The 60,948-nt window shown below is 41.3% G+C and overlaps 1 protein-coding gene across 1 annotated transcript; it reads left to right on the top strand.

The window, feature by feature from the left end:
* The first annotated feature begins 12,292 nt into the window (after window positions 1-12,292).
* Window positions 12,293-53,634, top strand: GOLPH3 (golgi phosphoprotein 3). Its single transcript, XM_077816719.1, has 4 exons — window positions 12,293-12,739; window positions 33,621-33,752; window positions 44,267-44,381; window positions 51,701-53,634. The coding sequence occupies exons 1-4, from the start codon at window positions 12,527-12,529 to the stop codon at window positions 52,123-52,125; spliced, it is 885 nt and encodes a 294-aa protein (XP_077672845.1). The 5' UTR covers window positions 12,293-12,526; the 3' UTR covers window positions 52,126-53,634.
* Window positions 53,635-60,948: the final 7,314 nt, after the last annotated feature.

The raw sequence follows: 60,948 nt of genomic DNA, 5'->3' as shown, positions 1-60,948 counted from the left end.
TTTGGAGTGTGGGGGGGGGGCTCAGGGCTGAGCTTGGGGCAGGGGGTTGGGGTACAGGAGGGGGTGTTGGGTGCAAGCTCTGGGAGGGAGTTTGGGTGCTGGAGGGGATTCAGGGCTGGGGAAGGGGGTGTGGGCTCTGGGAGGGAGTTTGGGTGCAGGAGGGGCTCAGGGCTGGGGAGGGGATTAGGGTGTGGGAGGGGGTGAGGGGTGCGAGCTCCAGCTGGATAACACTTACCTTGGGCGGCTCCCAGTCGGTGGCGCAATAGGGCCAAGGCAGGCTCTCTGCCTGCCTTGGCCCCTTGCTGCACCGATGGACTTTTAGTGCCTAAAATGTCCTGGTTTGGTTTCAGTAGCCTCCGGGAGATAAAGCCTGATTCCGGGAGACTCCCGACGAAACCAGGAGGGTTGGCAACCCTAAGTGTAGTGTGCACATGCACAAGCAATTGTAATAACTTTGGTGGATGTATGCCAACATAATTTAGGTCAACATAATTTTGTAGAGTAGACATGACCTGAGGAAGATTTGCAAACAAAGTTTCCATTCCTCGACAGAGGCATCCTGTGGTAGGATTGGTTCCCATATAATTCCTTGTTTTATCTGGAGGGAACTTTCATTCCCATCTATTATTCTACTTATCCTCCCCCATTCTGTGATTCACTGCTTGCTACCTCCTATTAGTGATGAACGTTTGATGATTTTCTTTCTAATAGCATCTTTTCTCCTCATTCAACCAACTCTGGTAGTCTGGTAAATTTACCAGAATACAAACTGATTTTTTTTCCTCTAATGGGAGACTTAAATGTATTGTGACAAAGTCAGGCCGGACAGCTGCTAGAGGGTCCTGGAAGGCCGATATTGTAGCCCTAGAACGTTAAAGGCCCGTTTTCCTACAAGCTGAGAAGGGGTTACCTCAGGTCAATTAGGGCCACCTGAATCCAAGTAGGGGCTGCCTGAGATCTTTTAAAAAAAACCCTCCTGTGAGGAGACAGAAGGACACACGGAGATGCATGCGCTGCCGCCAGGCTAGTGACAGCAGGGAAATAAGCTTCTCCAGGCGAGAGGCTGTGCCCCTTCCCATAGGAGAAACATCCAAACCTCAGTATTTGCTTGGGGAAGGACTGACACTCCGGGGCAAACAACAGAAGAACACCCTGCCCCAGTGAGGAGGCAGGAAAAGGTATTCCCCTGTTGTTTTTGAGTTTCTGAGACGGTTTTCTTTTTGTTTGGTAGAGGATCAACCCTTAGGCCAACCCCGAGGCCTACCTGGAAAATATGACCAAAGGAACACAGAAGGGGGAAAGCAAACACTGCCCAGAGTGGGGCTGATTTACCCCAGGCCTGCCACCGCGAGAGGGGGACGTGCTAAGTACGGCAAGATGTAGGAGGTGCCTTGCCACAATATAATTGTCTTAAAGTTAATTAATACATTATATCAAGTTGTTGTTTTATCGCTAATAATCTGTTGCTGAAGTGTTTCTAGAGTTTTGGATTAACTCTTTTGGTGGCCTGAGCTGCAGGGTGGGATTTAGGCCTCAAGCCTCCAGCAACAACTCTAGACCTCTGGATTTCATAGATAGGGGGCATTAACCTGTTAGTGATGAATAAGGAGGGAAGCTTGGTAATGACTTTCTCATTGAATCAGATAAAAGCCATCTTTTAATTAACTGGCTAGCTTCAAACTAAAGCTAAACTGTGTTTGATGTTCAAAGACTCTTTGATCTTCAGTACGTAGAGAAAGTGTTTAACTTCTGTTTGTCCAGACCCCCCGAGGTAATTACATATATTTGAATTGAGATTGAAGTCTGCAGGCTAGTTTTAATTCAGATTTGCCTTTCAAATGGTTTCTGTGTAAATATCAGCTCTTTGTCATCAGTCACATTTACTACTGAAGCCAAGATTAGTTCAATGTTAACCCAGTGGGCAGGTCTCTTTGGTAGTGATTATTTCTAAACCAGCTGGTGGTAACCTAGTTTCAAGATATTAAAGCCAATGGTGTTGCAGAGGCATCACCAAAGGTAGTATTTGACCCATAGAAAGGCAGTCAACATTTTGTCTGCTTTAAAACATTAACCAAAACTCCATAGAAAAATCTCCTGAGTTTTCTCCTGCTCCTCAGTATAGCCATCTAACAGGACAGAATTTGCTCATTGCCTAACTGGGCATCTTACTGCTGACTAATAAGGTTCAGGTTTCTGAACCTCCCTTTCACCTCTACCATGGCCAGTCTTTTCTTTGCAAGAACTGGAGTAGAGTTTGGATAAATCACTGTATTTGTTTCCCCCCTAACCAGTAGCTTTCAGAATGTCACACTTAACAGAAAAACAAGGTAGGTGAGGTAATATCTTTTATTGGACCAACTTCTGTTGGGGGAAAGTACAAGCTTTTGAGCTACACAAAGCTTTTCTTCAGGAACTGAGGTACAGGTCACCTTCTGTTTCTCTCATATCCTGGGATGAACATGGCTACAACAATAGTGCAAACATACTTAACAGAAAGAAAAGGAGTACTTGTGGCACCTTAGAGACTAACCAATTTATTTGAGCATAAGCTTTCGTGAGCTACAGCTCACTTCATCGGATGCAAACTGTGGAAAGTGTAGAAGATCTTTTTATACACACAAAGCATGAAAAAATACCTCCCCCCATCCCACTCTCTTACTGGTAATAGCTTATCTAAAGTGATCACTCTCCTTACAATGTGTATGATGATCAAGTTGGGCCATTTCCAGCACAAATCCAGGTTTTCTCACCCTCCATCCCCCCCGCCCCAAACTAACTCTCCTGCTGGTAATAGCCCATCCAAAGTGACCACTCTCTTTACAATGTGTATGATAATCTAGGTGGGCCATTTCCAGCACAAATCCAGGTTTTCTCACCCCCTCCCCCCCTTCCAAAAACCACACACACAAACTCACTCTCCTGCTGGTAACAGCTTATCCAAAGTGACCACTCTCCTTACAGGTTTCAGAGTAACAGCCGTGTTAGTCTGTATTCGCGAAAAGAAAAGGAGTACTTGTGGCACCTTAGAGACTAACCTTACAATGTGTATGAAAATCAAGGTGGGCCATTTCCAGCACAAATCCAGGTTTTCTCACACACCCCCCCAAACACACACACACACAAACTCACTCTCCTGCTAGTAATAGCTTATACAAAGTGACCACTCTCCCTACAATGTGCATGATAATCAAGGTGGGCCATTTCCAGCACAAATCCAGGTTTTCTCACCCCCCACCCCCATACACACCAGCAGGAGAGTGAGTTTGTGTGTGTGTGTTTGGGGGGGGGGGGTGAAAAAACCTGGATTTGTGCTGGAAATGGCCCAACTTGATTATCATACACATTGTAAGGAGAGTGATCACTTTAGATAAGCTATTACCAGCAAGAGAGTGGGATGGGGGGAGGTATTTTTTCATGCTTTGTGTGTATAAAAAGATCTTCTACACTTTCCACAGTTTGCATCCGATGAAGTGAGCTGTAGCTCACGAAAGCTTATGCTCAAATAAATTGGTTAGTCTCTAAGGTGCCACAAGTACTCCTTTTCTTTTTGAGTTTTACTTGTAAGTTATAACTTTTTTTAGAAACATTTTCTTTTCACTATCTAGTTTTACATATATTTTTAATGAGTTGACAGTTATTTATGTACTTTAATGGAAACACTGAGGGATGTGCTGTATTTGGAACTGAAGCAGATCTTTTATTCGTGCAATCTTTATGAATTTTATATTAAATACTTGATTGACTCCAAGGTGCCAATTACAGTAGAACCTCAGAGTTATGAACACCTTGGGAATGGAGGTTGTTCATAACTCTGAACAAAAGTTATGGTTGTTCTTTCAAAAGTTTACAATTGTACATTGACTTAATACAGCTTTGAAACTTTACTATGCAGAAAAAAAATGCTGCTTTTCACCGTCTTAATTTAAATGAAACAAGCACAGAAACAGTTTCCTTACCTTGTCAAATCTTTTTTTAAACTCCCCCCTCCCTTTTTTTAGTAGTTCAAGTTTAACACAGTACTATACTGTATTTGCTTTTTTTTTTTTTTTCTTTTGGTCTCTGCTGCTGCCTTATTATGTACTTCTGGTTCTAAATGTGGTATGTGGTTGACCAGTCACTTTGTAACTCTGCAGTTTGTAATTCTGGGGTTCTACTGTATAACCAGTTTTGGTGGTAGCTTCCTGAATGTGAAACCTCCAGTTAATTTTTACAAAGGTCATTGATCTGATTTCAGAAAAGAGTTTATAATGTTGTTACTATTGAGCCTGACTGTATTTTAACCACCAACCTGCAGATAAATGGCCAGATCTGTATCTCTTTTACAACCAAGGTCTTAACTAATATTTTTGTAATTATGATTTTTAATGCTGTATTTAGAATATTAAAATTTGTCTTCCTATAACGGGGTACTATCACACTTGATGTATGTAACATCCAGACCTGTAAAATTATTTATTGAATGTTAAACCCTTATCAAAGGCTTTTTTGTCCAAAACTGGCCAATCCAGTCCTATGCACAAGCATCATATCTTAAAAACTTAGCTAATAGCCTTCAGGGAGAAGAGTCATTAAAAAAACCCACCAAGGATTTCAGGAACTAGCAGTTACATGAATTTAGCAGTGGGGAGTGAGAGAGGGAGAATTTGGAAACACTTGACATTCAGATTTCAGAGTAGCAGCCGTGTTAGCCGTTTTACTATATCCGCAAAAAGAAAAGGAGGACTTGTGGCACCTTAGAGACTAACAAATTTATTTGAGCATAAGCTTTCGTGAGCTATAGCTCAGTTCATCGGATGCATTCAGTGGAAACTACAGTGGGGAGATTTTATGTACACAGAGAACATGAAACAATGGGTGTTACCATACAGACTGTAATAAGAGTGATCAGGTAAGGTGAGCTATTACCAGCAGGAGAGCCAGGGCGGGGCGGGGGGGGACCTTTTGTAGTGATTATCAAGGTGGGCCATTTCCAGCAGTTGACAAGAACATGTGAGGAACAGTCGGGGGGGGGGGAATAAACTTGGGTAAATAGTTTTACTTTGTGTAATGACACATCCACTCCCAGTCTTTATTCAAGCCTAAGTTAAAGGTTCCCCCCCACCCTACCCCGCTCTCCTGCTGGTAATAGCTCACCTTACCTGATCACTCTTGTTACAGTCTGTATGGTAACACCCATTGTTTCATGTTCTCTCTATATATAAAATCTCCCCACTTTATTTTCCACTACATGCATCCGATGAAGTGAGCTGTAACTCACGAAAGCTTATGCTCAAATAAATTTGTTAGTCTCTAAGGTGCTACAAGTACTCCTTTTCTTTTGACATTCAGGGACACTGTTTGAAATGGGCTAACTTTAATAATGCTTATCTTTCTTACGGTTTCCTGAGATGCCTGTCACTGTTTGTATTTCAGCATTATACAAAAATTAAGGACAGCTTTGAAGGTTTAATTCAAAGCCTATTGCTAGCCACTGGAATCTTTCCATTTACTTCAGTGGACTTTAGATCAGACCTGAGCATGCTCCAATTATGAAAATATTGTCATATCCTCCTTCATTCTCTCTGTATATGTTTGAGTGTTTACTTCACTTGTCTTCTTGCCTTCTACTTTATTCTCTTCAGTCTCACCAATTGTGGGTTGGTTCTGGGAAGATGGTATTATTAGGGTTAGGTCTTATCAAAAAGGTGGGGTCTTGAAGATCTCAGCATGGTCAAGATGTTGTTCCAAATGATTTACTTGGGCTAGATCATAGGTGTCAAACATGTGGCCCGCGGAGTTATTTCCTGCAGCATGGGAAGTGCCCCCCCCCACACGCATTTTTTACTATACTTTTGTATCGTTGTATGAAAAGGTTTCAGTGATGAGACCCTGGGGCCAATGTCCTAGTTTTCATGTGGCCTTCATGGTGATTTGAGTTTGAGATCCCTGGGCTAGATGTTCCATGGTTGGGGTCCTGCCTTTGAAAATAACCTGCCTTTGAACCTTAGTTTGGACCAATTCAATCAAAATGTGGACTAAGCCTCCAAGATTTTCTTGGCAATAGCACCGATTGCCACAAAAATAAAAACCTTCACTGATCTACCTCAAGAGGGAAGCCCGAGACCTCATGCTGCTGTTAGAGAAAATCAGCTACCAACTTTACATCATGTTAAGTGATGATCCCATGTACATTAAGAAGTGACCAAATTAGGCTTTGCTGGACTGTCAGAGGGAGCCAGCTCCATAGCTCCCTTCTACTGGGGAAGCTCTGTAGCCAGACCTGGAAATTTCACTCCTGAGAACGCTCAGCAAGAGACTCCCAGCTGACCGAAAGTCCTGTGATGGGATATAGGATTTCTTTGGTAACGGGGTCCCAGACATTCAAGGCTTTAATAGATACTAAATTAGCATGTACATTATAGTGTAAACATGCCTATTAACTAAATATAGAACAACTAATCTAAAAACAGGTATAGCAGAAACTCAAAGAGAAAAAAAAACCGCTACTGTAGCACCATCTCTATAGTCAGATGATAATTAGCTCTGATCTTCTGCTACTCTCACTACCACTACGTGCTCTGCCCATTTCTCTCTCCTTATACTCCCTCTGCTCCTTCTCCTACTCACCACTCCATGTCTTTTATCATTCTGATCCTTACTATTGGAATAGACTCCCTTTTCCTGAGCACCAAGCAAGCTCGTTCTTCTTCTTCAGATCAGACCTCAAGATACTTTCCACCTTCAACTTACTTTTCATCACTAACCTCAGCTTTGGCACAGTTTGTTCTGTCTCTTGAGTCTAATAATGACAAAAATCTCCCTTTCCTTTTGTTGTCTACTGATAATAAATTGTTTTGTTTTAATATCCATGAAATATAGCTTGTAAGTCTCTCTTATTTAAGGCTTGGCCACACAAAAAGTTGTACAGTTTAACTGAATCAGTATACAATTTAAACTGGGGCAATTTTGTAGATAAACCAGATCTTATCTATAATTATCATACCTATACATAGTGCAGCAAGAGTATATCCACCCCTGTTTAAAGTTGCAGTAGCATTTCTGGGTAAAGCTAAATCTTCCAACCTTTCCAAAATCCATATATATGGTCAGACTGGCTTCAAAACTGCTAAGCCCTCACCCCAATGACCCATTTTTAAAATTTCAACTTTCTTATGTTGCTTGTTTGAACAGAGATAGGGGGGGGAAATCTATCATCAGTATCCACACGAAACATGGCACTGGACAGTCCCTGTTGATATCTAGTATCCAATACAAGAACAAGCTGAAAAACCTCAAAGTTATTCAACTTAATTTCTCGTTCTACAGAGTGGTGCACTGGGTTGACACAACTTTATACGGAATACCAGCACTCCGTGTAAACTCCTGGTGAAGGGTGGATAATGGCAACACGGGGCCCTAAAAACACAATAATATAGGGTCCAACCCCTGCACCATGAACCATGGATATTAAAACATGTGTGAGCCATGGCCCCAAAATTTGTACACAATGAGAGTCTGAAGGATAGGAGGAGTATGTCATTGTGTTAGAAAAACAAACAAAAAACCCCACCGCACCACACGTACAGCCAGTATTAGCGTTATTCATCATAGCTGACTCCTTATGTGCCATTGTTAGCAGATGGAGAACAAGGCTTAAATTCCATTGTCCAACATATGGAAGCCTTTTTTTTTTTTTTTAATGTAGGAGAGGAATGCAGCAGTGGCTTCTGACATATGTCCCCAGTGATATTGCCTGCCTCTGAGACTGGGGCAAATGGATTTAGCTAGTCTACGGGCATATGTTGTGCTGGAAAAGATCTTTGACAAAGTAATGGCTACTTTGGCAGAGACCAGGATCTATATAAAACCACTTATGTGGTTAAGGATCTTTAGTTCCATGGAGAACTGGATCTTCAACAAAGTAATGGTTACTGAGATGAAGATCCTGATCTTCTTTAAACCTTTCAGACAGGTCCATCATTCAGCCATTCCTGAACTGGCTAAACAGCAGTGGAGTTCTTAGGAGAGTATACAGTGACTATCTCTTATCACTGGGACTGAAACCCAAGCTCTCTCTTATTGTAGGCTACAAGGAACATTTCTTCTTTTCAGGTAATTGTTCTTGCTCCTCTTAGCTGTATGTAATATATCATTCACTTTGGAATGCAGACTGATGGATGAAATAATACATTTATAAATCAGTAGTAATAAAAAGAAAAAAACATTTGTACAATATTTACAAACCAACAGAAGGTGAAGGACTTGAACCACTTCACGATAAAGTATTAAACCAAATACTGCATATTTTTCTTTATTCTTCACCCATTGTAGAATAAAATAGAAATGAGAATTAAAGGTCAGAAAAGATAAAAATCAAAAGAAAACATATGAAGTGTCACAGAAATTAACAAGTTTCCCTTTCTGGCCACCCACTAGGACTGCTGTGAGGGGAATCTAAGTCTGTGTGCTCTGGATCCACGTGGGTGGATTAAGCTTCTGGAACCTGAATGGAGCCTAGCCATTGCCCCAATCTTGGGATCCTTAGGCACACACTCAGGCGGCAAACCTTCTATCGGGCACCCTGCCTCCCTTTTCTGAGTGTTGGAACCTGCTGTCCAACCACCTAGCCCAGGGGTGGGCAAACTTTTTGGTCCGAGGGCCACATCGGGGTGAGAAACTGTATGGAGGGCCAGGTAGGGAAGGCTGTGCCTCCCCAAACAGCCTGGCCCCTGCCCCCTCCCACTTCCACCCACTGACTGCCCCCCTCAGAACTCCCATCCAACCCTGCCCTGCTCCTTGTCCCCTGACCACCCCCTCCTGGGACCCCACCCTGTATCCAACCCCCCCCATCCCCTGTCCCCCCCAACATCCACCCCATCCAACTGCCCCCTGCTCCTTGTCCCCTGACTGCCCCCCAGGACCCCCTGTCCCATATCCAACCCCCCAACCCCCTTACCATGCCGCTCAGAGCAGCATGTCTGGAGCTGCGCTGCCTGGCCGGAACCAGACATGCTGCCCTGCAGGAGTGCGCAGCCCCACTGCCCAGAGCTCTGATCGTGTGGCTGCGGGGGAGGGGAGACAGCAGGGGAGGGGCCGGGGGAGTTCAGGGGCCGGGCAGGATGGTCCTGCAGGCTGGATGTGGCCTGCGGACTGTAGTTTGCCCACCTCTGACCTAGCCCCTCTGGACTCAGCTTTGATTCCCTCTGGCTCCCCCATACATAAACACAACCCTCACCCAGAACTTCACCCAACAGGTGTGAAGCTTCTGGGTTTACAATGTAACTTGCTTAGGAACATGCAGTAGTTGTGAAGCAATCAACAGACACACAGTTTGTTCAATCTATCATCTTTATACTCTTTATTTTTAACCATGTAATGCACAGGACAGTACAGATCATACAAAACAATAACTCATCCTAAATATAATATTCCTCACTAGCTCACCCTTCCCCTGAGAGATCTGTGTTCCATCCTGCCCCTGCAATAGCCTCCATCTTAACTGGTGCAAGATGGCTCTTTCCCCCGGTTCCCTCCTGTGAGTCCCTTTATACACTCCTGCTGGGGTCATCTGTTTCTTTTGTTCTGCCTCTTGGTAATTTTCCAATACTTCCCAACCCCCACAACCTTCAGACAAGAGGAGGAAGAGTCTTCTCTCATGTAGAGCAAACTTATTGTCCCAAGGTGTTTTACTTTAGATAGTGTTGTAGCTGTGTTGGTCCCAGGATGTGAGAGAGAAGGTAGGTTTCAGAGTAGCAGCCGTGTTAGTTTGTATCTGCAAAAAGAAAAGAAGTACTTGTGACACCTTAGAGACTAACAAATTTATTTGAGCATAAACTTTTGTGAACTACAGCTCACTTCATCGGATGTTTGTCACATGAAGAATCACTGAATTGTAATGACTTTGTCAGAGACCTTTCTGGCTTGGTCCCCTAGTTACACAGACTGGAGATGGCTGGCAGACTGTTTCCAGCCTTAGGAATCCTGTTCTTTTTTGCTATCAACCAGTATCCTTCAAGACTGAACCCTTTAGACTGCTTTGTCCAACATTATGTTTCTCTGTCACCATCAGTGTGATATGTTCTGAATTCCAAGTTCCAGCATATGCTGCTATCTTGAGTTTAGACCTTCATGAGCCCCAGCCTCAATAAACTGAATGTCACAATTATAAAACATGAGTTACTGTATACTTAGCAGGTAGATAGACACTTGACCTCCAACTTTGAATGTCACAATTAAAGGGACCACACGCTCTTTACTTGACATTCCATCTCACTATACTCAAATTCTTGACTTGTCAATCACAAGGGTAAATCCTGCCTCCATTGTGAAGTAAGGGACTGGAATTTCAGCATCAGGATCTGCTAGCATGGGGATTCTCAATGTTTTTTGAATCATAACCCATCTTCACATTATTATTTTTTATTTGGAGGCTGCATTCCCACATCCCTCTTACTCACATTTGGCCCAGCCACCTCACTGTCATAATGGAGGGGTGGCTAGACCAAATTTGAGTGGCACTGTGACCTTGTGCGCTAGGTTGCAACATCACTCACTCAGATTTGGCTTGGCACTTGCCCCTATCCCTCCTTTTTACTATAATTACTGAATTATTAGACAGCTCACTGTGCCCCTTAGAAAGTTTGATGAGCCCTTCTCCCTGTTTGACAACCTCTGTGCTAGAACAATACAGAGGAAAATTCTGAAGTACATATACCTCCACCACCTTTTTTTGTGTGGAAAGCTGCACCAAAATGCTGGCGATAATACTTTAGCGTAGAGGACTGGCTATATGTTTCTTTATGCGTTTAAGAAATTATAGAAACCATTCATGTTAGAGATTAGATTAACTCATTCCCCTGTAAATATAGGATATAATCCCTTGGCACAGGATACATATGAGATTAAACGGAAAATAAACTTGTTTTTAGAAAATTATAATTTGAATGATCTGGTCCTTAGGCTGGAAACTATGATGCATATGAGTATTCTTACTCCCATGAACAGTCCTGCTGAAGTCAATGGTACTACTCATGATTAAATTTAAGCACAAGTGTTACTGTTTGTGGCATCGAGACCTGCCAAGTCTCACTCTTTTGTGAAGACAAAGACTCTCATCAAGGATGAATTTTAAGCGTATTTCTCATTCTCTCTCCCTGAATTGAAGAATTTTGCAGTGGGTTTTCAAAGAGATACTTCAGAAATCCTTCAATTTGTTTTGAAAATTCCTTTCACAGTGCCCTAGCCTGAGATACCAGGCCAGATATATGCTGGGCTCCTCACCTAACAAATAATGAATTACAGTCCCTGCCCTGAAGAATGTACAGTGTACATTAGCAAGCAATCCTCAGAATGTCTGGATTTTCTGGGGAGAGCCGGATTGCACCATAACATTACATTTATTATTTTAACACAGTGGTTGAATATTGGTTTGGTTTTAGATTCACAGACAACATGATTTACTACTTCCCAGCATAATGACAGGTTTCAGAGTAACAGCCGTGTTAGTCTGTATTCGCAAAAAGAAAAGGAGGACTTGTGGCACCTTAGAGACTAACCAATTTATTTGAGCATGAGCAGGACAGTGGGGTGGGAGGAGGTATTGTTTCATATTCTCTGTGTATATATAAAGTCTGCTGCAGTTTCCACGGTATGCATCTGATGAAGTGAGCTGTAGCTCACGAAAGCTCATGCTCAAATAAATTGGTTAGTCTCTAAGGTGCCACAAGTACTCCTTTTCTTTTTACTTCCCAGCAGGAACTGTTCCTATCTTCCCTCTACACTAGCCCAACACCTGCCAGCTTTCACTCACATTAACAATAATAATCAGAGCTGCTTCAAAATTGAAGCCTGTTCTCCTCACCAGCATGTGGAATTTATTCATCTAGATAAAAGGAATCCCAGATCCAAACCACTTCCAGTTCTGGTTTAGTGAAACCAAACCCCCAAGCTTAATGTGTTCAGCAAATTAAAACTCTCCCCTTTGCCCAATAATTTCCCAGACAGGAATCCTCAACCCCCAGCACCCCCTTCTTCCTCTGTGAGGGGGATCCTTGCACCCTGAGGGGCCCCCTTTTCCCTCTGCAACCACGGGCCCCCCCTTTCTCTCCTAGAGGACCCCCCAAGCCGTAACTGCCCCCCTCTCCTCTCCTCCCTTTGGGGGATCCCCGCCCCGCAACGGCTCCCTGTGGGGGATCCCCGCCCCCTCTGCCTGGGCGGGATCCCCGAGCCGCCTGGCAGGGTCCCTCCCCCCGGCCGCGGCTCTTTCCGGTGCCCTCCCCCTGCCCGGACTGCCACATCCTCCGCTGACATCAGCCAGCGCCGCCATATTGGAGGAGAAGCCGCGTCCCGTCCGCTGCCTCCTCGGCTGCTCCTGCTGTCGGGGGAGCCGGCTCCTCTGCCCCGCGCGGCCGAGCCCTCCCCCATGAGTCCCCCCGGCCGGCCGCAGCCCCGGCGCGGCTAGCGACAGCCCCTGTCCCCGGCGCGGCCCCCCCACCCCCGCCCCGCGCGCTCGGGCTTTCTCCCGCCCCCCGCGCCGCCGGCCGGAGCCATGACTTCCCTGACCCAGCGCAACTCGGGCCTGGTGCAGCGCCGCACCGAGGCCTCCCGCAGCGCTGCCGCCGACAAGGAGCGGGTGGCCGGGGGCGGCCCGGAGGAGGAGGGCCGCCGGGACGAGCAGGGCGACGACGAGAAGGGCGACTCCAAGGAAACCCGGCTCACCCTGATGGAGGAGGTGCTGCTGCTGGGCCTCAAGGACCGAGAGGTGCGGGGGACCGGGGGGGGGGTCTGGTGCGGGACGTGGCCAGGGACATCGGGGATGGGGGGCAGGGACTTGGGGGGGCTGAGATATGGGGTGGGCCAAGGATGTGGGTGCTGAAGTGGGGAGGCAGGGACATGGTGGGGGGGCTGGGATCCAGGGGGAAGCCAAGGACCCGGCGGGAGGGGGGGCTGGGATCTTGGGGGGGGGCAAGGACCCGGCCGGGGGGGGCAAGGACTTTGCGGGGCTGAGATATGGGGTGGGCCAAGGACCTGACGGATGAGGGGGCTGAGATGGGGGGGGAGGACCTGGCTGGGATCTTGGGAGGGGCAAGGACCTGACAAGAGGGGGGCTGGGATGGTGGGGGCAAGGACCTGGTAGCTGGGGCGGGGGAAAGGGACTGGACGTGGGGGCGGGGGAATTGGGGTTGGAGACGAGGACTGGGCTGGGATCTGGGATGTGGGGGAAGCCTGGGGCCTTGTGCGTGGAGGGAGGGCTGGGATCTGGGGCAGTAGCCCAGGGCCTGGTGGTGGTTTTGGTGGTGGTGTTGGATTGGGGTGCCTTTGGAGGATTGCTTTGGTGCAGTGAATTTGAGAGGAGTAATGATTCTGGGGAAGAGGAGGTTTGGGTGCATGTAGGGGCTTTTTAGGCAGGATGGTGACTCTGGGTTTGCGGATAAAGGCAGGGACCTTGAAGATGCGGGTAAGGTACTCAAGAGACTATTGGGGTATGGAATTGGGGTACCAGGTCAGAGCTGTTATATTTTACCCAGCCTCCCACAGCTCATTTGGGGCTCTGGGAGACTGGTCAGTTCCATGTGTTTGGTTGCACACAATAATACTAGGCCTTGGGGGTTGCTAAATTAATTGGATTTGCCAAATTGGAGGTGTAGATGTCAGTATGTGTAAAATATTTTGTTTTTAAAAAGAATTCTTTGCAATAAGTAGTTCTAGTTTAGTGTATGTCAAGATTTTATTTGTACCTCTTTAAAATGCTGGGAGATACGTTTGTTTCTGACAAAAATGGGCTTCAGACACGAGAAGTGGGTAAAATTTATTAATCGTGGTGGTAAACAATTTTTTTCCTTGAATTTAGTATTTGAAATTTATTTTATTTTTAGTTGTGACATGATTATAGAAGGGTCTGGTTTAGTTCTACGAACATCTTTTTTTTAGGGGGGAGGAGGGGAGAAAGGGTTTAATAGGGATAAAGAAAATAAATTCTGAAGTAGCAATCCTACAAAAGGGGACTGATTAGTTTGGTACATGTTATAGACTAATGCTGGTCTTTCATTCAGTTTTGATGTCACCTGTAAACTTTTCAAGCCAACTAGCAAATGCAGGCAGTGGGGGAAAGAAGGTACCTTCAAACTGTGTGTGTTCATTAGTAAGGTCTGATGTGAGATGGGACTGCTAGCATTATGTTTTGGATGACTTTTATTGCATGAAACCTAAAATTAATTAGCTGACTAAGAATGGCTAGGTTGAGAAGTGTAATACTTGTTGTCTTAGGACATGTTCTTGTGTAATACTTGTTGTCTTAGGACATGTTCTTGTAATTGGATCTGCTTGAGTGGGCCTTTGCATTTGTGTGGAGTCCCAATAAAGTCATGAGGCCTCCACATTGACACATGGATCCATCCATGTGAATCTGATGGCTGTATCAGGGCCTTATGCCCTGGTCTTATGTATATTTAGATATGTTCTTAACTTTACACACAAGAGTAGTCCCACTGAAGTAAGGTTAAGCAAGTGCTTAAAGTCTTTGCAGGATCAGGGCTTTGGACCTCAAAATTCTCTTTGTACAGGTTATGTATCAAATTGTTATAGTTAGATCATTTATTGTGTCTCTTTCATAACTGCACATCCCCCGAGAGAATCGAAGGGTCCTTTCTACGGAAAAGAATCTTCTGTTGAGTATACTTGTATTTAATGTTTCTCTAGCAATGCAGATATTCATTGTACTTTACAGACAAAAGAAATATACCTGTCCCAGAGAGCACAGAGTTGAGAGAAAATATATAGAGACATGAGGTCATCCACTGGGGTTAGGTAGAGGACATGTGGACAAGGGCTACAGCAATATGCAGTTCTTGAGGTTTGTGATAAATTTATCATGGGATTATACGCTTTGTGTCTGTCTACTTAGCTCTTCTGTAGAGCTTTCTGTTTCCAACTTAAAATCTGTCAACTTAAAGTCACTTATCTTTGAAAATATTTTACCTTCCATTGCTACAAGTAATACTTAACATTAGTAAACAAAAATAGTTTTCTCACTTTTTTCCAACTAGTCTACTTTGTGCATTTGACAGCACTTTATAGTCAGTTTAACTGTTTCTTACTGCATGCTTGGTTTCGCCTGTTTGTGTGGGTCTTTCTCAGAGCAAGAGTATAGAGAAAAACATATTTAAAATGAGTAAAGTGTGACTGTGAAACCACAAAAAGTGCCAGGGAGACTTAGGAGCAGGCGTAGTATTCAAAAGTACTTTAAACTCACTTTTAAAATTGAAAAGGAGTACTTGTGGCACCTTAGAGACTAACCAATTTATTTGAGTATGAGCTTTCGTGAGCTACAGCTCACTTCATCGGATGCATACCGTGGAAACTGCAGCAGACTTTATATACACACAGAGATCATAAAACAATACCTCCTCCCACCCCACTGTCCTGCTGGTAATAGCTTATCTAAAGTGATCATCAAGTTGGGCCATTTCCAGCACAAATCCAGGTTTTCTCACCCTCTATTCCCCCCCCCCCCCCCCCCAACTCACTCTCCTGCTGGTAATAGCCCATCCAAAGTGACAACTCTCTACACAATGTGCATGATAATCAAGGTGGGCCATTTCCTGCACAAATCCAGGTTCTCTCACCCCCTCACCCCCCTCCAGAAAACACACACACAAACTCACTATCCTGCTGGTAATAGCTCATCCAAAGTGACCACTCTCCCTACAAATGTGCATGATAATCAAGGTGGGCCATTTCCAGCACAAATCCAGGTTTTCTCACCCCTCCACCCCCATACACACAAACTCACTCTCCTGCTGGCAATAGCTCATCCAAACTGACCACTCTCCAAGTTTAAATCCAAGTTTAACCAGAACGTCGGGGGGCGGGGGGGAGTAGGAAAAAACAAGGGGAAATAGGCTACCTTGCATAATGACTTAGCCACTCCCAGTCTCTATTTAAGCCTAAATTAATAGTATCCAATTTGCAAATGAATTCCAATTCAGCAGTTTCTCGCTGGAGTCTGGATTTGAAGTTTTTTTGTTTTAAGATAGCGACCTTCATGTCTGTGATTGCGTGACCAGAGAGATTGAAGTTTATGAATAAACCGACTGGTTTATGAATGTTATAATTCTTGACGTCTGATTTGTGTCCATTTATTCTTTTACGTAGAGACTGTCCAGTTTGACCAGTGTAAATGGCAGAGGGGCATTGCTGGCACATGATGGCATATATCACATTGGTGGATGTGCAGGTGAACGAGCCTCTGATAGTGTGGCTGATGTTATTAGGCCCTGTGATGGTGTCCCCTGAATAGATATGTGGGCACAGTTGGCAACGGGCTTTGTTGCAAGGATAAGTTCCTGGGTTAGTGGTTCTGTTGTGTGGTATGTGGTTGTTGGTGAGTATTTGCTTCAGGTTGGGGGGCTGTCTATAGGCAAGGACTGGCCTGTCTCCCAAGATTTGTGAGAGTGTTGGGTCATCCTTTAGGATAGGTTGTAGATCCTTAATAATGCGTTGGAGGGGTAACAGCCGTGTTAGTCTGTATTCTATATGCATCTGATGAAGTGAGCTGTAGCTCACGAAAGCTTATGCTCAAATAAATTGGTTAGTCTCTAAGGTGCCACAAGTACTCCTTTTCTTTTTTTAAAATTGACTAAATTTCAAGCTGACAAAGTCTTATCCACTTACTACGGTGGAATGTAATCACCTGCAAACAAAATGATTCAGTGTTGAGTTCTAGTTATAGAAAACTTTAGTATAGTTTTATTGAACTAAGATCACATGTTCTCCTAAAAGCTCTAGGTACCTGGCAGGAAAGATTAATTGGGAATTTAATATTCATATCTTAGCTAAATAATAGCTCTACCTTTTTTTTCTTGGAAGACTTGAGGGAGTGGAGTGGTGGAAAGAGTCTAGACAGATGTGTTAATATTCTGTCAATATAATTTAATATAATTTAACATCACCTAAACTGTATACAGAAGGAGCCCTGTTGAAATGTATGCAATTTGTAATTTAAGTTTGTGGTGAGACTTTCTTTTAAAAAACTTTTTGAAAAAGGTTCAAACGGCAATGTAGCTTTTCGAATGTTATACAGCTAAATATGTTCAATGTATCATAGTTTTTTATGTGGATCCTATCAAAAGAGGTGCACTATTTTAATTAAATCGTAGCAAAATTCTTAAAGTATGCCTGCTGAGTGTAATAACTCTATTTTTGATTCAGCAAAGCCTGGGACATCCTTGGTATGGAGAAATTTACTCCCCAAAAAAGAAAAAAAAATACTTTCTTGCATTTTCTGTGTGCAGTATACACATGTTCAGAACACAAAGTCTGTTGGCCTTTGATTCTTACCTATGATATTGTTTGTACATTTTGAGTTCATATTATTTTTTTCCTGTTGATTATTCTTCTTTATTTTGTTTTTTCCACGTGCACATAACCATTTCTATATTTTAATAGTCAGGTAACATACAAAAGAAACAATTTTTAGTGTAAAAAAAAAAAAGTATATATGCACATGTACATGTTTCACGTTAAACATTCTGGTGCATACTGTATTATAAATAATATAGATACTGAGGATACTGATGTAAATACATCTTGAGCCTATAGGCAAAATACTGACTTACAAAGGTTTAAATTTCTGTTAACCTCCTGCGTGCAAGCAATTTTCTATAGAGGTATATAGTCTTTGAGTGACACCAGTGTGACGTTTTAGATAAAAATCCAACTATTCCCATTTTTTGTTACAAAAAATACTATGGATTTTGGAGACACAGGTGATATGCCTTTTGTATAGAAGACAAAAGAATTGGCAAAATGATGGCCGAAGGAGTTATGTATGTTTATGATCATTTTTTGCGTGTTTGTGGGTCTGTAGCATACACAGAATGTTCAGGATCATATTTTTAAAGTTGTTGGGTAGCTTGAACAATCTTGGAGGCTGAAATGTTCCAAAGCTCAATCAGATATTTCAATTAATAGCAGTGTGACATGCTACTGGGACAATGGACACTAATGTTAACTGGCAGATGTGGTGTCCTTGGGGGAATAGCTAACATATTGGAACACAGTGCATAACTAGGATTCTTCAGGGATCATCACATCTTCAGGAAATTCTGCAATTCCGCTGGAAACCCTTCAGAAGTTAAGCACTAAAAAGGAAGTCCAGTTCATCCAAACCTTTTAAAACTGTTGACTAAAGGAGAAACATATTTCAGAGTGCTTCAGTTTTATAGTCCATTTTTACCATTTAACATTTTTACAGTTTTTTGCTTGGTAAGTGCTTAACGAATGATTTGTGTCTAATTTTGTAACTCCAAAGTTTTCTTTGCTGTGATCGAAAGCAATGATAATTTTTTAATAGAATTCTTGTTTTAAAAGTAGCTATGTGTTGAGCATGAATGTACAAACTGATAAAAGGTGGTGGACCAAAATAACTCTACCAACCTTAGGAATATTGCACAATGTCCAATGTCCTACTCATGCCCTATTAATTCTTGTTCTCTGGCTTTTCTTTCAATTTTTGGGCCTAATCTTTAAATACAGGATCTATTGGAATTCACTTAGAGAGTTTTGGCATTCTATTACATTCTAATTCTAGTACAAACTTCTGCGACACAAGGGTACTTATTTTTTTGAAGTAGGAGGATGACAAATGGCTTGTTGTTTTACTGTATTCTGTTATAAAATGGTACTCACAAAAGGAGCAGTGAAAGAGGGTTACTCTTTGAACTTACTGAAGTGTATAAGGAAGATGGAGCAATAAATATTGGGAGGATAGGTTTTTGGTTTTTTTTTTTTAAGTGTAATTTAAAAGAGAAGTACAGACCAGTTTGCTCTTAACAGCTCTTGTTCATCTTTCATACAGTCGCTAGCTCTGGGGTCAGTCCCCTTGAAAAGTACAAGGTTGGGAGTTAGCTGCTTTCCGTAACCACTCCTTGGTTTTTTTGAGTCCTCTTAATAAGAAATGGAAACCTTTTCAATCATAGCAATATAGACAGCTGCTCTCACACTCTCTACAGATGTGCCACAACTAATCTATTTGGAGAAGCATGATGAATCATGAAACAAGCCTCAGTGGGTCCTCTGTTTTATTTCCATAGTGTAGATAATTGATACGCTAAATACAGATCAAATATTTTAACTGATTCCCAGTGTGCTGAAATAAAACTTATATAAATTGTACAATATGTTGAGGTACTTGCTATTAGCTGTTGCAATTTAGACCAATATAATAATTTTGCTGTAGGCTATAACTGTGAACTTTTCTTGGCACGCGCACACACAGAGAAGTTTAATCAGGAATTTTTGTAGCTTGGGCAGCAGTAGATATTTTTAGTTTTCTTGACTTTTTATGAGCTGGAGACTGGACTGTTAACTTATGGAAGAAAAGTAATGTTACGTCATTTTACCAGGTACTGAAATATCTCACAGATCATTACAGATGCTGGCTGGGAAAACTTCTGTAGAGGAGAGCAAGCTTTTGAAAACTTCAAAATTGAAAATTGTCCTACAGAGAGTAGAACATAGCTTTTTTATTATATTAACTTTCTTACCCAAATTTTAGCTGTGTAGGGCTTCAGGCTGTATGTGGTTTTCACTGTGCTGACACACACAGACTAGCTGAGATGCATCTGCTCTCTAGTAACTCATCTGTATTGGACAGAGGTCTACATAGAGAAACTTGATCACAGTCTGGTACTAAAATTCTACATTCATTTTGACTCTTGACAGTTAATCATTTAACATTATGTCTTTTAACTAGGCATTTAATGACTAACCTCACAAGTTCATTTTTTTACAATTCCATACAAAAATCTTAACTTTTTTTTAAGGTAGCACAGTTAAGTATTCGAAAACAAAAACTCGCAGTGTTACATGTACACCCTTTATTGTGTACTATATGTGCAGCTGTTCTGTTCCTTGCAATTGCAGAAAGCATGATCCTGGATGTAGGTATCTTTCACCCATATTAATAGGCCTAGTCCTTGGGGAAATAGGTATTGGGTATACTTTTTCAACCTTAATTCATTTTTCCTCCTCCTATGCCTCTTGTGCATATGGATTAATAAATTATTTAAATTTATTAATATGTAAAATTTCTTGGATAATTTCATAACAGTTTTTCCCTACAAACTTATGTTCATTCACGTATGTAGCATCTAGAATCTTTTTCATTACTTAAGCTGGCCCATTAAGCTTATAAAATGAGTATCTGGCAATCTGTTTCTCTCCCCCCCCCCCCCCCCCCAGGTGTTAAACATCTGCTGCTTCCATGGACTTCAGTGGCATTTGTGGGTACTCACCACTTTTGCAAATCAGGCTGGTAGGCTTTTTGCATGATTCTTCTCTCTCTCGGGTATTTCTTTTAGTACCTTTGTCATCGGCTGCGAACTATACATTTGCTTTTCAATCAGTGTCACAACCTCCTTAGATGCAATTCAGGAGCTAAGATAGTTAGCTGTGTAGACAACTTAGCTGTGAACTGAGGTGGCCTTTATATACCAGCCAGTGTTCACTTTTCTATGTTACATACTTAGTGCTGGGGTGGGTAAGAATGGTTTTACTGTGTAATTCAACATGAGTTCAGTGGACTCAGTTGAACCCTGTCGTCGTCCCCCGTCCCCCCCGCCCCACCGCCAATATCCCACCATCTTAACTGTGGAGATTTCTATTCTTGTCAAAGGCATCTGAAGGCAGACTGGATCTCTTTGACTTGGCAGGGTTATGAGGCTGCCCCCTTTAAGCCTCTCCCAGATTTCTCTGTCTTTAAAGCAGCACAAACTGTAGGCTACAGACCTCTGGTGACAGAGCTAATTTAATTTTTTAAGGGAACCAGCAAATCTACTCTTCTTGAGCTTTGGGCTCAAGGTTTTACTGAAGCATTTTCCTGTCTTTTGTCTTCCACCTGGACCAAAGTGGCAAGGAAGGAGAAGATTCAGAAATGGTTGCTCAGCCTGTCACAAAGGATCTGCAGCTGCAAAAGAGTCCAGACTCCGGGGAAGATCTTATCACCTCAGCTCCCAGCTAGTGTGTGCATGGTGACAGCACTGAGATGTCTGAGTGGGTTCCAGTGAAGCATTGTCTCTCTGGAGAAACCAGTAAACTGTCATCCACACACCTTTCCTTCTCCACCTGTGCCCGCCCCCTCCAACTTGGGAGACTGTTCCATCCTTTCCCATGGGGAAACCCTGCTCCTAGGAATGTAAAAGAAAAATGGCTAATCATTAACCGGACCTTAACTGGTAACCTCTGCTGCAGGGTGCGCCAGGCTGGCTGGAGCAACCCTGCCCGGCTGTGCTGGGCCAGCGAGTACCCCGGCCCCTGCTGGGCCAGCGAGTACCCCAACCCCAGTTATGCTGGCTGCCCTGAGCCAACCGAGCTGGCGCGGCCACACCGGGCTGGTGGGACCCCAGCGCCTGCCGCCCCATGGCACCCCACCGCTGGAGCGACATCAGTTAACCAATATAATTTTAACTTTTTGTAACCGATATTTACATCGCTACGTGCTCCTCCTATTCCTGTCTGGTGGCTTCAAGCCTGATTCCCAGGCAGATGGATGCTTGAAGGATCCAATTCTGTAGTCCTCAAATATTCTCAGAGAAATAGAACTTAGACTCACACATTATGTGTCATTTTACTCCTTCTCTCCACAACTCACTAGAGAATCTGGGACTTGAAGGGACGATAACCCTGAGCTCTGGTTTTGACTTCGACTTGAACCTTCACAAGCCAGAAAAAGGTCAAAGAAAAAACTGACTTTTTTGTAATAAGAAACACAAATCAAAGACATTCAAAAGCAAGAAAAGGCCAAACAAATCGTTTTGATCTATTTCAATTAGAAGAAGTGGAATTTTCCCAGTGGGATTGGGGAAGAGGAGACTCACTTTTACCCTTCCTCACCTCTTGTGAAAGAAGGTGATCGTTACCCCGGGGGTTCAGATTGAACAAGTGGGAGCTGACAATGAGAGACAACCACCCAAAATTGAATGCTTTCCCCTTAAGTCTGCGCAGTGCATCTTCCTCCATCTAGCATTTGAAGATGTGTTGAATGTGAGGTCCAGGACTGCTGCCAAAGCACAAGGGATATGTATGGTAGCAGCCACTTCCTGAGTCCAAGACAGTCATTCAATTGGTAGGCAAGTTTTTACCTAGAGGACCCATGAATATGAAGATAGTCTATTGTAAGGTGTAGTTACAATGCAACTTTAAATGTCCTTTTGCTCCAACAATGCTATTATGGTTCCATTTGAGCATTCCCTGCTGGTAACTCATCAGATTGCTGAATCCCATGTGTTTGAAGCTTCCAGAGTCTGAACAGAGCCTGTCTTGGGATCTCCTTTGAGTCGCACCTGTGTATGCGGTGCAACTGTTTAGACCCTAGAATTGGTGTTGACTCCTTAAATTCCCCCTGTAGCCTAAACACATTTTCTCCTAGAACTCCAGCCATCGGGTGATCTGGTTCCACAGTTTATTTCAAGGGATATGTGGTAAGTGTAATACATAAAATGCAGAGACACTTTGCACAAGAGTCTAAAACCATTGCGCTTAATTGCATGAGAAATACACAGATCTATACAAAAATAATAAACCCGACATACATTTCCCTGTGTCAGTTTCCTGACCACTCCTAAGCATTCTTAGGGCTGGGGTCAGGATCCTTTGGGTCTGTCGAGGGTCCTCCACCTGCAATGCATGGCTTGTCTTCTGAAACATGGAGTGTTCTCCGTCCAGCTCACCTTCTCTGACCTTGGCCATCTTCTTCCCACCTCTTGCCCAAAACTTCCTATGTGGTGCTCTCCATCCTCCTCTCTCCAAGTCCTTTAATAACAGCTTAGTCCCTCAGTCAGGTGGTTACTGGATCAGCCTCATCAGATAATCCTAGACCCTTACCAGTGACTTTATTGCTAGGCAACCTCTCTCTGGATAAACCAGTTCATCTAGGTGGGAGTCCGCCTATTTTAGAGTGATTCCATTTCATTGGGAGAGCAGTTAAGTCCGTGACCTTCTAAGATTAGCCCTTTGCCACCAGCCTTTGGAATTCCAGTTTAATGTGGAGGTAACATGATAACAGAGAAAATAAAGAACCCAGTATCCAAAATTGTGTCTGCAGTCTGAAACTGATACAAATTCTGTTTTATGTTGGGGTCTCTTTATATGTAAGTTATACATTTGTGACAATCTGGTGAATCTGTCTGTATCATCCTTATTAAGATCTGTCCTGGATTGGACAGAGAAGGAGGTTGTTTGTTTCCTCAAAGAAGAAGGTAATCTCTAGTAGACTTCTGAGAAGTCTGTTTCCTAATGTTTTTCTTAACCGAAATATTGGCTTGCGACATGTTGGAAATAAATTTCCATTGAATCACAAAGAGAGCTTATTAGAAGCAGTTGCCTCAGTAAGTTGTCGTTGTGACACTGCTTATTGTAAACAATTACTGTTTTAATCCTCCCTTCTTCCGAGTAATGGATTTTTCTGCTGTGAACATCCCACAGTTAAGATAGTGAGGTATTTGGGGGACAGACAAAAACTTATTCTGACATGGGCAAGTTTTGTTTTTGAGCCATTCATGTCCTGCAGTCTGACCCTGAGGATTATTTCTGAGACGCTGCAGAATTGTTGTTTCTGCAGACCTGTCGCCTATAATTGAAGGATCTGTTACAAATGAAAATTAGTTCACTTTATAGCACAGCTGAATATTTGCATTAATAAGAAAGTAGTACCTTCCAGCACTAAAGCTATTGTTCCGGGAAAGATTGGAGGAGGATGTTCTCTTACCCCTAGTAGGGACAAAAGTTCTCATCTGCCTATCTAGGAAAGAGGGGGAAACATTACTTAAGAAGGTGGGATGTTTCTGGATAAATTTCTAGGCAAGAAAAGTTGCCTGTAGAATTCCTGGTTGAATTTCTTTGGCCTGTGTTGTGCAGAAGGTCTGATAAGATTATCACAGTTGTGCCTTCTGGTCTTAATCTATAAGAATAAATTTCATCTTCTGACATATCCCTTCTGAGATAGGGAAGTGTTATTGCCTTGTATAATGGTACTTGTGAAACTTCATCTGGAATACTGTGTGCAATTCTGGCCTCCCATGTTTAGGAAAGATAAATTCAAACTGGAACAGGTGCAGGGAGGGGTACTAGCATAATCAGAGTAATGGAAAACCTACCTTATGAGAGGAGACTCAAAGAGCTTGGCTTGTTTAGCTTAACCAAAAGAAAGCTGAGGGGAAATATTTCTCTCTATACATACAGCAGAGGGATAAATATCAGGGAGGGAGAGGAGTTAATTAAGTTAAGCACCAATGTGGACACAAAAACAAATGGATATAAACTGGCCATCAACAAGTTTAGGCTTGAATTTAGACAAAGGTTTCTAACCATTACAGGAGTAAAGTTCTAGAATAGCCTTCCAAGGGGAATAGTAGGGACAGAAAATATAACTGGTTCAAGACTGAGCTTGATAAGTTTATGGAGAGGATGGTATGATCAGACTGCCTACAATGGCATGTAACTGATCTGTGACTGCTGGCAGCAAATATCTCCAACGACTGGTGATGGGACACTAGATGGGGAGGGCTCTGAGAATTCTTTCCCAGGTGTCTGGCTGGCTGGTTTTGCCCACATGCTCAAGGTCTAACAGATCATCATATTTTGGGCCAGGAAGGAATCCCTGCCCCTGGTTATATTGGAAGAGACCCTGAGGTTTTTTTGTCTTCCTCTTCAGCTCTGGGGCAAGGGTCACTTGCAGGTTTAAACTAGTGTAAATGGTGGATTCTCTGTAATTTGAAGTCTTTAAATCATGATTTGAGGACTTCAGTAACTCAGCCAGAGATTATGTGTCTATTACAGGAGTGGGTGGGTGAGGTTCTCTGGCCTGCTATGTGCAGGAAGTCTGACTAGACGATCATGATGATCCCTTCTGGTCTTAAAGTGGAAATGGCAGAGGTGCTTCTTTGTTACTGTTTTCACAGAGAAGCTTGGTGCCGATTGGACATCTAACATAGTGAATGCCAGTGAAAATGAAGTAGGATCAGAGTCTAAAATAGGGAAAAAACAAGTCAAAAATTACTTAATGTCTTCAAATCACAAGGGCCTGATGAAATGCATCCTGGAATACTCAAGGAGCTGACTATGGAGATATCTGAGCCATTAGCAATTACCTTTGAAAAGTCATGGAAGACAGGAGGCATTCCAGAAGACTGGAAAAGAGCAAATAGAGTGCCTATCTATAAAAAGGGAAATAAGGACAACCCGGGGAATTACAGACCTGCCAGTTTAACTTCTATACCTGGAAAGATAATGGAGCAAATAATTAAGTAATCAATTTTTAAACACCTAGAAGATAATGAGATGATAAGTAACTGTCAGGATGGATTTGTCAAGAACAAATCATGTCAAACCAACTTGATAACTTTCTTTGACAGGGTAACAAGCCTTGTGGATGAGGGGGAAACGGTAGATGTGGTATATCTTGACTTCAGTAAGACTTTTGATACTGTCTTGCATGACCTTCTCATAAAAAAACTAGGAAATACAACCTAGATGGAGCTAGTATAAGGTGGGTGAATAACTGATTGGAAAATCGTTCCCAGAGAGTAGTTATCAGTGGTTCACAGTCATACTGGAAGGGCATAACGAGTGGGATCCCATAGGGATTGGTTCAAGTTCTGGTTCTGTTCAATATCTTCATCTGTGTTTTAGATAATGGCATAGAGAGTACAGTTATAAAGTTTGCAGGAGATACCAAGCTGCAAGTGCTTTGGAGGATAGGATTAAAATTCAAAATGATCTGGACAAACTGGAGAAATGGTCTGAAGTAAATAGGATGAAATCCAATAAGGACAAATGCAAAGTACTCCTCCAGGAAGGAACGATCAGTTGCACACATACAAAATGGGAAATGACTGCCTAGGAAGGAGTACTGCAGAAAGGGATCTGGGGGTCATAGTGGATCACAAGCTAAATATGAGTCAGCAGTGTAACACTGTTGCAAAAAAAGCAAACATCATTCTGGGATGTATTAGCAGGAGTATTGTAAGCAAGACACGAGAAGTAATTCTTCCGCTCTACTCCGCGCTGATTAGGCTTCAGCTGGAGTATTGTGTCCAGTTCTGGGTGCTACATTTTAGGAAAGATGTGGACAAATTGGAGAAAGTCCAGAGAAGAGCAACAAAAATGATTAAAGGTCTAGAAAACATGACCTATGAGGGAAGATTGAAAAAATTGGGTTTGTTTAGTTTGGAGAAGAGAAGACTGAGAGGGGACATAACAGATTTCAAGTACATAAAAGGTTGTTACAAGGAGGAGGGAGAAAACAGAGAAAACCTCTGAGGATAGGACAAGAAGCAGTAGGCTTAAATTGCATCAAGGGCGGTTTATGTTGGACATTAGGAAAAACTTCCTAACTGTCAGAGTGGTTAAGCACTGGAATAAATTGCCTGGGGAGGTTGTGGAATCGCCATCATTGGGGATTTTTAAGAGCAGGTTGGACAAACACCTATCAGGGATGGTCTAGATAATACTTAGTCCTGCCTAGAGTGCAGGGGACTGGACTAGATAACCTCGAGGACCCTTCCAGTTCTATGAGTCTGTGTCCAATGGGTGGAAAAATGAGTGAGGAAAAACCAGAAATGATGGATGAAATGGGAACACAGTTTAATAATCCTTCATCAATACACTGATAGAAGGCAGACCATGAACATCAAAATGGTTTGAAGCCTTAGGGCAAGACTGGACTTCTTTTGCTACAGACAGCTATTTAAGCAAATAATGTATATTTTCCACCTTCAGATGACCAGAAGAACATGCTGTTTCCTGTTAGATGAGGACCTAACACGTTTTAATGCTAGTTTTTGTCACCAGCAGGTTAGACTGTTGCAACTGACTACCTGGGGATGAGCATAACCACACATAGAAGCTGCAGCTGATGCAGCTGAGTGGCAAGTCTCCTAAGCAACAAAGGGTGACATGAAGGATTGCGCATGCGATCCAAGGATTTCAAGACTCTCCATTAATTTCCAATACAATTTTGATTTCCTGGTCCCAATCTACAGGTCTGTTAATGGGTTGGTACTTAATTACCTCTGAGACAATTTCTGTGACCCACTGAGACAATTGCACTGCACAGTGCCAATACAATTTAAGATACTCAAGACAAGACTCTCAAAGCTGGGGCAGAATAGTCTTTCTAGCACAGTGATTCTCAAACTTTTTACTAGTGATCCCTTTCACATAGCAAGCCTCTGAGTGCAACACCCCATCCCCCATCAATTAAAAATGTTTTTTTATATATTTAACACCATTATAAATGCTGGAGGCAAAGCGGGGTTTAGGGTGGAGGCTGACAGCTCCCGACCCCTCATGTAAGAACCTTGCGACCCCCTGAGGGGTCCTGACCCACAGTTTGAGAACCCCTGCTCTAACAAGACCTCAACTATGAAACTTCTTGCCAGAGGACACCCGACTCAGCCCAAGCCTAACTGTGTTGAGTTCAAAATGTATTGCTCATCTTTTCTATAAAGCCTTCTCCCTCACCTCCCTCCCCCCTTCAAAAAAGAAAAGGGGGGGGGGAAGGAAGATAGGCAAAACTTCCCTGAAAGGTTGGAATGAGGAGGGACAGTGAAGAGATGGGAACAGCTTTGGGGCTTTTTTCCCCTCTTACATAACCTTATTGTTTAGACTCAAGGTAAACACTATCATTTTAAGTATCAAATTTTTGGAGATTCATTTGTTAGGGTGACTTAGAAAAATCAGGATTATAAAAAATGAGAAACCAAAAAGAAATACTATTTCACATTCTAAAAAGTAGGGTTTTTTGCCCTATGGTTTTCTCAGAAATGCTTTCTGGATTCCAAGAAGTATCTGATAGATTCTGCTTTTACTCATCTTCCTAGGCAGAGCTATTTCTGAACATGTTGTTAGGAAAAGCTTGATTTTTTTTCCTTTGCATCAAACATGTCCTCTGGAAAGGTGGCCGAAGCATGAAGGGGCATACCAATGTTTAGCACATCTGGCACGTAAATACCTTACAATGCCGGCTACAAAAGTGCCATGAAAACGCCTGTTCTCACTTTCAGGTGACATTGTAAACAAGAAGCGGGCAGCACTGTCTCCTGCAAATGTAAACAAATTTGTTTGTCTGAGTGATTGGCTGAGCAAGAAGTAGGACTGAGTGGACTTGTCGGCGCTAAAATTTTATTTTTTTATTTTTGAATACTGTTATTTTTGTACATAATTCTACATTCACATATCCTCTTGCTTGACACACTGTTCCCTACAGGATGGTTGTCTAATTTTCCCTAATTTCAGACATGATTAATCAGTTCAGTTGGTAGGTATGCCCAAACTTAATTGACCTGTGGTTGTGTTGTATGGGCACAACTCAGCTGTGTATTAAAACTGGGTCAGATGAGTGTTACAGGAATGTTGTATTTATAGATTACATTGTAGTACCCAGCAGAGCTGAAGATGCACTGTTATCACATACAGTGGAACCCCAGTTATCTGATCTAATTTGGACCAGGGCACCATCGGATAATCAAAAATCTGGATAATCCAGAGAATGGGCAAAGGGCTTCAGCCCCGGGGCAGCAGGGTTCGGGCCATCAGCCCTGGGATTGTTAATAGAGAGAGCCAGGTAATGGAGGCTCAGATAAAAAGGGTCCTACTGTACTTCTATTTTTTTTTAATTTTTTTAATTTGAGACTTTATTATTGCCAGCCAAGTTTATGGACTAGCAAGGCATAGTGACAGTAGGAAATGAATCTCCTCAGGTGAGAGTACTTGTACCAATATCTTGAATTGCTATATGGAATTAGAACTATCAGATCTGATAGAGCTACAACAGTTGTGGCTTCCTGCCCACAATGGGGAGAAATGACTGTAGATTGCACTGGTCCAACTGGACCTGAATGAAACACTTTCTCAGGTTTACAGCCACTTGGTACAAAGAATGCTTTCAAAATGCCTGGCATAGCTACTGTGTTTGTGTGGGTTGAAGATGTACAGGGATTACAAGTTTACAGTGCTTCAAATGGTTGGTTTTAATGCTTTTAGTCTAGTCCAGATAAGGACTTGAAAGGCTTGAAAATTTAAAAAAGTTCTTTTCCTGCCAACTTTGGCTTCATCTAGCACAATTTTTCTCTGAGTTAAGTGAAGCAGAAACTGGCGCATTTACTAATCTGTCTGTGTGCCATTGTGGAAGTGAATATAAATCTGCACAATTGAAGAGTAATATTTTAGTTATCCGCTCACTGCAGAACTGTAGGAGGAATTCGTATATATTCTGGTGTCATATTAAAATGTGACTTAAAAAAATACATTGAGAGAATGATCTTTCCATAGTTAAGATCACAACCAGATTCCAGTATTAACCTTATTTTTAGCTTCCTGTAACTTTGGTTAGCAAAAATTTGTTTGACCTGAAAATTGCCAGGTTCAATTTGAAGGCAAAGCTGAATTTTTGTAGGTGATTTGAAGAAATCAGTGTAACTGTTCATTTACAGGTCATTAAAATAATACCTTGATGTGAAATGTTGATTTGCCAAACAATATTGAACTCAAAGGCATTTGTTCTAATACAACCTTTGAGCAGAGAAAATTAGCTATTTAATATTTTGCCTGTTCGTTGAGAGAGTTAAAAAAACTTACCTTCTGCTTAGTAATTTTAAATTAAGTGTTTAAAACTGGTTAGCAGACTTCTACAAAAAGTCATAGAAGGTGGTGAAACAAGACTTCCAAGGTAGGTTGTGGCATCCTCATCAGTGGAGGTTTTTACGAACAGGTTAAGCAAAAAACTGTCAGGGATTTTCTAGGTTTACTTGATCCTGCATCAGCTCAGGGGGCTGGGCTTCATGACTTGTCAAGGTCCCTTGCAGCCCTACATTTCTATGATTCTATAAGATGAGTAAATCAAGGATAGTTAGCAGTGTTTCTGGTGAGGGTTGTGTGAGTGGGGAGGAATAGTACCATGTAATAGTGCTCTGAGTTGTTCAATGTGATCTGATTTGAATTAATTAAATTGTTATAATGGTGACAAATACTTATTCTCTTCCTCTTCTACTGAACCAGGAGGTATGAGTTAACTGCTTCTTGCTAAATCAACCTTTTATGTGAATGTTTCTATTATGTGTGGTCTTTGCTGTGAACTCGAATATGATCATGCTTCTGTCTGAATGCCATCAAAAGCCCAATTAGTATGGCAGGTTTAAAATGTCCAGAATGTTTGGTTTTTTTTGTTTTGTTTTAAATACTCTCCTTGGTGACTGTGTTCATAGCACTGCAATCTGTGCTCCTTGAAACATGATGCTACTTTACATTTGAGTCAACTAAATTCTGTCTGAATCTTTCATCAAGGACTAATTAAAAAAAAGATGAGAACTTAGGTGGTCTCATTATTTTAATGTCTTTTAATCCTCTAGATGGAGCATAGTTATTGTTTGTTAAGATTGTAATCTTTTGAGTTGCCTTTCGAGATCACTTATTGAAAACTGTTACATGGTTAATGGCTTAACTCATACGCAGGCGTGTAATTAGGGTGACCAGATTTCCCGATTTTATAGGGACAGTCCTGATATTTGGGGCTTTTTCTTATATAGGCTTCTATTACCCTCCCCGCCCCCCACCCTCTGTCCCAATTTTTCACGCTTGCTGTCTGGTCACCCTAAGTGTAGTCATGAGTGTTTTTTGGATTATTGGTGAAGTGGGGAAGTTTATATCTATAGGGATTACTGTGATAATAGTGAAACTAACTTCAACTGATCCAAACAATTCATTTAAAAAAAAATCAAGGTTCCTAAATAACAACTCTCTATAAAACACTAGGATTTAAAAGCAAGGAAATAAATAGTTATGAACCTCGTGAATCTTAAACTGTTCATATCATAAACACATTTTTATCAAATATAAGGAAAGGCATATTTCATTGTGGCACAGCCTTAACTCTGGTCAGTGGGTTTTTGTGTTTGTTACATTTCAGTATATAATTTTTCTTTCAAAGGATGCTGTTCAGTGAGAAATGCTAGTAGGAAGTGCCAATGGAGAGCCTGAGACATAAGCCCTTGTATCAGAGGCCAGTTATGAAGCAGGTCCTGCTCACAGAATCTGGCAAAAACAGGGCTTATGTCTCAGGCTCTCTTCCTACTACAGTGCCATTCTGATCAGGCCAGTAATCCATCTAGTCTAGTATCCTGCTTCTGACGATGGCCAGGACCAGATGTTTCAAAGCCCATAGTGGACAAGTTAAGGAATAACCTATCCATAAAAGAAGCTTCTTTCTAGCTCCCATTAGTTAGTGGTTGGCATATGCTCTTGAGCATGATTTTTTTGTTTTTATTTTTTTAAATAAACTGTATTAAGATGTTTTTCATCTAATATAGTGGTGGGCAACCTGCAGCAGGCCACATGTGGCCCATCAGGGTAAGCCACTGGCAGGCCACCAGACCGTTTGTTCACATTTGCACAGCCACCCGCAGCTTCCAGTGGCCACAGTTCGCTGTTTCCGCAGCTCCCATTGGCTGGGAACAGTGAACCGTGGCCACTGGGAGCTGAAGGCGGCTGTGCAAATGTAAACAAACGGTGTAGTGGCCCGCCAGCGGCTTACCCTGATGGGCTGCAGGTTGCCTACCACTGATCTAATAACAGCTGTGGATTTTGTCAATATTTATATAACATAAATATTCCTTTTTGAATCTTACTGAATGAACCCGTGGTTATTACTGACGCTTTGCAGCAATGAGTTCCACAGGTGCTTAATGCTCTGTTTATTTTTATATATAAAACACTTGTCATTTTTTATATATTTTGATCAGTTGACAGAATTTTTGTTACTGTTCATAATTATTGTGAGAATAATGTATATTTAATTTGATAAAAACTACATATTCAACATTAATGTATAGCAAAATCATGAATGCACTCATGCACTCGTTTTAGCTTGGTATAGCTATACACATCGACATATTTGGTTCGAGAGCAATATAAAATCTTATGCTTTATGGTTTAATCGAATCTTTTTTGGGGGTTAGCGTGAGACTTTCATGATTATCTCATATCTGCCTACTGGGGGGTTTCTTGCACCTTCCTTTAAAACATCTGGTGCTTGCGAGTGCTGAAGACAAGATGCTGGTCCAGATGGACCATGGGTGTGATCCAATATGACTTTTCCTATATTCCTTTGATTTTGATTTTCTTGTAAAGGGTTTGGTTTTGTCCTATATTTTAAGTTTGCTTATGAAAAAGTAGTTCATGAAACATCTTTAAATTGCTATCTTGTGGCATGTATAAATTCTATTTTACAATAGGCTTCAAAAATACTTAGCCAGTTGTATTCAGAACATGAAACTGACTAGAAAAATAGCGAATTATGATAGAATTGGTTTGGAAAACTACTTTATTCAGTGTACTCCTCTCAAGCAGAATAAAGTGTTGCATATAATTAGGGGTCTACCAGATTCATGGCTATGAAAATTGTGGCATGGACCGTGAAATCTGGTGTTTATATACTTTTTACCCTAGGGTAAAAGTATACAAAGGTACACAGCGTTTCTCAAACTGGGGTTCCCAACCCAAAAGAGCATCGCAAGTCTACTGTAGGGTGGTTGCAGTATTATCCCCTTACTTCTGTGCTGCTTTCAGAGCTGGGTGCCTGTCCAGCAGCTTCCATTCTCTGGCTGTCCAGCACTGAAGGCAGAGCAGAGAGTGGCAGCTGCTGGCTAGGTGCCCAGCTCTGAAGGCAGCACTGTTGCTAGCGGCAGTGGAGAAGTAAGGGTGGCAGTATCATACCATGCCACCTTACTTCTGTGTTGCTGCTGCTGGTGGCACTGCCTACAGAGCTGGGCACCTGGCCAGCAGCTGCTGCTCTCCGGCTTCCCAGCTCTGAAGACAGCGCAGAGGTAAGGGTGGCAATATAGCAATCCCCCTACAATAGGCTTGCAACCTCCTTTTGGGTCGGGACCCCCAGTTTGAGAAGCACTGCAGAGAAATCACACATTTATTGCGGGTTGGTCACGGCATAAATAGCAAATTTCGCAGATGTATTACATGGCTATTTATGCCGTGACCAACTCGCAAAATATGTGATTTCTCTGTATTTTAAGTAGACCCCTTCATATGATCTGGGATTGCTTATTGATTATTATGCATAATCATGCTATTTACATTAATAGCAGTCTGAAAGGCAGTATTAAGCATTTCATCAGGGCCTTTCTACTTATGAATGTAAATGTAATGTTATCATTGCTCAGGAAACACAGATGATACTATTCAACCAGTAGAGTGTCTAAATTAGACTACAATTTAAACTTTGGGGTCTGAAAAATTAATTACAAAAATAATTTATATATACTGCTTGTGCATATTTTTAACTCAGCACACTGAAGATAACTAAAAAGCTGTCATTTACTGCAATATATGTTTTAATTTTCTAATGTTTCACCACTCTTCAAAGATAGAGATTGAGAAACCAATTAAATAAATGTGGGGTAGGTTTTCTGTATGAAGTGGTGGGTGAAAAGTAATTTTTCTAGGTTTGCACTGGTAGGGAGACAAAAATTGACCTTTGTCTGAAATTCTAAGATTTGACTAGGGAAGACAGCAAGACTTTCTGTTTTCAGTTACAGATGAAAAACTTTTGCTTAAAGTTGTCTTTCCTTCTGCAGGGTTACACGTCTTTTTGGAATGATTGTATCTCCTCTGGGTTGCGTGGCTGTATGTTAATTGAATTGGCATTGAGAGGACGTCTTCAACTGGAGGCGTGTGGAATGAGGCGCAAAAGTCTATTAACAAGAAAGGTGAGAGAGAGACAAACAAAATCTTATTTTTTTCTGTAGTGTTCTAAGCAATAGGCTAGGTGTAAATTAAAATTTGAATAATGAAAAAAAAATCTTTTCCTGTGTTGAGATATGTTACCCAATCATGGTCAGGGCCCAAATGTGCTAAGGGCTGTAGAGTATACTGATTATGTTGTGTGTGTATATGCTTCAGCACCATCCCTACTCTGAAGAACTTTTAAAAGGAGTTAATGAATTGATGTGCAAAACTTCAAAAAAATTGAAGCATCTGGGCCCCTGTTCAGTAAAATACTTAAGTATGTGCCTAATGTAGCACAAGATCCGTCTCACTGAAGTCAATGGAACTAGTCATGTACTCCGAGTTGGGCATGTGCTTATGTACCTTATTGAATCAGGGCTCTAATTAAGCTAAAAATCTGAGTCAGTCTTTAATCTATCACTTCTGCACCTGGATTTTGCAGGTTTTAAATTAAAGTAACTCTTTGTGGAGATTCCTGTAATACTTGGGGGTTATTAATCATAGCGGCGTTAATGGATATTTATAAAATCAAGTTATTGAAAAATGGTTAAATGTTGCCTTTTTACCATAAAATAAATGTACTTTTGTGGGCGGACTGCCCTGTCAGCGTTATCTTTTGGTCAACTTTTTTTAAAGCAGAGTTTGAAAACTTTCCAAACCTCCTCCCAGCCTCCTCTACTTCTGAAGAATTGGACCTCTGTTCAGGCAGACAGATCTAATTACTGTTAAGTCTAGTCCAGCAGTATTCAGCCTTGATTTGTTTGCACAGAATCTTTCCCCTTCTCAAAGCCTCATACAGTTTCTTTGGTTTGTCAGACGTTCAAGAATATTTCTTAAAGGCTATATTTATTCTGGATCCTCATACCAATACTGTTTTTCTTCCTAGAATTTTGTTAACTGCTTTTAATGAGAGTCTAAAAGATGTATTATGTGAAATTATATGAATATGTGCACGTGTGCAATCAGGAAAAAAACCAAATAGCCATCTTGCATTTTGTTTTGTTGTTGGTGTGTTTTTAAAAAATAAAATGAAAGACAACTTGGAGTTAAAAGATGTTTCAGTCTTAGGTGCTTTGTTTTTCTGGTGTGTGTCGCTGTTGAAAGAATACTTCTTTCATCTCTATATTCCCATCTTTCCATATATGAAAGACTTAACCTAAAATGGATGAAAAGGTTATGTGGTACTTAAGGAATAGCAAAGCTAAAAGCCCTAAATGCTAATACACCTCTGCCTGGATATAAGGCGAACTGATATAACACGAATTTGGATATAATGCAGTAAAGCAGCGCACTGGCAGATCAGCGTATCAGCATGTTTGGCTCCGACGCTGCTCTGAGCGGCGTGTTAAGGGTGCTGGGCCGAGGGGTTGGATAAGGGGCAGAGGGTCTCGGGAGGCAGTCAGGGGACAGGGAGAGGGGGTGGGGTTGGACGGTTCGGAGGTTCTGGCGTGGGGGGGTACTGGGGCATTGGATAGGGTGTGGGAGTTGTGGGGAGCCTGTCGGGGGCAGGTGTGTGGATAGGGGTGGGAGCAGTCAGGGGACAGGGAGCGCGGGGGAGGGTTGGATGGGTCGGGGGTTTTGAAGGGTCAGTCGGGGTGGGAAGTGACTATTAACAATGGAAATGCTTGAGGCCAAAGCAATTTCGATATAACGCGGTTTCACCTATAACGTGGTAAGGTTTTTTGGCTCCCGAGGACCGTGTTATATCAGGGTAGCAGTGTGATAAAAATGTTGATCTTTCACATCTCATACTTACAGGGGCACTTTCAAGGTTCATTTGCTTAGAATATGACCTACTTTTCTTTTCAAAAAAAGCCATGCATTGTTTATTCCATCACAGTGGAGTGTGCATGCTTTTTACCAAAACAGATGCTAAAATATCAGCAACCTCGTAATAAAAAGCGCACAAGAACATCTTGAAAAAAGTGATTTATTTTGAGCTTCGAAGAGAGACCTAAATACTGTGGCAAAAATATTGAAATCATGAGGCCTATAGAAATGGAGGGGCTAGTGCATTCAGTTTATCCATCTTATTTTGAAACATCACAGATTTTAATCTGCTAAATTTTGAGGATCACCCAGACCAGTAAGGGATTCTGTCAACACCTGCCTTGTAACTTTGGGTGCCTTAATGCTATGCTGCTTTGGATCACAGCTGACACGCCAATAGCCAGCCCATAAGTTTAAAAGTTTCACCCTAGCTTCCACCAGCATAGTGACTCTTTGCAGGGTAACCCCAACAGCCTTCCAGTCCTGAGTCTCTCCAAACACATCTGCCCACAGTTCTGAACTACCAGACATTTGGACTTCCCCCTCTGGTTCATCATTCCCGAAGGTGTGAAAAGACCCCATATTATCAGGTCACTTTGGCACATGCACTCTACACAGTTTGCACAAGAGACCTGCTTGGGATAAAAAATAAACAAAAACATTTATTTAATAGAAAAATCGGATTCAAAGATGAAATAGTAAGGGAAAGCAAATGCGTATGAATTACACAAAATAAACATAAAGATGCAACTTCAGGCTTTACACTTCTATGTTAGATAAATTCACTTTTTTAATACCAGATATCTATTGCCTCTGAACAGTTTCCCAGCATGCCCCCGCGTCCTAAAGGGGGATCCAGCATTCACAGACAGTCAAGACTATCCGTGAGTTCTGGATAGCCTTCTCTTCAACCTTTTCTCTTTTAAGTGTTTTCAGGGGAGTTTTCTGTCAGACTATAGTGGTTCATGGTAGGGGGAAATTCCCTCTTGACTGTAATGGTCCATCACTTGTCTTTTTCTGGGTTATACCGTGGATCGTTACTTTTGTCTGACTTTGGCTAAACATCTGGCTGAGGAGGAGTACCTCCCTTCTTTCAGGTGTACTTGAAATTGTAGTACAGATTATGAGCATAGAATACTATGTATATAAATGTATAGATTCACAACCACAGTCTGTATACATATCTCATAATGACCATCAAGTTCAGAACATTACAAGCTTTCATAAAAGACCTTACTCACCATATTTTTATGTACAATAACATAGTATACAAGCAGTTGATACAGTTGCTTATTATTTGTGGTTCAGACCGCCTGTTCTCCCCGGGGGGTGCCTGAACTCTGATTGTCAGCCACACAAGTTAAATATTGGTTGTCTTCATTACCCTTCTTCTGAGCAAAAGTAATTTTCTTTATGGATATACTGAGACCCTCTAATACGTTTATAATCTTTCATTATAAATGTCAAGGGTCTTATCTTTCCATTCTCCTGACAAAGTTCACATTCACTCCAGGTGATGGGCGTTCAAAATGGTGTTATTCTTAGGCAGGTTTTTAAATTTAGGTGGTGCTCTCTGCCCAGAACACTTCTTTCCAATCAAATCCCCAGATTATTGGCATTCTGCGTCAATGTACTTGTGGTTCTCGTGGAATCATGTGGCCACAGAACTGCTTAACCTTGCATGTCAGGAATCAAATATCTGCTGCCAGCCTCATTTCCCATATTCATGTTACTTACTGCTCCAAAGACAGTTTGTTGAATCAGGAATTACATATGGCAGCCCTCTCCCTCTTGCCCCCCAATATTTCTCATGCTGTTGCAGACAAGTAAGTATGGAGGTGAAAGGTCTGAGCTGAGAGTAACTAGATGTTCAAGTAGGTTTTAAGGCATCCCCTTCCTACATTTGATCAACAGAGACCAATCCAAAATCAACTAGCGGGAGACTTTCAAGTGACTTCCTTGGGCATTGGAGTAGGTCCTAGGAAAGTGCACACATGTTCAGGTCAGGTAATCCTTTGGAATTGGGAAAGGAGAATGAACTGAGCAAAATAAATTATAAAAGAGTGTGCTGCTCAGTGCAGGGCAAGGGGAGATGGATTGTAGTACCCACTTTAAATCAGAGGTTCCCAAACTGTGTGGCATGCCCCCCGAGGGGGCACAGAGGAATGTTGCGAGGAGGGAGTGGCACCCAGCTCCACTCCTGGTCACGACCCTGGCTGCAGCTCCTGGCCCTGCACCCACGGCCCTCCCATCTGCAGGCGCCCCGGCTCCCAGCCTCAGCCCGTTGCCGGGGCTCTGACCCCACCCCCGGCTGTGGCCCCAGCCTTGGCCCCATTACCCCTGTCCGTGGCTTCTCCCCTGCGGCCCCGCTCCTAGCCCTGGCTGGGGGTGCGGATGGGTACAGGGGAAGGGGCGTGACCCTGAAAAGTTTGGGGACCACTAAATCATTATATTTACATTAAAAATTACTGATCTGTAGGTGGGGAACATACGTAGCTAGTTGTTATGGAAACTGTATGCTTCATGTTCTCTGCCTTTAGTAATCACGGCTTGCTGCGCTCCCAAAAAGTGTGGTACTTTTTATCACAAGCCTCTTCCATTTATTCTTCTACATAATGTCCCAAAACAAAAACTATTTGAAAGCAAAATGCAACTGTCAAATGTTAAGCAAGAGCATAAAGCAGACTTAAATGCTAAATTTGGAGATAAATACAGCAAAATCTAACATGCAAATTTATGGACTCTGCTAAACTTAAGGATGTCAGAATGATAGTTATCATTATTGGCAAGTCTCGTGATTTTATTGCAAGTCTTTTGATATGTTGGTGTTTCATCTAAAGCCATCTTGGAGACAACTGTTTATGTCAGAATCAGCTTTCATTTGAAAAAAAAAATAGGTTTCTTATCCCAGTTGTGGAGAAAACGTTGAAAATGTGACCCAGGTGCACCTTGAATGGTCAGAAACCAAAAGGCAAATAAAAAGAACCCAATATGTTATAATTTAAAAAAAATTGGGGGAGGAAGGGAGGGCGACTCATAATTTTTGAATATTTAGGATTGGCAGCATTGAGTCAGACACCCATAAACAAGTGGATTACCAGACTAGGAGGTCCATACAGTGAAGAACTTGCTTGAAGAGAAGTTTCTTATTTAGTACCACTCAACTCCAAAGCAGCACTGCTGCATTGTGGAAAATCAGCAAACCAATTTCCATACACAGAAGTACGCATATTCAGCTTCAGGATATGAGACATGACCAGTCGATGGCCAATATTGGTTGGACCAGGTTCCTATCAAAGTTACAGAAAGACACGTTTGGCAAGAAAGTCAGTGGTCGTTACCTTTGAAAATCAGGCCCTTAATCTCTCTCTGCCTGAGTTCACCAGACTAAAATAGATTTTTCCCTTGTGGGCACCTGGTGCTATGATTGATTTCCCAAGATCATTTTCCCATTTAGCAGTGTGGAAAGGGCAGGGTGGTACTGACCTCCAGGGTGAAAACCCATGTCAAATTCAGTCCCTAAAGAGAAGCATTTAGAGTAGATTTCTGCAAGCGCAGAGACACATTCAGAGGATCTACGGAAGAGAGAAGAAAGGGAGGGTGATTGGGATTGCACAGCTGCTTTCCTCCATATAACAGTGCACTGGGTAATCCAATTAACTTCCCCTTGAGCAGAAAACTGGAGAGTGAGAAACCGTTAGAAGCAGGTCCCAGTATAGCAGGGAGACAAGAGAAAATGATGATGGGTAACTGGCTGCAGGTAAATGGCAAATTACATGATAAAATACTCCATTTTGAGACATAATGGAAAAATACCTGATTCCATGGCCACAGAATTGCAGAGTCCATAGAGCTTTGATTGAGATGAATGGAGCAATTTACATTTCATAGAGCTGCTAATTTAGGCTGGCGTTACTATATCAGTTTATATTCGGTTCACCTTTTCGAGGATATCTCTGCAACTGTAAATACTAGCAAAAAAACTTGTTTTTAAATAAGAAAACAACCTCTCTGAAACCTGTTTACATCTCTTCAGGGAGTTATGATCTATAGGATGAGAAGGCACAACTGCAAACAATCCCAATGCAACAGAAAGATAGGAAGAATAGGAAGAGGCCATTATGGCTCCATCAGGAGCTCTTTAATGACCTGAAAATAAAAAAAAGAATCCTACAAATAGTAGGAAACATGGACATATTGCTAATGATGAGTACAAAAGAATAGCACAAGGACGTAGGAACAAAATCGGAAAGGCTAAGGCACAAAATGAGTTACACCTGACAAAGGACATAGAAGTCAATAAGAAGAGCTTCTTTAAATACATTAGGAGCAAGAGAAAGACAAAGGAAAGTGTAAGTCCTCTACTTAGCAGACCAACAAGAGAAAGGAACACAAGCCAAAATAAGGAAAGAACAGGTTAAAAAATATTTAGATAAGTTAGATATGTTCAAGTTGGCATGGCCTGATGAAATTCATCCTAGGATACTTAAGGAACTAGCTGAAGCAACGTCGGAACCATCATCATTTGTCTTTGAGAACTCTGGTGGACAGGTGAGGTCTCAGAAGGCTGGAGAGTGGCAAACATAGTACCTATCTTTAAAAGGGGAACAAAGAGGATCCAGGGAATTATAGACCAATCAGCGTAACTTTATGACTGGAAAGATACTGGAATAACTTATTAAACAATCAGTTTGTAAGCACATTGAGAATGATAGGGTGATGACAATCCATGTTGGCTGTTACTTGAGAACAAATCATGCCAAACCCGCCTAATTTCCTTCTTTGACAGGGATGCCAGCATAGTGGATCGGAGGGTGCTGTAGATGTGATATCTTGATTTTTAGTAAGACTTTTCACAGTTTCACATGACATTCTCATAAGCAAACTAGGGAAATATGGTCTAGATAAAATTTATATAAACGGAATGCAAAACTGGTGAAAAAAACCATACACAGATAGTGATCAGTGGCTCACCGTCAAACCTAGAGGACGTATCTAGTGGTGTCCTGCAAGGTCTGTCCTGGGTCTGGTACTAATCAATATTTTCATTAATAACTTGGATAATGGAGTGGAGAATATGCTTATAAAACTTGCAGATGACATCTAGCTGGGAGGGGGTTGCTAGCCTTTGGAAGACAGCAATAGAATACAAAATTACCTTGACAAATTGGAGAATTGATCTGATTTCAACAAGATGAAATTCAATAAAGATAAGTGTGTAAAGTACTACAAAGAAAGAAGGAAGGAAAAATCAGACGCGCAACTACAAAATGGGGAATAACTGACGAGGGAGTAGTACTGCTGAAAAGGATCTGGGGGTTATAAGGGATCTCAAATTGAGTGCGAGTCAACAATATGGTAGACTTGCGACAGAGGCTAATATTATTCTGGGGTGTATTAACAGGATTGTCATATGTAAGACATAGGAGTAATTGTCCCACTCTACTTGGCACTAGTGAGGCCTCAGCTGCGGTACTGTGTCCAGTTCTGGGCGCCACATTTCACGAAAGATGTGGACAAATTGGAGAGTGTCCAGAGGAGAGCAACAAAAATAAGTTTTAGAAAAGCTGACCTATGAGGAAAGGTTTAAAAAATCTGGCCGTGTTCAGTCTTGAAAAAAGAAGAATGAGGGGGGACCTGATTAGTCTTTAGATAGGTGAACGGCTGTTATAAAAAGGACAGTGATTGATCCTTGGTTATGTCCACTGAAGGTAGGACAAGAACCAATCAACTTAATATGTAGCCAGGGAGATTTAGGGTTGGTATTAAAAACTGTCTAACTATAAGGGTAGTTAAGCACTTCAATAGGCTTGCAAGGGAAGTTGTGGAATTCTTTAAGAACAGGTTAGACAGACACCTTACAGGGTGGTCTGGGTAATTCTGCCTTAGTGCAGGGGGCTGGACTAGATGACCCCTCAAGATTCCTGCTAGCCCTACATTTCTCTGAGTCTATAAAATATAGCTGTTATGATAACCAGAAAAAGTAATAGTAAACTATGGCCCCTATTTGTTCTTGTGATTTAAAATGTCACATAGATCTGTTCTTCCCACTTTGGCTGGAAATTAGATATGATGGATGCCTTGCCTATTAGAAATATAAACCTATGCATTTTGTGCCACAAACTAAGGAATTGTCTGTTAATGCAGATCAGACCACCACATATCACTTAAATGTCTTTGGGCATTTGGTCCTATCAGATTAATTTATTAGTTTTATGCCATCTGCTTCTGAGTATTACTTTCTTTATCGTATGGCTTCATCACACTTTACAATGCTGAAATTCAGATTTTCATGTTTCTGCCCCAATAATAACTGCATGGCAGATCTTCACTTTTTAAAAAGTGGTTCTCAGTTTTGCTGCTGTAGCAATATTCATAGAGTTTGAGGCCAGCAGGGGCCACCAGATCATCTAGTCCAATCTCCTGTCTATCACAGGCCACCAACACACTAAATCGAACAATCCAGACACTTGGGGTCGTCCCTCTTCCGCATCAGTAAGTGGAAATTGAAAACATTGGATTTTGAATGATATCAGTCCCCATATCAAATGTGCTTGCTAGAACAGAGTGATTTAGTTGTTTCTAAAATGTTGAAGTCCATCCAATATTCAGTCTTGATAGCGAATCACATCTAGAGGAGACTCACGTTTACCAGTCACCTGATAGCACCCTACTCCAGAAGGTTTTAATTTTACCACTATCATGGATTCCATGATTTTGGGGGGAAGGGGTAATTTAATATTCATGCTCTGACAGATTTTTTTTTTTTTTATAGGTAGTTAGTATGATGGTAGACAGGGTTGTATATGAGCATAGGATTGGAAGCCAGCTGCTCTTGCCCTAAATTCCCTGTAAGCTGCGCAGCTGGGTGGCCCGCCCCTGTACCCCATCTCGAAGGTGCAAGGGGGGCAGGGACACGACAGGGCTCAGGATGGAGGGAGCTTGCTGGCAACTGCTGCTGGGTCTGAATTTGCTGATCTACTTAAAGGGGCAACACACACGCACACACTGACTGTGTCTGTCATACTCAACTCCCTACACATACTTGTGTTGTTGTTGTTACTTCTTGATACTTCTTTCAAAGTGTGTTTTAGTTTTTTGACTGGTCTATGCATTTCATAATTTTTATTTCTCTCTTGCTTACATTTAATTCTTTGACTAGTGAGTTCTAAAATGCCTAACCTGTCCTGGCTGGAGAAATTATTCCTATAGTAACTTTTTAAAAATATATATTATATCTAAGTTTTTGGTTTCTGCTGATGGTGCACATCTGCACAGTACCTCAATATGGTGCATATAACAAAATTTATTCTGCACATGGATGGAAAAAATTAGAAGGAACGCTGCTTTTGTGTTGTAATTGCAGATTTGACTCTCTTTGGGGCTTTAGACAAAAAACTTCCTGATTTCCCTGGAGTTCTGTGAGGATTGGTTTAGTTTTAAAGCACTTTGAAAGTGAAAACTTGTGTACGTGTTACAGATATTGAATAAATGACTGGATTTTCTTCAAGAATGCCACTGATACTGTTGAGGCACCAAGAAACCTGCATTTGAGAATGGGTCACAGTTAAAATAATATCTGATCTCACTGTTGCATGGAATTGTTGCTATTGTTTAAATATACTAAAAATCGGTAATGCAATTCTTCTGCATTATGTCTTTAATGTAGAATATGAAATGAGAATTGTGCTGCATATATTTGCATGCAGATACTTTTTTTTTAAGTAAATAAAAATCATGTCACCAGATGTCCACTGCTGAGCAGCAGTTTGCTATTTACAACAGAAAGAACATAACATTGTTATGGAAGAGAATTGCAGCTGGTGGGAGACCACAAAGAAACTTTGATTAATAGTTACCTGCAGAAATGTCAATTCTAAAAATTGAAGTGTAGTAAAGTTTAAGCAATAAAGGTTACTTTGGATGGTTCAGTAAGTCTGACTAATAAAACTTGATCAGAGATTCTCTTTACATAATTAAGTTTCAAAGTTGGGAACAGTATTTGCAAAGTCTTTCTATAAATGACTCTACTTGATAATTACACAATACGTACTTTTCACAGTTAAATTCTTGGCATCCTTAATTTTTTGTACAGCAGAAGTACAAACTGGAAGTTACGAGATACGGTGAAATGAGGTTTTAAATAAAGCTGCCCTGCAGGCTCTTCAGAGAGAAAGAGGAAATTGTTTGTTGATTTTTAAATTGGGTTTAAATTATTTCAAAGAGGATGTTCCTGATCAAGATGTAATGTGTACCATTGGAAGAAAAGGAGTACTTGTGGCACCTTAGAGACTAACCAATTTATTTGAGCATAAGCTTTCGTGAGCTACAGCTCACTTCATCGGATGCATACTGTGGAAAGTTTAGAAGATCTTATTATATACACACAAAGCATGAAAAAATACCTCCTCCCATGTGTATATAATAAGATCTTCTAAACTTTCCACAGTATGCATCCGATGAAGTGAGCTGTAGCTCACGAAAGCTTATGCTCAAATAAATTGGTTAGTCTCTAAGGTGCTACAAGTACTCCTTTTCTTTTTGCGAATACAGACTAACACGGCTGTTACTCTGAAACCTGTGTACTGTTGAGAATTGTAGCTCAAATGTAATAGTGTTATGTGGTATTCAGGTGCATTTTCCCAGTTTTTATCCTAGATGTTTAAGGTGTATAAAATGAGATGAAGGGGGATGACGTGTAATGCATTCTTTTACTTTCCGCCAGGTGATCTGCAAGTCAGATGCTCCCACAGGGGACGTTCTACTTGATGAAGCTCTGAAGCACATAAAGGAAACCCAGCCTCCTGAAACAGTACAAAACTGGATTGAACTGCTTAGTGGTAAGATATCGACATAGGATTTTAAATGTTTAAAAAAATAATTCTCGTTAACTGTCATCACTGGATTAGAGGAAATATTGTAAGCTTCTTGGGGAAGTGACTGATCCTTGGTGTGTTGCAGCACTTATCAAAATGAGGCCAGCTGGACAATACAAGTAACTGCTGGTATTGGCTTAACTAGATAGAAGGGATCCAGATGTAAAATTTGGGGATACTGTTTACCTGGCACATCAGATTTTGAGGGATATTAAGCCAAAATATTTGGGAACACCACATCTTCTCTGTTGAGAAATAACAGTTGAATCCACAATAACACAAGCCTTCCTCTCCAAGTTATAAGAGCCTTTTCCCTCTTATCTGGAAGAAGGGATAGCTTCAGTTCACGTCCTCCAAAGATCTTGCCCACATCCTCCAGTGAAGAAACGGAAGTGAGGAATTGATATTTCAAATTTAAAACAAGGACATAATTAAATAAATTAAATTGGAGGTTTTGTAAATCAAAACAAGCCCACGACTTCCTTTACTTTTTCTTCAGAATTCATCATTCAGAGAAACTTATAAAATATTTTGAAATTTGACTAATCAGAGTAGTCCGTTCTAATCTTTTCAGAATGAAGGATGCAAGATGACTTATTTGGGCACAATTGCCTTGATATAGTTCCACAAATAGGTATTAAGAGATGGAATGCAAATTAAATTAACATTTTCTTCAGTAATGGTATAATTGCAAGTACACTTAAATCCATGACAGTTGCTCTCCACATAGTGCATCAGTTGAAATGAAAAGGGAATTCTACCACTGAATTCTGATCATCTTGTTTTATGTAGTGCCTTTCCATCTCAGTGTAGCAAGACTCATTATAAAGTTGTTTGTCTGCAGGATGGATTAATTTAAATCAAAATGATTTAAATTGCCAGTTTCAGTCATGATTTAAATCAGCAAACAGGAAACCTTGATTTTAATCATTTGTTTTTAATCTTGTTTCACCTGTGTACTTTTTAGGAAATTTCCTAAAAAATTGGTTCATTCTCATTGGTTGGTATAAGTACTGAAATGTGTTGATTTGCAAACATTAAATAGCCTTTATGTTAAATATGGTACTCATTTTTTTTGCTAACCAGGGCATACGCTATCTATACTCATTTATTTAAGCAGTTATATAACTTAAGTATACATTTATTTTTGATACTTAATTTTTACATTATTTATGTTAGAAAATGGTGAATGATACATTTCTTATTTGCTAGATGACATTTTACTCAGGATTTGTCAAGCTGTATTTGGATGGAAATTAGAGTTAAAATGGTTTTATATTAGTAAAATAAAACTACTTTGTGTTGTATACACAAGGGAAAATAAGTTACAAGAACATGTTTTGCATTTTAAACTAATTTATTAAACAAAAGAAGTATTAACTGTAGTTAGTGAATTAATTGTTTTTGGTCACCATGTGCCAGATTTTCAAAAGTATTTATGTGCCTAAAAATGCAAATGGATGCCTAATGGGATTTTCAAAAGTAGCTAGGTGTCTAACTCACACTGATTCAAGATGAAATCTACCTGAAGCCTACTTAGGCACTGTTTAAATATCCCACTGGCATCTGTTTGCATTATTGGGGTCTGTCTTTAAAAATCCGGCCCCATAACTTTTAAGTTTTTAGAATTGGTGGATTTCACCTCCCACCTCCTCGATTGTATTTCTTGACTAGGAAAGGAACATAACTATAGTGGGTCAGGCCAGTGGTCCATCTTGCCCAGTATTGTATCTTGTGACAGTGGATGGTGCAAGATGCTTCAGAGGGAATGAACAGAACAGGGCAATTATCAAGTGATCCATTCCCTGTCATCCAGCCCCAGTTTCTATTAGAGTATTAGGGACACCCAAAGCATATGGTTGCGCTCCTGATTATCTTGGTTAATAGCCATTGATGGACTTATCCTCATTCTTTTTTGAACCCAGTTAATACTTTTGGCCTTCACAGCATCCCTTGGCAATGAGTTCCAGAGGTTGACTGTGCGTTGTGTGAAGAATTACTTTCTTATTTGTTTTAAACCTGCTGCCTATCACCTTCATTTGGTGACTCCTAGTTCTTGTGTTATTTGACGGGGTAAATAACACTTCTCCATTCACTATCTTTACTCTATTCATGATTTTATAAACCTGTATCAGATCCCCCCTTAGTGGTCTCTTTTCCAAGCTGAACGATCCCAGTGTTTTTAATCTCTCCTCATATGGAAGCTGTTCCATACTTCTAATCATTTTTGTTGCCCTTCGCTGTATTTTTTTCCAATTCTAATATATCTTTTTAGAAATGAAGCAACCAGAACTGCACTCAGTATTCCAGGTGTGGGCGTACATTGGATTTATATAGTGGCATTATGATATTTCTTGTTTTATTATCTATCCCATTCCTAATGGTTTCTAACATTCTGTTCACTGCCGTTGCACACTGAGCAGATGTTTCCAGAGAACTATCCACGGTGACTCCAAGAGCTCTTTCCTGAGCGATAACAGCTAATTTAGACCCAGCACCATTTTTTATGTATAGTTGGGATTATATTTTCCAATGTGCATCACTTTGCACTTATTAACATTGAATTTCATCTGCTGTTTTGTCACCCAGTTTTGAGAGCTCCCTTTGTAACTCTTCATAGTCCGTTTTGGACTTCACTATCTTGAGTGATTTTATATCATCTGCAAACTTCGCCACCTTACTGTTTACCCCATTTTCCAGATCATTTATGAATATGTTGAACAGCACTGGTCCCAGTACAGAACCTTGGGGAATCCCACTGCTTACCTCTCTCCATTGTGAAAACTGACCTACCCTTTGTTTCTTGTCTTTTAACCAGTTACTGATCCATGAGTGGAATTTCCCTCTTATTCCATGACTGTTTACTTTGCGTAAGAGCCTTTGGTGAGGCACCTTGTCAAAGACTTTCTGAAGGTCCAGCCAAGTACTGTATATCCAGTGGATCACCCTTGTCCACATGCTTATTGACACCATCAAAGAATTCTGATAGGTTGGTGTGGCATGACTTCCCTTTACAAAAGCCATGTTGGCTCCCCCCCCAACATTTGTATTCATCGATGTGTCTGATAATTCTGTTCTTAACTATAGTTTCATCCAATTTGCGTTGTACTGAAGTTAGGCTTACTGGCCTGCAATTGCCAGAATTGCCTCTGGGGACTTTTTTAAAAGTTGGCATTACATTAGCTATCCTCCAGTCATCTGGTACAGAGGCTGATTTAAATGATAGGCTACATACTACAGTCAATTGTGCTGCAATTTTATATCTTAGTTCCTTCTGAACTCAAGTAAATAGCATTTGGTCCTGGATACTTATTACTGTTTAACTTACCAGTTTGCTCAAAAATCTCCTCTATTGACACCTTGTTCTGGAACAGTTCCTCAGATTTGTTACCTAAAAAGAATGGCTCATGTGTGAGAATCTCCCTCCCATCCTCTGCAGTGAAGACCCATGCAAAGAATTCATTTAGCTTCTCCACAAGGGCCTTGTCTTCCTTGAATGTTCCTTTAGCACCTTGATCGTCCAGTGGCTATATTGATTGTTTGGCAGGCTTTCTATTTCTGGTGTATTTATCTTTTCTTTTGCTGTTAGTTTTTTTTTTTTCTTTTGCTAGTTGCTTTTCAGACTTGTTTTTGGCCTGCCTTATTATACATTTACACTTGACTTTCCAGAGTTTATGCTTCTTTGTATTTTCCTCTGTAAGATTTGACTTCCAATTTTAAAAGGATATATTTTTGCCTCTAACTGCCTCTTTTTTATGCTGTTTAGTCACACTGGCAGTTTTTTGGTCCTCTTACTGTTTTTTATATTTGAGGTATGCATTTCTTTTGAGCCTCTATTGTGTTGTTTTTAACTAGTTTCATGCAGCTTGCAGGCATTTTACTCTTGTGACTTTTCTTTCATTTCCATTTAACTAGGTTCCTCGTATTTATGTAGTTCCCCTTTTTGAGGTTAAATGCTATTGTGGTGGATTTCTTTCCTTCCTCCTCCCCCCCAGAAAGATATTAAATTTAATTATATTCTGGCTGCTTTTACTAAGCAGGTCAGCTCTATTCACCTCTTGAACGAGATCCTGTGTGCCACTTAGGACTAAAAAAGCTTTCTTGTTTTTTCAGCTCCCAACTAGTTTCTCAATTTTGAATGAAATAGTCCACACGAAGAAAATATTCTCTTTGCACCAGCTGCTAGCAAACTAAAATCAAAAGTAATTAAGGCAAAAGGTTCTCTGCACAGCAGAAACTAAAAGTACTTGCTTACATTTGTAAAAATGTAAATGCCAGCATTTGCTCCATTATAAAGACTGAAAATAATATAGATACTTAATGTAATACATAACGCTGTGACATATTTATAAAACTTGAGTTGACCTCAAATATGGTTTTCCTCCTGATGCTATATAAAAATTAAAAAATCAGCACCCTCCAACTCATTAAAATTTGAGGAGGGCCCATTGATGCAGCATATTTTATTTATTTATTTTAATTATTTGACTAGATTATAGTAAAATTATGCCTTAACATAAATTGTCATAATTTCAGTTGAATTTTAAACAAGTTTATGTTAAACAAAAATGTATCTGATTTTTCAAAATCATCATTTTTATCCATCCTGTTTGTCTCTCTTACTTCACCCAGAATGCAAATGAAATGCAGCTACTCTTAAATGGATTGCAGCTGTTGTTGAACAATACAGAGCAACAGGATGTAGTTTAGAAAAGAGAGTGAAGAAAACTACCATGTTCAGTGGAAACTACAATGTGACTTCAGGACAGGCAGAATGAAGTTAGAGGGCTAAAAATCAATAGATTAGATTTTTAGATTTAGAATTTTTTCCCCTTGTGTGTAGCACAAATAACTCAGATCAATATTTAAATTAGAGAGGAGTCTCATTCCCCCCTTCCCTCCCTCCCACTTCACTGATTCACTTTTTCTCTCACTTCATTTCCTACTTCACATTCATTATCACTCCTCTCCCTCTCACATTAATTCATGCATAGTGAAAGAAAGAGAGGAGACGACGGGAAAGAACAGTTTTATGGTTTAGTGGGAATTCTGGTTAACAGCCCCCTAATCTTGCAAATATTTCTACAGGTTGTAAAGGCATTTGCTTTTCTTATCCAAAATACCTCATTCATATTCGCACACTGCCCCTTTCCCCATGCTGAGCATACTAGGCCAGTACTGATTCAAAGGTCATGTAATGTGTCCTTTAAGGCCTCATCAATATTTTGACCTGGTTTGACCCTTCTGAGCATTGAGTTCTGAGGAGATCACAGCCTAAGGTGGATATGCCTGAAAGCTAGATCAGTCCTCTTTACACTCTATTATTTGGTGGCTGGTTTTGGGGTAGGATTTCGGAATCCTTGGTTTAGAGAACTGATTTTTGAAGAACAATACTTGGATTTTTAAATAGACTTCACAACCACACAGTTTTTGTTTTTTAGTATTTTGGCTGAAGACTTTTCCTGGGGAAAAGCCACTCTTACCTTAAATTAGTGCAGTATAATGTAAGTGAGGGAGAAAGGAATATTCTATTTAAGAGGGTTGCTTACGTGACATCTTTCAGAGCCATCATGGATGTGCAAATTGGGCCATTTTAAGGCAACTTTTATCAAGCAGGTGTGATTCCTAAGTTGATCCCTAGGGAAAGCAGCCTATAGAACATGCAAACTTGTGTCAGAACATCCACTGTTTCTGAAAATAGAACAACCACGTCTAAATCTCTAGTAGTGCAGTTCCATGTAGTTTAGAGGCTTGGACACAAGGTGTCACCAAACTACTCATTTTATTAGCACCAACGATCCACATCTGAGTAGTACAAACACCTAAAAAAGCAAGGAAACAATTAGCTAATATTCCCTACTTACTTTCTCTTACTGTGATCCATTATTTAGGCACAGTTTCAGGACCCACCGGAGAAAACCGCATTGAATCAGGCAGGGCTTGTAGAGAGCCCTGTGTCGTTCACTTGGCAGTAATGTGCACGCGTAAGGAGTCATAAGTTCACAGGATCTTTGAGTCACACTGCAAAACTTTACAGTCAGTTTTTGATGACATTTGTAACTTACTGTATATACATGTGCAGCACACTCTGCGTTTCCTTGAAATGTTCTGAAGGAATTACACCCGCTACAATTTAAACATTTTTATTGTATATATGGAAAATGGCATTTTCAAAGGCCTGTAACTTGCCAAATCGGAACATTTGTCACAGAAATGTACGAAAGCCCTTATGAAGAAGAGCCATTTCCATGCCAAATTTTAACTTTCACCTCCTTGCTGGCTTTTCAAAAAGATTTTTTTTTTATATGAGGGAAACTTTTGTTTGTTTGTTTGTTTTTTTGGGGTCTTTTTTCTTTTTCTTTTCTTTCTGAAAAAAATCAACTTCAACAGACGAGATTTCAGCCCACAAGATGAAAGCTTAAGCAGATTACAGGTGACTAAAAACAAGAGTTAAATTGAAATGTTTGTCAATCTTAGCTATAGCAGTAGCCATTGCTATAATACTCTGCACTTATTCACATGGTTTTACCCCAAGATTTTAAAAAGTATTTTACTTAACCTTAAATATTTTTTCTTCTCCTTTAACAGTGTGTTTGGAAATGCCTTTCCTTATTTCATGTAAACATCATAGCTTTCTTCAGGCATTATGAGAAGACATATAGTAGAGGGTGGATGGTCGCCTTTATCTCAGATTTGTCTATAAAAAGGAAATGAGTATAAAGCTAACCAGATAAAGCAATGAGAAGGATATCTGGAATAAGAATCAGCATTAGCATAACTTTGTGGCAGAAAGAATGGCAGTTGCTGAAAATGACAGTTTCCCAGCCTTTTCAAGTGGCCGTGCTGAAAATGGACAACTGGGAAAGATTGGAGAGACATTTTCTTCATTAAGAATTATTTTTATTCATTGTTTTCCTCTGTCTGTTCTCCACTTTCCATGGTTTTCTTACATACATAAGTGATGACCAATATATAGTTGTAACAAAGTCATCACTTAGCTTGCATTTCACCTTCAGCAGAGTGCAAACAAACCAGCTATATGTTTTATGTAAGTTTGAGTGCCCTGAAGTTGTTCAGAGAGGCACTCGTATGTTCCACTTGTCTAAGCCTGGCCAAAGGTTAGAAGAGAGCTGCCAGTAGTATGGCATCTTTCTGCACGAAGTCGCTATATTAATTGAAGCCTTTATTTCTGCACTACAGAAAAAAAGGAAACACTTATCCTTGTTAATAGTCAAGGTAGGAGCTAAACCTTGATTAACTGATTTTTTAAAAATCTTTTTTAGGTGAGACATGGAATCCATTAAAATTGCACTACCAGTTACGAAATGTGCGTGAACGATTAGCTAAAAACCTAGTGGAAAAAGGTGTATTGACGACAGAGAAACAGAACTTCCTTCTTTTTGACATGACTACCCACCCTCTCACCAACAACAATATAAAACAGCGCCTCATCAAGAAAGTTCAAGAAGCAGTTCTTGACAAATGGGTGAATGACCCTCACCGCATGGACAAGCGCTTGCTGGCTCTCATTTACTTAGCCCATGCTTCAGATGTCCTTGAGAACGCTTTTGCCCCTCTACTGGATGAGCAGTATGATTTAGCCACAAAGAGAGTGCGGCAGCTTCTGGATTTAGACCCTGAAGTTGAATGTCTGAAGGCCAACACAAATGAGGTCCTGTGGGCTGTTGTAGCCGCCTTCACAAAATAACTGTGATCAGATTGAAGTGTTCTTCTTCATGTAAAGCAGTTGTTTTTCTTCTATTGACTATTCATGTTTTCTGTAATTTGTACCTTCTCACATGATGAATCAGCCTTGTTTCACAGGAATGATAGGTGGTGTATTCTCTCTCCCTTTGTGTATCTGTATATGGATTCTGCTGGTACAAGAGGCTTTCCTGTTTAAAAAAAGTTTGGTGCCATATTGGCATTCCATTCCCTATTAAATTACAGTTCCCTGAAATTCTTAGTTTAATCCATTTTTCACTCTTTGGTTGCTGGAATGGTTTAACTTGGAAAGCACCTCAAGGAAGAAATGTGCATGCACTATTGGATCACCAAGTCTCGGGGTTGATGCAGATGTGGACACGCGTCAGCAGCATTCTGCCATGCAGTTCACAAAAGGCCTTTTAAATCACCAAAGTTAAATACTGAAGTGTCTAACAGGACATTTTATATATAGACATTGGTTCAAATGTGCTTAACAAAATTATTTTAAAATTAGACTATCCATTAAATATCTCCGTAAATAGTTAATGTAAAATGTCCCATAAGTTTTACCTCTCATGTAAATCTCTTGTGTACTTACATTTTGTTATATTACAACTCTGAATTACGAGGCTAGTGTAGAAAGGTCCAGTTGTTTCACAAACCAGTTTTGGGATGGAATACATTCCATTATAGTCTGTATATAGTTTGAATTGTATATTAACAGCCCCCCATCTTTGTATTTTGCAAGATTTAATTAGTTGTACACCTGTGCCCCTTACTTGTTTTCAGCCATTGCCATTGGAGGGAAAGATGGGCCTCTTATAAAGAGCATGTGTGTGAACTCTGTGTGTTCCCAATGTCTGTGGAGTTGTACCATCCAGGTACAACTCAGCCTACGCATCGCCTTTTATAACGTTTGATGTATGGAAAGGAGACCAGTTGCTGTCATTGTTTATATTATTTCTGTATGAAAGAGGCTTGTGACCCGTACAGTTCTTGAGTGCAGTTTTTAATTCTGTTCACAAGTTAATGTTTGTCTCTTAAATGTCATAATCTACTTACACTTAAAAAAATCAAATGTCAAACCTAGGAGGTCTTGCATGTAAATTGTTAGCAAGTAATGACTACAGTTCAGATGAGTAAGATTTCTGTAATGGGAAGCTCTACTACGTTCATTATTTTATATACAATTATGTTGATAGGCACAATGTAAAAAAATATAAACTTTGGCTTTTAAAAGTTTATTACCTCTTTACCGCTGCTTGTTATCTGCCACTGGTTTCACAGTGTAAATATTATGCATTGAGCAAATTAAACATTTTTTTTTCTCTCATAACATGCATACTAATAGTGGGGCTTACAGGTGTTTAGAATCTTTTTGGTTAACATTCAGAGCAAAAATACTGAGTGGTGTATAACTGTAGAGTTGAAGTTTAAGGGATCCCTAATCTGTATACTAGCTTTTTACCTACAGTAAATAAACTATGATCTTGAAAGTGCCTGAAACAGAGCAAGCATGTCATTTGTGTTTTGTGTTAACTAGAAAAATCTTATTTTGAGTTGAAAGTTTTAGTTGATATCCCTTTTATTGGAAGGAGATTGTTTTTACATTGTGAATGAAATACTGAATGGTTGTTATAGCCAGTGTTAATGTCTCATATGTCCTGCAGATTTGGGTGACTGGTATGAGACAATCTAAAGCTGGGTAATAGAATGCAGTTGTATGTGTCACTGGTAGACCTCTCAAAGTGGAAGAGCACTGCTTTTCAGCCTAGCCTTAACTGGGCCCCCAGTTTTACACCCACAGTTTACTTTTGATCACTGATATTGTGGTTGATTTTCAGGTACAATCAGGTAATTAAATCTAAATGACCTCAATTCTCTGCATTTATAATTTGTAGGAAATGAATTGAGCCTGGTGTTTCAAAATACAGCCCTGAACGTTTAATAATGCTTGCAGCTCATAAGAGCTGTTATTTAGAGAATTCTGTAGTATTTAAAACATGCTGTAAGATGTTTCAAACTCCAGAATGTCTTACACAGGTCAGTGTAACCAAAACAAAACTGATGTAAATACATACTTTAAGGAGATTTATACACAGTGGGTAAGGTCGGGAGAGAGCATGGATTTAAAAATCACACTTCTGTCAACTTGTAAGATCACTGTAAGTGAGAAACAAAATTTACTCTTTCAGTTTTTTTGCATTTAATTGACAGCACTTTGTCCATAGTCAGTTTCACTGTCTCTGTTCTGTCCTGTTCTCCCCATGCCCTCCCCCACCCAAAACATTCAGTCAATTTCCTCTGTATTTCTTATAGGGAAAAAAAGCAATTGCAAAACCACAAAAATAGTAGGAATATTCAGGAACAAGTGTAGTGCCTAAAACTAATTCTAATCAGTTTTCCAAAAATAAGGCAAGTTTCAGGTTGACAATGTCCCTTTAAATATCTTTTCTGGCATCACTTACATCTTCATTCTGTGGCTGTTTCCCTGCTCTGGTTTTGCTCTCCTGCCCTAATATGGAAGTAAAGCCAATTTTTCTCTTGTAGAAAGAAGTGCAATAATGTGTCCATACACAAGGCAACTGGTAAGGTGATAAGAAAAATTGGTCAGCCGCATTTTATTAGCTCTGTGATATGTCTGATACAATCAAGTTGCAGGGATTTTCCCTAATCTGAGTTTTTACAATGAAGATAAGGTGCTGCATTACAGGACTGGCTTTTCGAACATTCTTGCCTTCACCACTGTTTCAGAAAGATTTCTAGTTGGGGAAATTTAAAATATTCACCATGCTAAAAGAGATCACCTAGCTATTCTATATAGCTTCTTACACAGCTCTCATCTTACACTAGTGAGAACTGCAGCTCACTTTATGCCAGACTGGAGACTTGTTTTGGAACAGCTTTGGCTGCTGCATGTCCCCAGACTGGCTAGGACCTACCTGATGATCAGCTTATTTTGAGGGCTGTAGTATTTCACGTCAGTAACACTGATAACTTCAGAGATGCTAAATAGCATTGAGTGTTTATTCTCTACAACAAACTTACTGGTTGGTTATGTGAAAAATAAATCTAGGTGATAAATTCAGACCTGATATCTTCTCATCAGCTTTTGAAATTAAAGGATTTACACACTAAGAAGGTTTCCAGCTTGTAAAGGCCGAGGGGTGCGTTATTTATATTCAGAGTCCCAAATTCAGTCCCGGTCACAGAAAACACATTGGGTCATAAACCCTTTTTGCAGGAGAAATAGGTGTGAAAACATGAGCACTCAGCTGCCATTTGCTTTTGGGGACCGAATTTGTGCTGCCTTCACCTGAAGGCAGACCAGTTCAGTGTACATGACGTGTTGCCTTTGCTAACAAATTAGGGGAATTCTGTAGTTTGAGCTACATACATAGATGTTGGGAAAAAGAAAATCTCCAAGCGTGGTGCATGACCATAAACATGAAGACCTTTAATTTCAAAAGCTCAGGAGAAGATACCAGGATATATTTTTCTACATGAACTTTCATCAGTCCACTGAGTTCCCAGTATTTCTGTTAAGGTGTCCCTGTTTACCCTGGGCTGGGAACAGGATTTAAAGAGCAATGTTAAAACTACCAGCTGAATTAGTTTCTAACAGTTTGGCCAGCCAGATCATATTACAGCTCATGTGTTGTAGCCTAAGTTCCTATCTGGCACGTGGAGACCCAGTGTTGCTCCAAAAAATGAGTTCATCTATGCTGTATCATTATGATTCAGTACAGTAGTTTGATTCATCAGGAAATTGGACACTTTCCAACTGTGTTAGCAATTTGGAAGCAAGCAAATTTTCATTCTTTCCCCTTGGCACATAATGGGTGGCTGTGCTGGACAGGAAGGGAAAATCTTTGGGTGTGGGAGAAAGGCTGCATAAGAACCAGAGTGGTCTCTGCCCCTGTGCTTGGGCCCTGACCTGTCCCACTGCCAAGGAAGCAGCTAGGCCAAGTACTCTGCTAGAAGAGGCTGGAGAGAAGGGAGGACTTCCCAGCAAAGAGTCCAGAGCCGAAGAAATGGCTGGCTGCATGGAACAGGTGAGTGAGAGGAGAAGGCTGGTATCTGGGTTGGTGGGGTGAAGAGCAGGCTCTTTTTGGAGAGGGAAGAAACAGTGGTGAAATGGCAGTGGTGGTTGGTTTTGCTTCTTCATACCATTTCCAGCCCTTCTTTTCTGTCTGTCTCTCTCCCTCACGCTTCCTATACCTTCATACTGTGCACAATCTGACTCTTCTTTCCTGTTGCCTCCCAGATCTGACTTCCACTCCTGGCCATCTCCAGTTCTGCTCATTCTCATACCCATATTCTAAGCAAATTCAATTTACGTGTTGACCTGCATTGTCCTTCATTGTTTTATAGCTCCAGAATTGCTCATGTTCATGCTCTTGTGACCAGGCTCTTTCAATACTGTTCCCTCTCTGGTAAGCTCTACCTCAGTCTGCCCTGTCTGATGCGCACCACTTCCCTTTCAGTGTCTCATTCTCCTCTACCCATTTCCCATTACTCACTGCTTGGATTTCTCAGCCGATCAACCTCTGAGTTCTTTGCTGCTCTCAGCCACCTCATCTCTTCCTTTTTCTCTGACACCAAGGTTTTACTTCAACTCTTCGCTCGCTTATCCTTGAGTATCCAATGTTTTGTCTCCACCAGTCTCCAGCCTTGGTTCTCTTCTTAATTATCTCTAATCCTGTTCTGACACTCCAACCATCCCTCCTCCCCTTCAGATCTTGCTTTAAAACCCCTTCTTTCACCTTGCTTTCTACGATTGACTTGCAGCACATTGTTCTACTCAGTCCGTTCCTCTTCCTCATTCTCTACTCAGCAACAGCAAACTTGTAAGATTAACTCATTATATAATGACTGTTGGGTTTGGTTTTTTTAAACAGGATTTATCCTGTGTGTGTCTGTTCTCTACCCTCTTCTGTTTGTTTCTATCTTTATGGTCTGTGTCTATCCTGTGAGGTCTTTGGGGCAGGGATTATGGTGCTATCTACATGTTTAATAATGATAGTATGCAATGTGTGCTCGAGCTGTGGGAAGCTCTGAGATGTCCAGAATGAGCTCATCCTTAGTGAGGACAATTATGCTTGTGTTACAGCCCTGGTGGGGTTCCCCCTAGTGGATGGTCACCTGTTTGCTGTATTGGGCCCAATCTTTTGGATCCCATGTTTTTCCAAGCCCACTGGGTCTGAGCGGAGTTTAAATGGTGTCTCCAGTTCTAGCCTGTCAGGTACACACCCAAGGTATGGAGTCCCTGGGCTGGCATCCCTCCATGGGATGTGGGATGTTGCAGTCTAGCTGCTGCCCCAAGCATCCACTATAATTTATACACTCTCGTGGGCACTCTGGTTTGTAGTTTAATCTTTTGGGAACATATGGCAGATAAATAAAAAGCACAGGTTTTGCGAAGGAACCTCTCTCTCAGATAGTAGAGGAGATATACAGATCTATGTAAAAACAGCTACCACCTGAACACAATGCCTGGATCAGAGTCCTCCCCACTCCTGAGAGCCTTTTAGGGAATGGTCTGGGTTCTGGGGGAGAAGAGGACAACAGATCCTTCTATCCTGGGGTGGGCAAACTTTTTGGCCTGAGGGCCACATCGGGCTTCCAAAATTGTATGGAGGGCTGGTTAGGGGAGGTTGTACCTCCTCCAAACAGCCAGCTGTGGCCTGGCCCCGACCCCTATCTGACCCCCCCCGCCGCTCACCCCCGATGGGCTCCCTCGAACCCCTGCCCCATCCTCCTTGACTGCCCCTGGACCTCCCACCCCTGACTGCGCCCCACCACCCCATCCAACCCCTCCTCTCCTTCCTGACCCCCCCCGGGACCCCTGCCCCATCCAACTACCCCTTCTCCCTGACTGCCCCCAGAACCTCTGCCCCCCACAGCCCCATTCAACCCCCCTGCTCCCGCCCTCTGACTGCCCCGACCCTTATCCACACTCCTGCCCCCGACCACAGCCCCCTGACCACCCCCTCAAACTCCCCTGCCCAGGGGGGAGGGATAGCTCAGTGGCTTGATCATTGGCCTGCTAAACCCAGGGTTGTGAGTTCAGTCCTTGAGGGGCCATTTAGGGATCTGGGGCAAAAATTGGGGATTGGTCCTGCTTTGAGCAGGGGGTTGGACTAGATGACCTCCTGAGGTCCCTTCCAACCCTGATATTCTATGATTCTTACCGCCACCAGCGCTCCAGGACAGGCAGCCGCGCTGCCCAACTGGAGCCAGCCATGCCACCGCGCAGCACAGAGCACTGGGTCAGGCCGCGGCTCTGCACCTGCACTGTCCGGCAAGAGCCCCACCACCCAGAGCATTGTGCCGGCAGCGCAGTGAGCTGAGGCTGCAGGGGAGGGGAACAACAGGGGAGGGGCCAGGGGCTAGCCTTCCGGTCCAGGAGCTCAGGGGCCGGGCAGTAGGGTCTGTTCTGGCCCCTACTCCTCCTGCTTAGCCGCCTGATTCTGATGCTGGTTTGCCCCCTTTGCTAGAAAGCCTGTCCACAAGATGGAGGGGGAAGGTGTAAAAGCCTAAATAGGTAGATTCGCCCCAATCTTCTCTTGCTGCATCCACATGATTTGACACTCACCACATAACACAGACTCATGGTGACCTCCCCCTACTATTTGAGAATTTATATTAATGTCTAAACAAAAGTGGATCCAGTTTTTTTCCCCTGGAAAATTTTGAGATCCTTGATGTAATTTAGGTTTCATGGACATTTCCAAAAAGATCTTATACAGAGGCTTGGAAGGATACGTTTTTTATCAATAAACTTTGATGTCACCGAACACACACAAACCAATGAAAAAAATATTTCCATCAATGCTACTTTGCCTGTCAGCACTTTTCTTAACTGAAATTTACAGCTTGAGAACTTGTTAGAGTTTGAGTTAAGGCTATTTATTTTGTATATTTTGACATGTGGACACAGTTTGTGTGTTAACTGTTACAAAGCGTTAATTTTTTGAATCTCAGTATCTACTGTCATAAAATAATTGCCTGACCTCTCCATATCTTCCCAGACCTATGAAAATGTAAATTGCTAAAAATTGAAAAAATGCTTAAAAATAGACACTGATATTCATCAAAACTACAAAAAAAGAAAGAAAAAAATCCACCAAGCCTACTTATACAGCAGTTTGCGTTATATTTGTCTGTCTTTTGCCCCTAAGAGAGGGGAGTTGGCAGGAGATGGGCAAAGGACTGGTTCTTTCCCAGTCCAGTGTTGGTGCTGCTCTACTTCCTCGTGAGAAGGCTGGGAGCCAAGAAACAACCCTAACCAGCATCAGCTTCTTCCATTTCAGATTTCCCTGCCTGGTGAATCCACCTCTCATCAGCCAAGGAGAGCGGGGTGGGGGGATGACTTTAGAATAGCAGGACTTCCTCGGACACAGGAATGAATGGAAGGAAAGGGGATACTGAGCATCCCTGGTAACTAATACTTGTGCAAATTTGTTTGCATCTATGTTCATGCAGGAGGTGACTTATTTAACTGCTTATAAAAATTTCAGTCATCTAAGTAAATATCACATGACATGAGTGATCAAGTGCACTTAAAGTAATAGAGTGTATGAATACTGTTTCAAAGTGGTAGCCATGTTAGTCTGTATCAGCAAAAAGAACAAGGGGTACTTGTGGCACCTTAGAGACTAACAAATTTATATGAGCATAAGCTTTCGCGAGCTACAGCTCACTTCATCGGATGCATGCAGTGGAAAATAGAGTAGGAAGATATATATACACAGAGAACATGAAAAAATGGGTGTTGCCATACCCACTATAATCAGAGTGATCTATTATCAGCAGGAGAAAAAAACCTTTTGTAGTGATAATCAAGATGGCCCACTTCCAACAGTTGGCAAGAACGTGTGGGGAACAGGGGGAGGGAGTGAAATAAGCATGGGGAAATAGTTTTACTTTGTGTAATGACCCATCCACTCCCAGTCTTTATTCAAGTCTAATTTAATGGTGTCCAGTTTGCAAATTAATTCCAATTCAGCAGTCTCTGGCTGGAGTCTGTTTTTGAAGTTTTTGTTGTTGTAATATTGCGACTTTCAGGTCTGTAATCGAGTGACCAGGGAGATTGAAGTGTTCTCTGACTGGTTTTTGAATGTTATAACTCTTGACATCTGATTTGTGTCCATTTAGTCTTTTACGTAGAGACTGTCCAGTTTGGCCAATGTACATGGCAGAGGGGCATTGCTGGCACATGATGGCATATATCACATTGGTACATGTGCAGGTGAACGAGCCTCTGATAGTGTGGCTGATGTGATTAGGTCCTATGATGGTGTCCCCTGAATAGATATGTGGACAAGCCCAACAAAGAAAGTAACAGAATGCCACTAGCCATCACCTTCAGCCCCCAACTAAAACCTCTCCAGTGCATCATCAAGGATCTACAACGAGAGACTGCTGAATTGGAATTAATTTGCAAACTGGACACCATTAAATTAGGCTTGAATAAAGGTGGGGAGTGGATGGGTCATTACACAAAGTAAAACTATTTCCCCATGCTTATTCCCCCCCCCCCAACACACTCACACACACTGTTCCTCACACCTTCTTGTCAACTGTTGAAAATGGGCCATCCTGATTATCACTACAAAAGCTTTTTTTTTCCCTCCTGCTGACAATAGCTCACTTTAATTGATCATTCTCGTTATAGTGGGTATGGCAACACTCATTTTTTCATGTTCTCTGTGTGTGTGTATACATATATCTTCCTACTGTATTTTCCACAGCATGCATCTGATGAAGTCAGTTTTAGCTCACGAAAGCTTATGCTCAAATAAATTTGTTAGTCTCGAAG

The sequence above is a fragment of the Eretmochelys imbricata genome, chromosome 5, assembly GCF_965152235.1.
Source record: "Eretmochelys imbricata isolate rEreImb1 chromosome 5, rEreImb1.hap1, whole genome shotgun sequence".
Taxonomy (NCBI): Eukaryota; Metazoa; Chordata; order Testudines; family Cheloniidae; genus Eretmochelys; species Eretmochelys imbricata.
The sequence above is the reverse complement of the archived record's forward strand: the minus strand, read 5'-3'. Positions and strand labels throughout refer to the sequence as shown.

Coding starts and splice junctions, on each gene's coding strand:
- GOLPH3 (XM_077816719.1), top strand. CDS start 12,527: ATGACTTCCCTGACCCAGCGCAACTCGGGCCTGGTGCAGCGCCGCACC. Junction 12,740..33,620: donor TGGGCCTCAAGGACCGAGAG/GTGCGGGGGACC, acceptor TTCCTTCTGCAG/GGTTACACGTCTTTTTGGAA. Junction 44,382..51,700: donor CTGGATTGAACTGCTTAGTG/GTAAGATATCGA, acceptor AATCTTTTTTAG/GTGAGACATGGAATCCATTA.